This window comes from Mustela nigripes, chromosome 18 (assembly GCF_022355385.1).
Source record: "Mustela nigripes isolate SB6536 chromosome 18, MUSNIG.SB6536, whole genome shotgun sequence".
Classification (NCBI taxonomy): domain Eukaryota; kingdom Metazoa; phylum Chordata; class Mammalia; order Carnivora; family Mustelidae; genus Mustela; species Mustela nigripes.
The window spans coordinates 33,358,489-33,429,348 of record NC_081574.1 but is presented as its reverse complement, the minus strand read 5'-3'; the positions used below and the strand labels follow the sequence as shown (position 1 = coordinate 33,429,348).

Below are 70,860 nucleotides of genomic sequence, written 5' to 3'. Positions count from 1 at the left end.
TGAGCGCTGGAGGAGGCAGAGCAGAGGGCAAGGCCCTCAAGACAGGAGGGAGCGAGGGAGCAGGGACGCTCTTTATCCTTATGGCGGTTCTCAGACAGGGTTGGGAGTTACAGGTGATGGCTGTGGTTGTCTCCATGAGTCGGTGGCGGGGGGGGGGGGGGGGGGGGGGGGGGGGGGGGGTGGGGGGGGGTGGGGGGGGGGGGGGGGGGGGGGGGGGGGGGGGGGGGGGGACTGCTCCAAATGAGTAGTGTCTTGAGACCAAGGAAGCTAAGTCTTCTGTCCCACGCCAGAGAGTCCTGCTTGATAAAGAATTGTCTTGCTCCAATGTCAGTCGCGCCCCCTCTGAGAAAGAGAGCGAGATGAGTGAGGAAAAGCAAGGACTTTAAGGCTTTATCTTGCTGGGGCCTTAGACACCCCGTGGTTTCTGTCCCCGGGGCTCTTGAGGTCCATGGAGAAAAGGCGGACATGCCTATCCTGTCCACTGGAGCGTGGGACATGGCGTTCAAGGAGAACCTGGGTGACTGTCCTGTCTGGTACCCTCTCAGCCCTCCCTCTGTGCCCCTCAACTGTGCTAAGCTGTCCAGCGGGCTCCATTCACTCACGCCAGGCCTTGCTCAGCTGTGATGGTTACGTTTTTCCATATGCCGGGGCTGCTCCTGCGTCTGAAGTGAGGGACGATGGGCGAGAGGTGCGCGGCCGCAGTGGCCGTGGGGATGTCCGAGGGCGGGTGGGAGAGGTTGTTTGGGGGGCGTCGCTGAGAGGGGGAAGCGCGGGGGGAAGTCAACAGCAACACGTTCTAGCCTGTTGGGAGGACGGCTGTTGGCACCAGGAGAAATCCATCCAGCGGAGCCAACCCTCATTAATCATCCGGGCGGCTGAACTGCCAGCTCCTTTCAAGATCTTTCAAGAAGGGTTTTCACCCAAAATAGAGTTGAAAATGTGCTGGGCCCTACTCAGAATCTCATCAGTCTGGGCATTATGGGAAGTGTCAGGCAGGCTGTGACAGACAAGGCCCACTCTGTTCAAGGGGTCCTGACTCCCACGGCCTGTCATATCAAGCGCCTGATCAAATTTGACAGCTTCATTTGTACCTACAGAATAGATAAAAGGGGCTGTTCATTGAAACAAATGGAGGGGAAGGGGTGGGGGAGGGAGGGGAGGTGAGAGGGAGTGTGTGTGTGTGTGTGTGTGTTGGGGGGAGGAACGGCATTGGGGGTAGGACACAGAGGACGGTGATGTGAGGTTAGCAAAGGGTGCAAAGGCGGTTGCCTCCGAGAACATTTCTCCAACCCTCCCCGAGAAGGGGATGGGGGTCAGGGGAGACAGGTGAGTCTCAGGAAGGGGATGGATGTGAAGCCTCCACCTGTCACTGCGACCACCTCTGTGCTCCGGTCCCTGATGCTGTCGCTGGGGCCAGGAAGGTGGGCCCTGGGGGTAGGGGCGCCCAGGGCGGGTGGTTGTAGTGGGATGAGCAGGACCAGCATATGGGATGAATATTTCCATTTCCAACCTTGAACTGGATTGTGCGGAGTCTCCTTTCCCCGCACCGCAGCCCCTTCACTGTGCTTACCTGTGTTCTGTCCGTGCTGAGGCTGTTGTGCCTCCTCTGCGGGGGGTGGGGTTGCTGGGCTCCAAACCCCTGTGCTGCTGGTGGTCCCCGAAGCTCTGACTCCCTTAAGCCAAACTTGCCTTCATGCTCCCTGCCGATGGAAGGCCACGGAAGTCCGCAGGTGTGAGCTGGGGGGACATCCTCCTGCACAGGCCGGCTTTGGGCTTTGCTCAGGCCTCCCCACTGGCCTCAAAGACCTCTCCCCTTCTTCCTCTGGGTGCCCCGTGAATGGATGAATCCTTCCAGTTCCCAGGGTGCTCGGGGCGCCTAGCCCTTCTGTGAGTCGCCTTCATGGGTTGATGTCAGACCTTGTTTCACATTATCCGTACGTGTTTGTATGGCTTTCCCTACTAGACAGTAAACACTTTGATGGGAGGGCCCCTGTCCTACCCTTCTTCTGTCCTTTGGTAGCGCTTAGCACAGGTAACAGGTTCTCAGGAAATACTTCCCCAAGCACGAGCGCACTGCAAAGTTCAGGTGTGACCGTCAGGAGGTGAGCCTGGGATCAGGGGATTTAAAGTTCTTTTCCAACCTGTAGTCTTTAGAGGAGGGGGCTTGAAGTTGGCTTGGCCTACCCTGCCCCCTACCCATGTGGAGCGTCTGGGAGATTTAGAGAGAGTCCCCCTTTGACGCTGACGCAGCCAGGCCAGGTGTCAAGACCTTGCTTGCTCTCGTACAGGGCACCAGCCTCACGAGGGTACGTGGAGGCCCTTGTGGCTGGAGTACAGGTTTGGGGAGTCGGAAAGACTTGGTAGGGCTCTTGCTTCTAGGGCTTATTGGCTTTGTGACCTTGGACAAAGTGTGTTCAATAATAGACTCACCGCAGAGAATTGCTGCCACAGGTAAATGTAGAAGGTGTTTAGCACAGTGTCTGGCACACAGTGAGCACTCCACCAGTGATGGAGAAGGAGAGGGCCATGTCGGGTCCCTGTGGCCAAGACTGTTTTCCTTTCAACGGAGAGCACGTACAGCTCATCAAACAGCACTGGTCTGCCAGGGACCATTGATTATTATCACGTTCAGTCAATCCTTACCTTTCTTAAGTTTCCCAGATGAAAGCATTCCTGGAGTCCAACACATGGGAGGTCCTTGCCCTTCTCGTAACGAGGGCTCATTCATTCGCTGCCTCAGTGCTCCAGTAGGTGGTTCTTTGCAAGCCACCTGGTGGAGATCTCAGGACTATGAAGTAGGCAGAAGGTCACAAACCTCTTTGAACTTCAAGGTCTCATAGCTCTGAGAGGCCCGTCCTACCTGGGGCAAGGCCACATTGTCCGGCAGGAGCACTCCATCCCTGGAGGCCCCTGTTTCCTGTGGGTTCGAGTGCACACTTTCTCCAGGTCAACAGGGCTCAGTGGGTTTGGAAGGAGTTTTCCGTTTGTTGGGGCCCGAGGAAGCAGGGTGGAGGTGAGCTGGAGGGAGGGAGCGGAGAGTTGGGCCTTACTCACGTGTGGCCGCGGGCAGTCGTGCATGCTTCCATCTCAAGCACAGACTTAGTTTCCCCCTATGTAAAAAGGGCACGGGGAGGGCAGGATGGAAGCTGGTCGGTGCTCCCAGGCAGCATCCGCGTGGCAACCCCCCTCCAGCTCTTCTCTCCTTCCGGGCATGAGGGGATGGTCAATGTCCTCCTGTCCTCGCATTTAGGAGGGACTGGGTGATTGGTTCTAGCCAGAGGAATATGAACATATAAACAGAAGGAACATATGCCAATTGGACCTGAAACATGTAATTGTACAAGATTCTTCAGCTCTTCCCCTGCCATGACTGAGGATGTTCCTTCATTAGTCATTGGGCCCCACTAATTATGTGGGACCCCGTGATGATTTCTGATGTGTCACCTTGGTTAGACGGTCCCTGCTTATCTAACAAAATATGAATCTCAGTGCTTCTGTGAAGGAATTTTGCAGATACAATGGCAGATCCTAATCAGTCGACTTTAAGTACATCAAAAGGGAGGTTGTCTGGGGAGTGGGGTGGGTGGGCCTGACCTAATCAGGCAAGCCCTTTAGCAGAGGGCCTAGGCTGTCCCTGAATTTAGAGACTCCAGAGGGCTTGTGTCAGTAGTTTCAGCCTTGAGTTTCCCTGCCTGCCTGACAGACTTCCAGCTTCCTGAGTTAGCGACCCCAGTTGCATAAGCCAGTGCTTCACAGTAAATGTCTTCCTATACTACTGGTTCTGCTCCTCTGCTCAAACCCTGATTGATACAGAGATCTTTGGCAATGATGGAGGTGAAGAAGAAAGGAGAACTAAGCCTTTGTTGTGCTACACGCCCCTGAGATTTTGGCCTTTGTTACTTCAGCATAATTTGGCCTATACCGACCATCACAACAATATTAACAGAGCTAGCTCTTGGTCCGTCTTTTATTTTAGCTGACGCATCTGTCTCCTCCCGGAATGAAGGATCCTTGAGGCAAGGCCCATGTCTCTTTCATCTTTCTAGACCCCAGAGAAGACCACAGTTCCCAGAATGCAGTGGGGACTCTGTAATGTGTCCCCAGTGAGTCATATCCCCGACACTGAGCAGCATCTGGGCCTGGAAGGGCACCCAGCACAGTCCCAACCCATGCAGGTACACTGGCCCAAATGTTCTGATGGGACAGATCCTTATCGTCTATCCATCTGTAGCATCTAGCCTCCCTTTGAAACAGTCTGAAGCCATTGGCTTAGTGCAAAATGTTATAATCAGAACCGTGTTCGAATCCTGGTTCCACAGCTCTTGAATTGTGAGACTGTCAGCTATTTGTTTAACCTCTCCAAATCTTGTTTTTCTCAGCAAAGGGAACTGGGGGTTCCCTTTGTAACTATTAAATGCCCAGCATATATGGGGTGCCTGGGTGGCTCAGTGGGTTAAGCCTCTGCCTTCGGCTCAGGTCATGATCTCGGCGTCCTGGGATCAAGCCTTGCACTGGGCTCTCTGCTCAGCAGGGACCCTGCTTCCCCCTGCCCCCTGCCTGCCTCTCTGCCTACTTGTGATCCCTGTCTGTCAAATGAATAAATAAAATCTTAAAAAAAAATGCCCAGCATATATCATTATATTTAACCGTGCTACGGCGCACTCAAAATGATGATCCTTGAGAAACCCTAGGTGGGCCTGCCCTATTGCTTCTGCATATTTGTTTAGCGGTCCTTATAATTAAAATGGTCAAAGATAAAAAGGAAGAGCATAATCACACCCTTTCCTTATGGACTGGGTAAAAACCTGTAACTCTCACTATGCACAGGCACTCATTTATAGGTACACAGACCCAGGAGCGCAAATGGGACACAGGGAATGGGCACTGATGTTTTCCAAATTACTGTTCTCATTCCAAAACCTGGCTCTGATTTAAACTCAGGAAGAATCATTTTATCTTATGTTCCAAAGAGCTGTGGCGATACTGAGTGCCCACTCAGAGCGAAAGCTCCCTCTCCACCCCTCCGTGGTTGGACTTTTATCTACTTATCAATTACTCTCTTGCCAGTTCCATCTTCCAAAAGCAATCGGCTGTAGGTTATGAAACATGCGATTCTTTTCATAGTCCTTGGTTTAACCTCAGAGGATTCTTCACTTTATCTTTTTTTTTTTTTTAAGATTTTATTTATTTATTTGACAGAGAGAGATCACAAGTAGGCAGAGAGGCAGGCAGAGAGAGAGAGAGAGGAGGAAGCAGGCTCCCTGCCGAGCAGAGAGCCCGATGCAGGGCTCCATCCCAGGACCCTGAGATCATGACCTGAGCCGAAGGCAGAGGCTTAAGCCACTGAGCCACCCAGGCGCCCTCTTCACATTATCTTAAATAATAATTTCTGACCCACTTAAGCACCCAGGCAGCCTTTGAAATACCTGCATCACCAGAACCTCAGCATCTCCTCAAATTAAAAAAACAAAACCAAAAACATATTTTCATAATTCATTTTGTTGGAGTCCCTTCTCTGGGTGAAAAGTTCACAAGACAATATTTTTCTTCTGTACAGGCCACCTGCCCCTCCTCCCCCAATCTGTGAGGTAAAGTCCCAAAGTTTCTTTTCCTGGATCTTTCACACTCCCTGTCCTGATAGGAACTTCAGAATTGTATTTGACTGGGGATCAGGGACTGAGAAACTCATGGAATATTCCAGTTAGAAACGGCTTCAACATTATGGGGCCTGACAGCTTTACTTCAGACATAGAAAAACAGACACAGATTAAGTGACTTGCTCAAAGTGACACAGCAATTAAGTTTCAGAGCTAGAAGAAAACAGAAGAAGACACTCCCATGTCTATGGTCTTTCTACCAGATATGCAAGGACTAGACTTTCTGAAGTTTCCCGGACAGCCCTAAATAAAGTTCACCAAATTCTTCTTCTACCGTTTGGCTCTATTTTGAAGTTTATAAAATACTGTCAGATATAAAGTTTCTCTCAGCCAATAGGTTCAACTTCTTTCCTCCTCTCCCTCCTTCTTTTCCTCCCTCTTCTTTCTTCTTCCTTCCCCTTCTCCTCCCCCTCCTCCTCCTCCTTCTATTTTTAAAGATTTTCTTTATTTATTTTAGGGAGGGGAGGGAGAGAGAGAGAGAGAGAGAGAGGGAGAGGGAGAAGCAGGCTCTGTACTCAGCGCAGGGCTTGATCCAGGACCCCGAGATCACGACCCAAGCTGAAATCAAGATTTGGATGCTTAACGGACAGGGCCACGCAGGCACCCCTCACCTTCTTTTCTAAGAGAAAGTTTTCCCAGTTCATCTGTGATCCAAATCCACTGACAGCTTTTCCTGTTCTAGGACATGTTAATAATGCTGGTGATATATCACCACCCTGGGAAAACCTGGAAAGGCACTTCATTTAGGAAGAAGTACAAACCCTTTTCATGCTTGGAATGTTCTGTGGGAGATGCAAGTCAACGAGGGAGAAAGAGGCTGGAAGGAAATTCAGATGTGCTGTACACAGTGTGAGCGAAGCCTATTCCTTGGTCGGCTTTAGAAATGGAAATTACCGGCTCAGGGGCTCAAGTTCCAGCTCTTCTACCCCTATGGACAGGAGCTTCATCCATCTTCCAACCTTCAAAAAAAGAAGGGCCTGGAAGAATTGGGGAGCCTCCCAACCGATGGGAGCGCTCATGGCAGGTCCCCCTACATCAGCCCCAGTGGTCTCCCTCTTCAGCAACTGCAGCCTGCCCAACTGATCTTCCCAATTAGCACTGGTTTACATCCTGTCCTATTCTCTGCTGCCTGCACGGTTCGACTCTGCCTTTATTAGATCAGCATAAATGCGGTTATATGTAATGCTATCTTGTTCCCTGTCTCATGGGTGTGTCCTGTCTCCCCCAACTAAATCAGATGAGAATTTCGTCGGAGTTTTCTCCTGTGTCTCGTGGCATCCAGCGTTGTGCTGGGCACATAACAGGAATCCTGCAAATTCTGTGGCCTTCGATGACCCACTGCCCGGAAGTATAAGTCCTCAAATACTGGGATTCTAGTGCCAAGCTGCCATTTCTCTATTTTTGTCATCAGATACGTCATTTGTCAAAACAGTAAATGCACAGGTGGAAAGAAGTAGATATCACTCGACCTCTTTTGAAAAGCTGAAATCAACCTCTGGGCTCTATCAGTTTCCCACAAAGCCGCCCCGGCCTCACTCCCACCCCAGGACCTGGGCATAGGTGTGTGTGCAGGTAAGGGAGAGGGGAGGGCTTTGCCTCCTTTCTCTGTTTTAGGCCTGGCTGCACCCCTCCTCTCTGCAGCTCAGACCCAGTGGCCGACAGCTGGTCTGGGGAGCACTGGCGGAGGAAATGTGAGCATGCTGAGTGTCACAATAGGACAGGCTTTGTCCAGGGGCCATGGCACGTCTCCATTGACCTTGGAACCCAGTGACTGGGGACAACTGAGGGAAGGCAGCTTCCTTCCCTCTCCAGGCTGCAGGTTTTTAATGTCTCCTTTGTTGGCTTGGGCCCCTGGAGACTGCCCTGAAGGGAGAGACTCGAGGCTGTTCCCTCCCTCCTGGACAAAATGGTGCATGCTTTTCCTGTTTAAACAGGGCCCGGTTGTGGAGAGCCCTGACTCCGCACACACCAAGGCCCGGCAACGGCTGCAATAAATCAATAGGAAAATAGAAGCTGCCAGTTAGACTAAACAAGTGCATTTGCAAAGACGGCTAGCCCTCATTAATCACTCTGACAGTCCTAAAAACACATTTCCCCTTTAATGACTGTATTTGGATAATCAGTGCTTTTTCCTCCTCAGTCAGAGTTTGAGTAACAGACAGCTGGTGTTATTACAGCCATTGGGGAGGGAGGGCTGGGATTAGGGTCTACGCAGAGCCATCCACTGGAGGTCTCCTCCAACCGGGTTGGCTGCAAAGCCGTTGTTACACAATAATGAGGGGGAGCTCTGTGCTCCCATTGAATGCTCCCGGGCAGCCATGTGCGAGTTCCCCCCAAACCTTGACACCCACCTGCATTATGTGAACACAAAAGCCTCATGTTGGGTTTTATGAGCGTTGGCAGATTGAACCCGGGCTGGGCGGCAGGGAGGGCTTTCTCGAACGGCGAGGTAAGAAGATGGGTCGATGTGATTTGGCTTTGTTTCCTTTAGGTGACTTTGGCTTTCCGGAGAAAGTTTGAAACCCAGCACATTCCTCTTTATAAATGATGTAACACATTAATGCAGAGCACATTATGAAAATGGTAATTCAAACCCATAGTGCTCCAAATTAAACCATACATTATCGGATGCACTCAACCATCTATTTTGCAGAAAGACAGGATGAATGAAATCAAATCAAACAGAAAACTGGAGAGCAGCTTCCCCTACAAAATGATTAATAAAGTGCAGAGCCTCAGGATTATTGCAAGACGAATTCCACAGTCACCCAGACATACATCAGGCAGGAGTTAGCTCTGAGAGACACCTCACAGTGTGCTGGGGAGGGCCCAGGGGCAGTTACGGCAGCCCCACGCCTCCTCCTTGGGCTACAGATTTCTCAAGAGGTGGGTTTTGGGGGGGAGGCAACTGGTAAGTTAAAAACCCAGTACCATGCTGTTTTGTTTGTGTCAAACCTGGGTCTGAGAGTGAGCCCCTTCCCCTCCCTGTCTCTCTCTCTTCCTTCCACGGCTGCCCACGGGGCCACAAAAATAACCAGGCGAGAGGTGTAAAAATCGGACCTGGAGCCAGGAACGTCCAGTGTCTCAAGTTGCAGCTCTGAGCTTCCACCCTTCCTGGTGCCTTGGGAACACAGGCCCCGTGTTGTGGAGAGCCCTGGGAGAGATTAGGAGGAAAGGGGAGGGGGAGGGCTAGGAAGAGAAGGAGGTGGTGAAATAGAAGGTGGAGGTGATTCTCAAAGAAAAGAGTTGCTGGATGAATTAATTATGCAAATAAGCAGTCAGTGGGGAGTATTATCTCTATTAAAACAGCAACTTTGTTTAATGAGAATTTAGCTATTGAAAGTAACCAACTGCCCACCAGCTAATTAAACGTTTCTTAGGAACTGGCACCCATTTCTGGTGAGGAGGGCTGACATTTCAGGGTGAGAACTGGGACACTCCAAACTCCCTTGGTTGCCCTTTGATGTCACAATGGTAGCTGGGGACAGCCCATCCCTACTAGGCAAAGGGCCTCCTTCCCAGTCTGCAAAGGCCACCAATACACTTTCTGGGGGAACTCAATAGCCTGAGGGGTTTCTAAGCCGTGGGTGAGCCAAGCAGCTCTATAAATGTGACTTTTGCTATACAGAGAGTTCAATCTTGGAGACTGCGAATCTATTCCTTTCTCTATCCCAACAAGAGAAACTCAGCTAGGGAGGTCTGAGGACAGCCAAGTTTAAGATAGAGAAAAGTTTAAGTCTTCCTGCAGAGGGAGCACTTTCCAGCAGTTTTAGCAAGGATTAAAAAAAAAAAAAAAAAGAGAAGGACTTGAGGGGAAGGCAGGATGGGAAATAACCAAAAAAGCAAAGAAAAACAATAGAAGATAAGAAGAAGAAGAAGAAGAGGAAGAGGAGGAAGAGGAGGAAGAAGAGGAAGAAGAGGAAGAAGAGGAAGAAGAGGAAGAAGAGGAAGAAGAGGAAGAGGAAGAAGAAGAAGAAGAAGAAGAAGAAGAAGAAGAAGAAGAAGAAGAAGAAAAACCAAAGCAACTCGTAACATTTCAGGCCTTTTAAACATTGGGGCCAATTCGAACCTGAAGAACACTGAGAATGATGATTCCCCAGGAACACCCTGACATGGTCCCAGGGCTGCTTCTCCAGCCCATTCTCCTGCCCTTCTCCCTGACTCCCCCTGCGGCCCCCACGTGCCCAAAGACACCAGCAGCCCAGGTCCCAACCCTGGGACACACGTAAGTTCTTATGGCGGTCAGCACTGATATTTTCTGCAGAAGCCGCCTGAGGTTCTCTTGACTAATGAAGGAATTTTGGCCAGAAACAAAGATATAGTGGCAAAACTTCAAAAACCCCTAATCCAACTCCCCTACAAAAGCATCTGACATTGAGGTTTTGTCAAGTCCCCAGACCCTCCCTGATTCTCCAGGGGAGTGTGGTGTGGCCTCAAACCACCCGGCGGGGCGGAGAGCGCATCCCTCCCACCCGCCCTTCCGCACTTGACCTCGGATCTACCCACGTTTCAGAGACGCGCGGTTCGAGGAGCACCAATTGCCCTGTAAGTCGCAATCCTCACAGAAAAAGCCAAGTAAAACAGCAGCACAACAACAGATCCGGAAGCGGCACGGGGCGGACACCGAGGAGAGCCGCCAGGAGGGGGCGAGGGAGCCCACTGTGAAGTGCGCCCAACAGGTGGCCTGGAGTGTCCCAGGCGCTGGAGGCCGAGAGCCCCTGCGGCCTAGCCCGGTGCGCCCCGAAGCCCGCGGCCTTGGCCCCTCACTGCCCAAGGTGGACGTGCAGGAGGTCGGTCCTCTCCTCTGGGCGCGCCGAACCCCCGCGCCTTGGGGAGGTGCTCGGCCCTGGTCCCAGCTTCCTGATAAACGGCGCCCCATCCTCAGGAGGGTGGAGGCCCGAGGATGCCCAAGCTGGATCAGCCGTGTGAGCTCAAGACAACAGGGCCCGAGAGTGGCTTCAAAGTCCCGAGTAATCACCGCGCCTTCTCAGCAAAACCCAAACCCTGTCCAGAGAAGTCTCTGTCGGCGCAAATGGCCGGGGTCGACAACCCAGCGCTGGCCATGGGGAGCTCCCAAGCCTTGCAAAGCACCAGTCTCAGCAGGGGCATTTACTCTTTGTTGTCAAGGTGTATGAAAGGCAGTCGAGAAAAGGAAATTACTCGCCTTTCCAGTGGAAAGCGCAGAAGGCGTCGTCGGGGCTGGCGCTCGTCACTCGTCTTTCTGCCACTAGGTGGCGCCAGAGGCACGTCGACTTTGCATACCTGCGGGGCTCCGGGGAAGGTGCTGCCGGCAGTATGAGCCCCGCGCCCTGGTTCCTTTCTCAGATCCTAGTACCTCTAGGCCCAGAGGAAAAACCGCATTTACACACTCCCTCCACCCTGTCCCCAGGAAATGTCAAGGACTACGAAGGGAGCCTAGGAGCTAAATAACCGTTGGGGGGGAAAAAACCATAAAGGCGGTTTTATGTTATTTGTAATGCGTTGGCAGAAGTTTTGTGTTTTTTTCCTACCCCCATCCCCACCCCCCTTCTTGAGGAAGGCATTAAACTCGACCTTGAACGGAAATCTCAGAAGGAAACCATAAGGTATTTAAACAAGAATAAAAGAAGGACATCTCAGGTGTCTGGAAATGGGACAGTGGGTAGGCAAGAGAGAAAGACACCACGGTGTGAATATAGCCAAGTATTCCATTTATTAACAAAATAAGTCTTACCAAGGGAGAGCTCTATCCATCCCAAACAGGCCCCACAGCCCCCCACACTGCTGCACAAGACCAGGAGGGAGGGAAGGTGTGGGGAGAAGACCCAGGGGTCGGAGTCTTCCATCCCAGTCACTGAGGGAGCCCACGGAAGCCGATGGCCAACTTTGGGGATTCTGTTGGGTCAGGCCTGGGAGGGGGTGATGGGGCTACTGTGATCCGTGTACTCCCGGGCTCCCCAACTGTCCCCCAATGGAGCTACCGAGGTTGTACTGCCCTCCGATATTGCCACTGGTCTGCTTTGGAGGGATCTAGCAAGAATCACTGACCATACCCTTACCACCAGGGGACCACTGCCCCCCACGCCCAAAGGAGAATAAAACAGGACTACCAATGCACTTTGCAAAATATTAAGAGCAAAGTTTCACCAGCAGGGCCTCCTAGGACTTTTAACTGAGTGAGAGAAGCCCTACAGGTCCCCCACCAGCAGGCCGTGTGACTACCGGGTGTTTGGGGCCATGAGAAGTCTGGAAGGTAGAAAGGCTGTCAGAGGCTGCTTGGGTCTCTCACAGGGGAGCCTGCTGGTGGGGTCAGGGCTCTTAGTGCTTACAGCAAGACAGAGGAGCAAGGCTCTAATTTTGGGGGCCAGGGTGCAGACCAAGGACCCCAGAAGAAGAGGGTTGCAGGGGACGAGTCACAGAGCAGAGTTCTGGGTCAACAGAACACAAGACCTCTTGCCACCAAGGCGGATCCCTGCATCCCTGCAAACGAGTTACAAAAAATATCTCCTCTCTGTTAATTGTACAAAGGATAAAACAGAATCTCAAATGTAAGGAAACAAGAAGAAATGAAGGGGAAAGAGGGGGAAAAGAGAAGGGGGAAATGTAGTCTTAACGGTTAGGAAGCATGCAAGAAACTCCCCAGGAAGGGAAAACAAATAGAAGAACCCCAGAACCCCAACTCTCCCTCCTCCCCCTAAAACCAAACCAATCAAAAAAAGAAAGAAAAAAAAAAAAAGAAAAAGGAAAAAAAAGAACCTTACATCTAAGAAAAACAACAAAAATAAAGGAAGAGGGGTGGGAAACATGTAGTTACTTGTGTGATTAATATTATTATTTGGGGAACACAGACTTTTTGCATACCATTGACTCGTGTGGGCCGTTAATGCACTTATATTCCCAGCTTGTAAGCTAACATTATAGTAAATAAATACACAGTCCGGTGGGGAGGGTCTGGGCCGGGGGGGATCCTGGCAGGGACAAGCAGAAGTGGAGGTTGCGGCGGCGGTGAGGGGGGAACAGGGTTGGTGGGGTAGGGAGAAAGGAGAAGAGGGTTGGGTAGGAGCAAGAGCTGTAGTTACTGGTATCCCAGTGCGGAGGCTGAGGCTAGTCTCTGTCCGTACAGCGCATACGGTGAGTAGTAGGGTCCGGCTGTGGGGAGGGAGGGCACGGCCAGGCCCCCGGCTGTGGATAAGTGGCTCTTGCCATAGGGGTGGTACCGGCTTAGCCCCAAAGTGTGTGGACTCCGCAATGACAGCGACCCGGGGCTTCCCGGGGCGGTGGGCGGGGGGAGGTGCAGGTGGCAGGAGGCTGCCGCTGCGGCGGCTGCGGCGGCGCTTCCCAGGCCCGAAGCCCCGGGGTAGGCGGCCAGAAGTTTCTCCGCGCCCGGCAGGGCCGTGTGAGTCCGTAGGTGGCTGAGCAGCTCCTCCGAGGTGGCGAAGCGCTTGTCACACGGCCCGCTGGCCGCCACCCAGTTGCAGCTGTGCGGCAGCGGTTCGTTCTGCAGCATGAAGCCGTAGGTGTAGAGCGGGTGGCCGGGAAGCGCGGCCTGGGCGGCGCTGGACGAGAGCGCAGCGGGCTGCAGCGGGTGCCCGGGGTATACCAGCGGGTATCCCCCCGCCTTCAGGCTGGGCCCTGCGGGGTCATGCGCGCTGCAAGTGGAGCAGCTGGAGCCACCGAGGTGCGAGGCGCTGTGGTAACCTCCCAGGCAGTAGGGGTCGCGGCATAATCCCTGCAGGAACGAGGGCGGGGAGGCCCCGGTGAGCGGGCTGGAGCTGGGGGGCTTGCCCGGTGGCAGGCCCAGGCCCCCCGACAGCTGGCCTCCTACGAGGCTGGACTTGCTAGGATCCAGGCCAGGCACGAACTGGGACGGGTAGCCGGCGTAAGCGCCCACGATGGAGCCGTGGTAGCCGATGCTGGAGGGTGGCAGCGGGAACACGGAGTGGCCCGGTTTGTAGGGGGACACCGGCGCCACGTGGCCGGCCCCCACCAGCGCCGAGGGCGGCTCGGACTTGCGCCCGGAGGACCCAGCCTCCGCGCCACCCCCATGGGCGCTGGGCTCCCCACCGCTGCCTCGGCTCACTGCCGCAGCCTCCGGGCTGGGCTTGGGCTCCTGGTCTTTCTTGTCCAGGTCCCCGCCGCCACCCCCACCGCCGTTCTTGCAGTCAGAGTGGTGCGGGGAGCCGCCCCGGGAGCCACCAGGCGACGACGACGACGACGCAGAGACCGGCGCTCCATGCGGGGGAAAGGGCGTGCAGGCGGCGCTGGGGACCCTGAAGCCCGCCTTGTCTCCCGGAGACAGGGAGGATGAGGAAGAGGTGGAGGACACCGAGGAGGATCCGCTGTCTTTACGGGAGTCGGCGCCGCCGGTGCCCTTGGAGTAGGGCTTGAAGCTGGACTTGTCCTCTGCAGGGGAGTCCCCCAGCTGCTTGAGGGCCGCAGACGCGGAGGCAGCTCCCGCGGCGGTGCGGCCAGGGTCCTTTTCGGCTCCCAGCCCGTTGGCCGCCGCTGCTACCGAGTTGAGCTTGGACGAGGGCGGTGGGTCCGGCTTGCCGATCTGCGAGCAAGTCTGGGCCAGCAGCGCCAATGGACTCTTCTTGGCGTCCAGCTGTGGGAGACAGCGGCAACGGAAGGGAGAAGGGGGTGAGACCACCAAACCGACGGAGCAAGCGGGGTGTCTGGGGAGCCGGGTGGGCACGGGGTCTCCCGGCGGCGGTGCGACGGGGCGGGAAGGCCTGGGGGAGAGGGTCTGAGAGCAAGGCCCTCAGAGAGCAAGGCGGGAGGGGCGGCGCAGTAGTGTGGAACTGCGCTCGCAGAGCCCGAGTGGGATCCCTCATTCCACTGGGTCCCAGAGTGCGGCACAGGCCTGGGCAAATGGGGCAGTGGAAGCTGTCCACCAGAGGCCGCCGCGGGTGCAGGTGACCCGTCTGGAGTCGGGGCTGGGGGAGGGGCTGTGATCGCCCCCTACCTTCTAATCTCCCCCTCCCCTGTGTCCAGGAGAAAACTTATTACTTCAGTTTGGGGAACTTCGCTTGGGACGGGTTTCTGGCGGTGGCGCCGCGAGGTAGGAGCCGGGAGAAACGCATTCGAAAGCCAGGGCGGCCGCGGGCGCTCTCCTAGTGGCCCCTCCCCCCCGGGGAGGGCACCCAGGGCGGTGGGAGGAAGAAAGACCTGGGATCGGGAGTGCCGGGGCGTAGAGCGCTCTAACCGGATGGGACAGAGGCGGAGTGGGACGGGGGCGATCCGGACCCAAAGAGCCCACACCGGTGTGTGTGTTGGGGGGCGGGGGCAAGAAAAGCCCAGGAGAGATCGTCTCTCGTCTGGAAACTGGGTGTCAGAGGAAAAGTAAAGGACCCAGTGGAGACTCCCAAGAGCAAACCCAATCCGAGAGAAAACACGTAGTTCCGAAAGGCGAGTGTGGAAGGCGAACCTTCCACGGAAAAGCCTGAGGAGAACCCGGTGGTCTCCGATCCCTGTTCCCTCGGTTCCTCCTCACCCGGTCCACCGGCGCGGCCAGACCTGGGCGTCGCACCGAGCCCCGGGACGCAGGGAGTGGGGCCGCGGGCCCGGCAGTGGTGGGCGGAATGGGGCCGGCGCTGGGCGGGCAGCGACCAGGAGACTGACCTCAATGGGGCTGACGGGAGTGGAGGACAGCGGCTGCAGGTACTCCGGGTGCAGGAGGTGGCCGGTGTGAGCGCTCAGCATCTTCAGGACCCTGATAGGGAGCCGGTTCGCCTGGCGCAGGGGGTCCGCCGGGGGCAAGAGGGACACCGCCGCCGGCACCGCCGGCCTCTTCCCACCGCCGCCGCTGCCGCTGCCGCTGCTTTCGGGTGTCCTTGGGTTAGATCCAGCGGGCGAATCGCTCATTTGGAGGAGGCAGCGCCACTGGGGGGGCGGGGAGGGAGGGGGAGCACCGGGGAGGCGAGCTCCCGGGGCGGGTGGGCTCGCTCCGCAGCGTCGAGCGCGGTGCAGCAGTCGCTGCGCCTCCACCCCTCCTCCACCGACGCCGCCGCCGCCGCCGCCGCTACTCCGGGCGAGCAACACAAAAACCTTCGCCTTCTCGGAGCCGCACGTCAAATAGCCGCGATCGGCAGCCACACTTCAAAGGGATCGCCGCGCCCGCCCAATCGCAGCTCTCGCCGGGACCCCGGGGCGGGGAGAGCGGCGGGCGGAGGCCGGCGCCGCCGGTGGGAGGGGAGAGCCTTAAAGGGGCCTCGCCCGCGCGCCGGCGCCGCCTCGGCCTCCACCACCCGCCGTACTCCTCCCCTCCCCCCAGCTGGGCCGCCCTTGCCCCGGGGTCCCATAGAGGACGGGACTTGTCCCGGACCCTGGGCTCCGCGCCCTATCCCCCGCTGGCTTTCCTCTCTCCCCTCTCATTTCACGCCGCCGGAGGTGGTGCTGGCCCGGTCAGTCACCCGCCAGCCGAGTGTGCCTGGGGTGGGGCGGATGGGGGGGTAGGGGCGAGAGGCGCTGGCTCTGCTGCTGCGGAGTCCCAGCCTCTCCTGGAGGCCGCCTGGGGGCGGGCCACGCCTCCAGAGCGCCAACCTAGCTCGGGCCCTGCTCCGGCTCTGCTCCCGCGCAGCTCCGGCTCTGCTCCCGTCCAGCTTTCTTTCCCTAATTGGCTTCTCCCTGGTGTGCTCACGTGGAAGCGCCCGAGCCTTGGAGGCGTCCACGGCTCTCGGGACGCGGCGTCGCCGCTCCAACTATTTTGAGCCTGTTCTGTCCGAAGCCTGCAAGTTTGAGGACTCCCTTCCGGGGTGAGATGGTCGCGACGTAGCGCGGTGTCCCAAGCTGTGCCCACCTCCCGGATGCGCCTGGCGCGCGCTGCCTGCGCATTGATTTATAGGTTCGGTCTTGGGTGTGTTTCAGGTTTCTTACAGAGTCTGTTTAGAGGAGCGCGGTTGCCTCCTTGCAGCGCGCCTTCGAGGGGGGCGTAGCCAGGATCACTGGAGAGGCCAGTATACCCGGGCGCGGGGGTTGGGGGGAATCTCTACGTGCTGCGCGTGGATACAAACTCCAGAGATGCGCCTTTCCATTCCCATCTTTTCTTCTGGTGGGGGGAAATGCACTAGCTTTTCCCAGGGAAATTTTGGAATAAAAACTTTTTGTTAAAAACAACAATACCCCCCCCCCCCACACACACACCTTTTAGATTAAGTGTGTATTGCCGGTTGCGCGCTTGGCAGAGATTTTACATAGTCATAAGTACTGACATTAAAGTTCCCGGTTGGCGGATCGTCAGAAGGTGAAGCTGGTCCTTTGTGCGCCGGCCTCTAGGGAGACCACTTTTCCGTGCTCTCAGCGGCCAGTGGAGGCGCGCTGGTGTCATTGCCTGCCTCCCAGTACCACTTTCCCAGACCCAATCCATCACACTGATTGTCAGGCCTGTCACTTGGGGCCTATTGCTCCGGGACTACCCATCCCTGACTCTGCCGCGTTGATCTACGCCTTGAAACAACATGAGAACCCGAGATGGGGATAGGTGATTTCAAAGGGGTTCTCCAAACGGAAAGAAATAACCATCACGGAAATAACAAATAGCAATCCCGTACATTTATCATGCTCACTAAAGGAGACAGCAGGCACCATTCCCAGGCCATATCAATCATACACTAAACTAAATGTACTCCCTGCATCTTTGCTGGTTTTTTTTGGGTACTATGCATAGACCTCTTAGAAATTACACAGGCTCTGCCTACCCCAGTTTTAATCCTGGTAAAGCCAGGTTGAAACCAATGCTAAGGGATGACAGGGAGGCTGGGAGGTGTCTTCCATATTGCAGCAAGAGGGGTACAAGAGAGGGGGTAATCCCATCTATGTGGTGGTCTCTATGCCCCTCCTTCTCGTGCCAACCTCCGTGCTTTCTGACTTTGCTGCTACTGCCAGCACCACATTTGAAAGTCCATTGCAGGGCTCCTGCGAGCTACAAGCCTATTTGGCCTTGGGGAAATTGCTTCCTAGACAGAGAACAGAAGAAAGCCTTACGGACTGGGAAAGTGTGGGCCTCTATAGGCACCCTGGAGAAGGACTAGCCGGGAAGAGAGGAGACCCAAGAGGCAGAGAGAGATGAAAGACTCCTTCTTGATTATTGTAACCAGCCCAGCTGTGAGAGCCAACCAAAAAAATCCTTCCAGGACCCAAGCAGATGTGTGTTAGGGATGATTAATGGGAAATCAGCTGGGAACAAAGAGGAGGGGAGAGAGAAGACGAATTTGGAAGGAAAAGAGGGGTAGGAGGCAACAGAGAGGAGAGAGGGGAGATGAAGAGAGGGTGACAATATTTAGAGGAAAAGAGAAGAAAAAGGTAATGAATGATTGAAAGAAAAGGAGAAAGGAGGGGATGATGGTAGAATGGGCAGGCTCTGGATAGAAGGTAAGCAATTTGCCTCAGTAGTATTATATTGTCCTTACACACACACACACCCACTCACCCACCCACACACCCACATTCTTAGCTCACAGCAGTGATCACCGATAGGAACAGTGGAAGCCTTGACTGCACTGAGGCCAGAACCGGCCTCTCTCCCCTCTCCTGGAAAGTGCCAGTAAGGGAATGGGATACCTTTCCTTTCAGGGTGCTGGTGAGAGCAGCAGCGCTCTTCTGGCTGAATCCATCCAATGGCCTTAGGAGAAAAGATGGGATACCAGACTTAGCCAGGCCAGAGGCCTGATTAAACCACGACTAGACGACGATTACAATTGCTATTCGACCTTCACTTAGCTGAAGAGCTAACCTATAGAGTCCTAACTGGGGCCCTCCTCCCCGTGGCGCAGAGCAAGGTCAGTGTTCAGAGGAATGGCTTGCCACCTGGGAGAGAATAAGGATCAGTATTCAGCTGGGCCTTATTTACTGCAGGTTAGTGGTGCGCAGAGCATGGCGCTGTACGGATGAGGTTGAAAAGCCCACGCAAGATGTTGTACAGGGCCTACGGCCCATGGCCTGGCCTTGCAGAAAAGTGGCAGATATGGGGCGCCTGGGTGTCTCAGCGGTTAAGTATCTGCCTTCAGCTCAGGTCAGGGTCCCAGGGTCCTAGGATTGAGCCCCGCATCCGGCTCCCTGCTCTGTGGGGAGCCTGTGTCTTCCTCTTCCTCTGCCTGTTGCTCTTCCTGCTTGTGCTCTCTCTCTCTCTCTCTCTCAAATAAATAAATAAATAAAAAGAAAAGTGGCAGATGTGTGGTTAAGGAGCCTCCCTCTCTCTAGGACCTGCTCAGCTTGCTCTGGGTGCAAGCAGCCCCATTAAGACAGGACAGAGTGGAGGCTGCTGGAGGATGCCCTGTGCCATTCCATGTGTCAGACACTCCACAAGCCTTAGGTGTTCTTCTCTCCCATTTCCAGCTGAAGAGAGTGAGGCTGGAGAGGTTAGTCCCTTCCCCAAGTCCTTGACTGGTGAGTGGTGGAGTGGTTGCATGGAATCAGGTCTCTCAGAACCAGGCCTTTGAACCATGCTGTTCCCGTGGGTCTGGGCCCAGACAAGTCAACCTCCCTTTCCTTTTCCCCATGTGTGAGGTATAAGAATGACCTCCAAGGGTCAGGAGGCTGGAAGCAGACAATGTGTGTTCACATGTTCAGCCCTTGGTGCAAGGGGAGTCCCAGGTCAGTGAGGGCTGTGATATGTGCATCCTGCATCCGTGGGGCTGGCGTCCCAAGACCAGTCATGGCAGTAACAGCGTCCGGAGCCACTCAGCACTGGGGACCGCCCGCCCTCAAGACCCAATCTGTTGGGGCACCTGGGTGGCTCAGTGGGTTAGGCCGCTGCCTTCGGCTCAGGTCATGATCTCAGGGTCCTGGGATCGAGTCCCGCATCGGGCTCTCTGCTCAGCAGGGAGCCTGCTTCCCTCTCTCTCTCTCTGCCTGCCTCTCCGACTACTTGTGATTTCTCTCTGTCAAATAAATAAATAAAATCTAAAAAAAAAAAAAAATACCCAATCTGTCCCCAGATTCCACCAGAAATGAGAGTATCCCTCACCCCAGCCTCCAGTCAAAATGAGTCTCTTTAAAAGAAATGCCCCCCCAATCCCCCCAAGCCCTCCGGAAAATCCTTTAGGAAATGCTGAATATTTATAGATTTTTTTTCACTACTTGCATTTACATAAAATTCGCCACCCAGGAGAAAATGCCTGAGTCAGGCTGAGAGCTGGAGGTGGTGGATTTGTTGTGTGGGGTTAATGTGGAGTTTTAAAAGTCCTCGCAGAAGCAGAATTGCCTGAATGATCGCCTCTCTCTGCATAACACTCAAACCCTAATGGCAACAACATGAAATAATATCTCACTGGGTAACTATTTACATTTTTTTTTTTTTTTTTTTTTACAAGCTATAAGAACTCTGAAAAGTCTGCCTCACAGAGAACTTGGTTTTCCTCCCTGGCGCTTAATATCTTTCAGCGGCTGGCAATTACTGCCTTGGCCAGGAGCCCTGATTTAGAGCACCGCGCTCAGGGCCCTGGGAGGCCACTTCCTTTGCCTGCCCCATCCCTATCCCCAGCTTCAGACACAGCCCGGGCAGGAAAGGGCCCGAGGGGCAAGAACAGCTAGCCTGGCAGGGAGCCTGCGCGACCAGCTCCCTCCTCTGCGCTCTCCCGTCATCCCGTGTCCTATAATTACACTTATCACTCAGTATCTGCCCTCCTTTGTTTACTTGTCCATTGCTCCCATTGGACTGTGACTGCTTCTCATTGTCCGCTGCCTCTTTGTATTCTTAACCGCTTAGCAATAGCTTCCCGGGAGCCAGGGCCAAGAGCCAAGCACCGCGCTGCAAGCACTTTCCGCTTAATCCTAATCCTTACAGAAGCTTGCAGAGATGGGTCCTCTCTTACCCCATTTCGTGGCCAAGGACGTGGCAGTTCAGTCACTTGCCCAAAGTCCCAGCTCCTGAGATGTGGGCCTGGGATGTGAATCTAGGCCGTCTGAGTGTCGTAAGTAAATGTTTGTTGCTGAATAAAGGAGAATTTTACCTGTTGGGTGCTGTTTGTTTATGTCTCATCTCACTGGCATCCCAAGAAGGTTCAAGGTGGATAACTTGGTGTTTTTCAAAAACGTCAACTGTATAAACATATGAAAGGATCGTTCCCCAAATCTGTGTCTCCGTGTTCATCCTTCCTCCAACCCCTCCACCTGCCCCCCCATGCACCCCCCCACCCCCACCGCAGCAATTTTCTGAGTTATTTTGGGCAGGTGTTTTCATCCCTTTGGACACTGGAAGTTTTATGGGGGAGCCTGAAGTCACAGAGTGAATTGCTGGCAGAGCCCCCTCCCCCCTCAACCCCGTTCTCCTATCAGGGTCCATTGCAGTGTAGAGGGGAGGTAACTCCTTTTGATAAAAGAAAGAGGAATTAACTGCTTTTCCTCCCTCTAGAATTTCCTTTGGAGATGTGGTGGGAAGGAATGGACGAAAGGAAATGCAGGCAGGAGCTTATCTTCAAGCCCTGGTGTTTGATCCCGGTCCTTGAGCAGGGTGCTTTGAAGAAGTGGTTTCATTTATCTCCTATCAGCCCCAGGGAGATAGGAGAGCTGGCCTGGGAGAGCTGTGGGAGTCCCTGTGCTTCCGATGCTCTTCCCCTCTCCTCTGCCCTGCCCCTTACGCCCCATACATCAGCCTCAGCCCTGGGTATTACCCCTTGACTTCATCGTTCCTTTGGGCCTTCAAATTCTTTAGGCATTCCTCTTCAATTGCAAATACTGCTGGGAGGAATCCTATGTTAATAGTCAGCCAATGTCTCAGTTATGATTAGCAGACATGGAGAGTGTCACCCAGGGCGATAATAACATTTCCTGATCACTTAGTGTGTGCCAGACGCTGTTCTGAGCTCCTTGCATGTGATAACTAATTTAGGTGGGCACCTATCGTGCCTGTGTGAAAGGTGAGGTGCCTCTGAGGCCCAGAGCTGTGAAGTAACTTGTCCAAGGTACACAGCTAGAACTTGGCAGAAGCAGGATTCGAACCCAACTAATTGTTTCCTGAGCCAGTCAACTGTGTGCAGGACTGAGGGAGCTCTAGCTGTGAGAAGCTGTAAACAAATGACTTAAATTGTTTTCCAGAGCACTGGTCTTCTCAATCAGGATTTCCCTTTCATCCCTAGGAAGGACAAGATGGTGGAGAAGAAGTGGAGGCAGAGGAAGAAGTGAGGGGAACATTCATTTAATTAATGAAACTGGATTGAATTAATTCATTCAATGACTGTTTTATTGACCACTTGGTAGGCACAGGCCTGAGGTGATCCCAAGGTGGGTGAGGACCAGAGCAAGCCAGCAGGCACATTCCACAGCTGCTGAAAGGCAGGGCAGCCCTTTATTCCTTTGAAGTGAAGGATCTGTATGCTTCTTTTGCAGATCAAAAAAAAAAAAAAAAAAAAAAAAGTCAGGAGGGCTAAACTTTAATTCTGCTTAGTGGCCTGTAGTATAGTTACCCACTGTTCTTAAGTGCATTTACTCAAAGTCAAATTGAGATCCACTAACATTTACTGAGCACCCTGTTGGCGTCAGTATAAACCATGGGAGGTGTGTTCAGGCTCTGTCTCTCCTTTAGGTATAGGGGAGTCCTGAAGGAGAGTGAAGGTCCTTGAAAGGGAAGGGGGGACTTTGTCTGCCCCCACGTCCTGCCCCTATACACTGAGCTTCTACGAGCTGGAACCTGTGTGCACCCCAGTCCCTCCAGAAGACCTCCCTTGGTAAGGGGCAGACTGAGAATGAAGTTTCTCTGATTCCCCCCTCCTGGCAGGTAAGCCTTTAAACTTGCCAAAAGCACACACCTCTCTGGGCTGGGCTTGCCACGGGCTGGCCTGTGCTGCTTCAGACTCATTTCAACGCAGCTGATTAGAGAAAAAGGGGAGAGCTGCTCCGGCAGTGGCTCAGTGATCACTGGTTGTATTCGATGAAACCAAATTCCAAGATGTCAGAACAATTTCAAGGAGTGTTTGTTTCCGTGGCTTTCTGCCAGCCTCTGCTCAGAGAAGGAAACCGAAGAGGCCAGGTCCCCACCGAGTCCTTGGCCAGCCAGAAGTATCCAACTCTAGCTGTCCGTTCAGAGTGGGGATTTACGTAATGAACTGCCTCTGAACGTGCTTTAAATTACTTTTTATTTTGTTGAAAAATTGTATTCATTTATTTATGACAAAGTGCATTCCCATGGCGCCAAATTCCAAAGCTATGAGAATGTACAGTGAAAATACCTCCCTCCTGCCAGCTCGTTTCTCTCCCCAGTGCACTGGGGCTGTGAGTTTATGGCCCATCTTTCCAGAGATCTTTCGTATATATATTAGCATATACGTGTATATTCTTTCTTTCTTTGATACACAGATGGTGACATATTAAAAAATCATTCTGCATTTGCTTTTAAAAAAAAAACTTAATATGTGTTGGAGATTGCCTCATATCTATTTACTTTTTAGTTTCTTGGCTTTGTTACACAGATGTGTCACAGTTTATATGACTGGTCCCCTCCTGGTGGACATTGGGATGCTTTTTCGTCTTGCTGATGCTGTGATTTACCAGATATGTGTATAAGGGTATATATAGGATATATATCATTTTCTGTGTGGGCTAATAGATTATAGGGTGATATTCTTAGGAGCACATGGGCAAAAACTCTATGTGTTCAAAACAAACTCCCTTTAAGATGGTTGGGAGGAGGTACTTGGGGTGAACTGGAAGTTCCCCCAGGAAACCTGGGGGACACCTCTGGGACCTTCTGGTCACATCATTTGGAGAACTTGAAAGGCTCATTTCCATCTTTGGAAGATGGAAATGAAAAACAAAACAAAAAACAAAACAAATAAACAAAACACGCACGCTTCTCATGACCCTGGCTTCACCCCTTCCAACCTTCTCCCTCATTTAGTAGGAAAAAAGGAGGAGAAGAATATTCAAGTCTGGCCTAAAAGAGTCCAAGATATTGGCAAGTACATCTTTTAATAAAGCCAGCTTTCCAGTCAGTGAGCCCCAATAAGAACTCTGTAGCATCTAGACTTTACTGGTTTATGCTCACTGAAAGGCAAAGGTTTGTGTCAAAGACAATGCATGAAATGGTTTTGGTAGCATTAAGTCAAGGTTCATCGCCAGACCCAACCAGAAGGAGGCTTGTGAAGGATTGCAAGACATCGAATTATGAAATCAACACTTACTGTTAGTCACGTGCTCACCAAGATAGTTTTCATTTTATTTTTATTTTTGAAGAGGTATTACCTGTAAAATTCAAAGGTACGAAACATCACGCGTGTGCGATTTCTCAACAAGGCTTGCAGCTTTGCTTTGCTTTGCTCCCAGCAGGAGCTGTACTCCGGTCCTCTCACTTCTGGTCCTAGGCCTGGGCCTCTGAGTCAAAAGCTCACTTTTCCTTCGTAACCTTGACCCTGTGGCAATGGGAAGAACCATTGGGACCAGGCAGAGTGTTGATAAGCTCTTGGAATCAGGGTGGATTTACATTCCAGGATGTCTAAAGTAAAATTCTAACATCTTGAAGAACTTTCCTCAGGCATCCCGAAGCAACTCTCACATGTTTCCCAGGGCCTGTCATTGATAAGTTCAACACAACCGCTTTCTGCCAGGCTGTGTTCGTTTTTCTCATTAATTTCCTTAAATTAAGAAAAAAAAAAGAACAAATGATTGAGTAAAACAAAAAACAAGCAAACAACGCAGACAGCCACAACCAGAAAAACCACAGTAGTTCAAAACCATGACGGTGTCGTTTTCCTGTTGTTCATTCCTGTCCTGAGGCAGGCCTGAAGGGGCTCTCAGGGGTCCCTCCCCTCTCTCAAAGCTGGGTGAAATTTTCACCACTGCAGTAAAAATGCATGATGACAATCATATTTGTGACAGGAGACATGTTTTAAAACAGTTGTTTTAAAACAACTGACAGAGTTGCAAGATGGAAAACGACAAGAAAGTGCGATTTTTTTTTTGGAGGGGGAGGGGCGGGCGGATAGGATGCTGGCAAAGGAGACCGGTATTTTCCTTATTAAAAGTTGGAATTCATCCTTTATTTCTGGAGTGAGTCAAGAAAAGCCTCAAGGAAGAAAACTGGGGTAGGGACATTGCATAAGGACAGGACTCGGAGGCCTGGACCATTGGGCTTGCTTGGGCTTGCCCTTGACCTGCTTCTTATTGGGCTTTCCAAAGACACAGTGCTGGTGCCATATGCAAGGGTACAGGCAGTGTAGGGGCCAGGAGAGAGCCAAGTTGTGCTCCCCAGCCCTACCTCTCCCTGTGTGATGTCTCCAATCAACTCAACAGGTGTCTGTGAAGCCCCAAGATCCCCACCCTGGACATGATGCTTGGCGGTCCCAGCAGAGGATCCAAGTCGGATACCCTTCAAATGGGGAGAGAACAGTATGGGCTTTTGTACAGACGGCTCTTTTCCTGTGGGTTTAGGGAAGAGAAATAAAATGTTCTCGCCTTTGTTTTAGGAGAAACCTCTTTCCTACGGCCAACGCTGGAAACTGTGATCTCCTTCTTACAGCTGTCCCTCCCTACACGTTTGGAGCAAGAATCACAGAAGCTGAGACCTTACCAGGGTTGATTCTGACCCTACAGGAGAGGAGAAACAGAGAGCAAACATGAAGAGCAAAGAAGGGAAAGTAGGGAGAAGTTCATTCTGACTTGGAAGAGAAAGTAGTTACTGCCCTCACTGTAAGAGTGAATTTTAAGGAAGTCTCTGGAGCTGAAGACAGGACTCAGGGCATGGAAAGGAATTGAAATACTCCAGGCACATCTTTTTGGAAGTTTTTTTTGGGTTTGTTTTTGGTTTTGCTTGGGGCCTACATGAGATGGGGAGCATTGAGGAGAAGAAGCTAAGTGTACTGAAGGATCTTTAACTCTTTCCTTCCTTGGTTTTTGGACCTGATCATGTTGACCTGGGATCCACTGGCTTTATTCAACCAGTTTTCCCTTTTTAGACTGGCAGTGATACAGGCCAGAAACCTGCTCATACCCGGTGGTAGGGCTGGGCTGCCTCTTGACCCTTCCGCCCAGACCTGGGCAGGATGCACAATTAAAAAAAAAACATTGACCACTTCTTCCTTGGGGACACTGATGCAGACCTTCTTAGAATACACTCACCACCTTAACCACTATGCAAGCAAAGCAGGATATTGGTTTCTTCAACCCCGATGTGTTTTGCCAAATCAGAGTGTTAATACCCCTTCCTCCTGCTCTCTGTATGAATTGGATTACTTAAAGCATCTTTTAGAGACGTCAGCAGTTTAATAGAAGCAATAAGTCAGGGCTGCCCTTGTGTTTTATTTTTCTGCCAGTATTTAGTTAATTAAAGAATGCAAATTAAAACACCTTAATTTATATAATATCAATACCAACGCCTTAAAACATTTGGCATAACTGCTCTGGCACGTCCCTTACATAAACTCTTCAGAGCAGTGCTAATAAAAATGAAAAAAGGTTGTAAATCAAATTTAATTTATTCATCTTCTGTTTGGTACTAAAGCATATGCCAAACTCGTTATTTATGAGTGTGTCATAATAATAGGCATTTTTGTTGGTTGCAAATGACCAAAAAGGTTTCTCCCAGGGATGTGTGTTTTAATTGTCTCTAGGTGCAGCTGTTTTCTGGGCTCTGATCTCTAAGATTTATAATCTTACACCCCTATCTTCAGAAAACTAAAATAGATTTAGATATTGAAAAACATAACGAGCCTAAAAACATGGCAACATCCGCTCACAAAGACACCTGCCACCGACCGTATGTAGATAGACGTATGCGCCATCCGCCATCACCCGCCCTATGGAGGACGGATCTTCAGGTGAGATAAAAGGTTGGTGATTTATATCCGATTTCTTAAATATTCCATTAAGAGGATTATCTCCCAGGAGGCTCAGATACAGACAGCGTCGGAAGGGATTTGGTGCGCAGCTGCTTTCTTGGAAGCCTTGGAGATGAACTACACGTACGTGAATGGATCGCTGAACAACCATTTTCGTCTTTCCCCGTCTTTGTTGATATATTCTTTCTTTATCTGGTAGATCTGAGCATAGAATACATTTTATTCAATCTTGGAGGAAGAACAGTAGGCTCCATTCAGGGGTACTAAAGGATGGCGTGTTCTCCCTGCTTCCCGTGGCAAAGCTCCCCGTGCCCTGTGCAGGCGTCCTTCTCAAACTGCCTTGCTCACCTAGCTTTTGATGTGGGAGAGTTGAGAGAAGTTTTGGAAAAGCCCTCTCCACCCGGATCCCATCCTTTAAAATCCAAGCAAATTCACAAATATGACTCTCTAGCCAGCCCCTGGCCTCCCGACTTGGGAAGCAAAACCTCAGTATGATACTATGCCCTATTGTATCCATTATCTTTTAACGGGAGTATTATGAGCTGGACAGAAGAGGTAGAATACTGGGGTTCCTCATGTGGGGAAATGGTGGGCACAAGTGGCCAAGTGGCATCTTTTTGGGACCGAGGCAGGCGGTACCAAGGAGAGCCAGAGAATGTCCTAGAAAAGTTCACTGCCTCCAGCCCCCAGAACTTCCCAAGATCCTCTGCCTTTCCACTCTGTAGTTCTCGTTGGGCTATGGGAAAAAAGTCTGGTGTGACAGCTACCCCAGGTGTAGGGGCCTGCTGAGCTCTGACCTGCACTGGGACACCTAGCATCAGATTCTCTCTGGGGTAGCACTGGAGGGAGCACTGTGGGCAGTCCCTCAGGGTGTCCACATATACATTCCCACGTGCAGTCGTGGCCATATGCCCTCTCACTTTTTCTTGCTGCATGTCATCTTTAAAAGCTGATCATGACCTTTATATTTATTTATACCCCCCTACCGCCATAAAAGATATGAGGTCGCTTACAATTCAAATCGCAGATACAGTAGAACCTGAAGCCATTAACAGAAAAGTAACAAGATCAGAGCCAAGTACAAAGGAGGAGGGGGAGGAAGAAGCAGAGTTATTATACCAGAGGGGGAAGAAATTTAGATTAAGGAAAGCTAATGCAATTGAGAACAAAACCCAGCTCCTAACTCCCGGGGAGCGTGGTGGGCGACTGCCAGCTATTGTAATAACTGTAGATTACTGCACCTCAAAGGCAGGTTTTAAATGCCTGCCATGCCTGCGGAGGGTTCATTGCCCTGCGAGCTCAGTCAAGCTCCTTTAGCAATCCGAATCTCTGTTTCCTCGTCTGTAAAAAAGTGAGGACTAACTCACTCATCATGGGGCTTTTGTTAGAATACATTTCAACAAGAGCAGTAGCTTTCACTTAGATAGCTACTCTTCTAAGTGTTTTTATTTTCATTTAATTTTCTTTATTTGAGAGAGAGAGAGAGAGCATGAGCAAGGAGGAGAGGCAGAGGGAGACTGGGACACCCTACTGAGCAGGGAGTCCAACGTGGGGGTGGGGTGGGGGTAGGGGGGTGGGGTAGGGTCTTGATCCTAGGACTCTGGGATCATGACCTGAGTCAAAGGCAGACGCTTAACTGACTGAGCCACCCACACGCCCCTCTAAGGGTTTTATGTAGACATTTTAAACACTTTTAAACATCTCTGACATTGATAAAAAGCATTGTGTCACAGATTGTTTCACAGCCTTTTCTTCTTTCCTTGTGAGATCTAAAACTCTAGTGCATTGTGGATTAGATGACATAGGTTATTAACCCGTTCAGCCTTCACAATAACTTCACCAGGTAGGTGCTCTTTTTATCCCATTTTACAGATGAGGAAACGGAGGCATGCAAAATGGAAATGACCTCTCTGAAGGCTGTGTGGCTGGCAAGCAGTGGGGCTGGGAATGTGATCCCAGGCTATCTGACTTCACCCAGACACTATACTGCCTTTCGATAACCATTTCAGCAACAAGAGTTTCTGCAACATTTCAGCGTTGGTCACGGGGGATATAAGATGAGAAGATGCATACTTGTCCCTGGACTCCAGGGAGGACACCGACATGTAAACAGACCACGTCTTGTGGTATTCAGTCCATCAGTGGAAATCCGTCCAAGCCATAGAAGCCAGAAAGGGAAAGATGATTAGTTTCTCTGAAGCCTCTGTCCCAGGGCTCAGCTCTGTAGTAGCAACTACCCTTCCAGCAGGTCAGGAGAAACATGTGTTTTGTTGGCTTTGAGATGATAGGCAATGGACAACTTGAGGGAATGTGTTTGAGTAGAGAACACAATGCACAGGGGCTTCGCCTATGACCATTTCATACACGGATGCTGGAGGAGAGCTGGGGCAGCAGGTCTTAACGGCGCATCATGGTCTCAGGGAGCCTTGGAAGTGTCTTTTGGGGCAGAGACTAAGGGACACATTTGGCCTCCCAAAGGTAGGTGGGATGCTCTGTCCTTGGACACCCAGACCAGGAGGGTGGAGGGCCAGGGGAGGGCCCGAAAAGAGAAAACAAGGGAGGGAAACAAGATTAACCACTTACCTGGAGTAAGAAAAAGCAGCTTAAAAAGGAATGGGAGACAATAGTCTCTGGGATGCAGTGATATGCGGTGAAGGAAGGAGCTGATTTGGAGGGAGTTTGGGACATGGTTTATGTCTTAATGTCCCTGAATTTGGGATGCGATTTTGTCTCTTGGGAGCACATTATCCTTTGAGTCTCAGTTTTATCATCTGTCTAAATGGGCAAAAGGACAGCACACTTATTACCTCACACAGTTAAAAGACCAATTAATATAATAGAGGCGAAAGTGTGTTCCAAACTAAATAGTGCTATGCAAATGTGAGTTATTATTGTTGTCTTTCTAGTTATTATTGTTGTCTTTTCTAGTTATTATTGTTGTCTTTCTTGCTCTCTCATTTCCTTCCTGGCTATTTGAGCTGGGACGGGTCACTACAGGGGGAAGAAGAAGAAAACGCAGGGGAGGGACCTTGCCCACAGTCTTGGGCAGTCACTAAAGCGGCTTGACTTAGAACTTGAAGCTGGAGCCTCCCTCAAGGGGTCTCACAGAACCACCCCGCCCAGGGAGGACGCTTGGAGGCCCCACCCTTAGAGTTCAGGGACTCCGCCCCCTGGGTGGGTGGGGTCCCAGCCTCCGCGACTCCCGGGTCCCCTCGTCCTGGACGCCAGCCCGGGCGCAGCAGGTGAGCAGACGTCACCGGAGAGTCCTGGGCACGTCCTCCTCCCCGCCCAAGTCAAGTTCAGCAGCCAGGAAATCAGAACTTAACTACATAAAGCAAACAAACAAAACCAAAACAAATCCATTCTGACAGAACTTTCCCGATAAAGGACATTTCCTAATATTCCAAGCAGAGTGTTATGAAAGCCTCTTCTGGACCAAAGGAGAACGGGCTGGAAGTCCCGCTGGACCTTAGTCACGGAGGTCTGTGGCCCCTGCCCCTTCCCTGGAGGCCTGGCCTCCCAGGCCGAGGGTGCCCCGATCTGAAGGCGCGACAGGGGCAGCAGGGTGGCTGTCCGGGGACGGGACGGACCGGGTCACAGGCCACTCCGGGGACCGCAGACGCCGACTCCACCTTTTTCGGCCTTTCCCGAGAGGGGGCGAGGAAGGAGGAAGTGGGCGGAGGAAGGAGCGGGGTGCGGGGAGGCGGGAAGGGCCGAGCGGAGCGCGGGTTTGGGAAGGGGGAGGAAGTGAGGCGAGGGCGGAGGAGGTGGGAGCCGGGCGGCCCGGCGAGGGGCGGGGAGAGCGGGGCGGCCACCCGCGGCTCCCGGCCCTCGCCCTCCCGCGAGCCGCGCGGCCTGCCGAGCCGGGCCTGCCCCCCTTGGCAGCAGACAAAAGGCCATTTCTGAGTTACACCGAAAATGTGTTACTTTGCCAGAGGGCCGGGCCGGGTCCGCGGGGCCCAATCGCGGGCCGAGCCGAGCGTCCGCGGAGGGGGGCTGTCAGTCACCGGGCACCCTCGGTGCAAGGGGCCCCTTGTCAACTTCCCCTGCCTTTGAAGTGACTGGGATGGAGGTGCTCAATTAAAAGCCCATCAGTCTGTAAGTAAATCAACGCCTATCAGGCTTGTCACATCAAACAAACGATTATTACCCCAGCCCGCCCACCCCATTAATCTGGCTGCTCCTTCTTGACGGCTCAGGGTCAGGGCCCCGTAAATCCTGTCCTGGATTGCCGCCACCTGGATCGGGATGAAAGCGCCCGGCGCGGCGAGCCGCGCGCTCCGGCATTTCCCCGCCGCCCCGGGAGCGCGGGCGAGGCTGGGCGCTCCGGGTCCGGGGCCCCGAGGGGGGTGGGGAAGAGGTGTGCGGCGGGACGGACACGCCGAGATAGATCCACCGGGTGACCACGGCGCCCAGAAGTGGGGAGAGAGAGAGAGCCTGAGACGACAGGCTAAGATAGAAGTCACTGGATGGAGAGGCCCATGTGGTTGAGACAGGTGCCATAAAAACTCACCCAGAATGCTAAGAACGAATAGACGCCTTTAGAAGAGCGGGAGGTGTACTGGATGGCATTTCTGAGACACTGGGTTCTGAGTCTCAGGGAGTGAGCTGTTCCCCCAGCTCTCCTCTCATTCCCCCTGCTCCCGCACCCGCCCCGCCCCAAGTCACTTAGCGAAGGGAATGGTGGTGGGGAGGGGGGGCGGTGCAGAAGCTCAGGGGTTTTGCTAAGCGATGCCCTGGATCAGACATCAAAATACGTGCTGGTCAGAACTTGGTCTTTTGCAGTAAAAGGATATGAACGAACAAACTGGGCCGTAGTCTCCGGTTCTGATCACTCTTCTGAGCAAGTCGCTGAGAAACAATTTGTTCCAGAGCATTTCTGTTAGACTCTGTGGCTTGTTTTGTGGATTCTTTCTGCTCTGAGATCAAACTCTGGCATGCCCCCTCACTGCAGACCAGAAGGGATAGATGGGGTAGGGGGAAGAGGAGATGAAACAGATGTGTTGGGGGCTAGAAGGAGGAGCTGGTAGGAGGTGAAGAGCAGGGGAGGAGTCAGGAAGAAGGTCAAGCTTCCCACCCAGGAGAACAAGGCCTGCTTTTTCAAGGGCAGGAAAGAACAGTCTTTTCCTCAAATGGCTGTTCCAGAGCTACCCCAAGGCATAGCTCACTCTGAATGGTGATGTTTCATATTTAAGAAGGGCCATCACAGGCTTTCCCCATTGATAGAATGATATGCCAAAGAAATCAAGAAATGGAAGTGGAGCAGGAAAGACTGAAGAAGAGAACTTCCCCGACCCTATCATGGAGCTTGACGTCCAGCCTAGGCGACTTCTAACTAGACAAAGAAAATTCTGGAGAATGAAACAGGACCTCAACAGACACTATATACAAAAATCACTAAATGGATTAAAGATTGAAGACCTGAAACCTTAAAGCTCCTAGAAGAGAATGTAGGGAGTCTGCTCCATGACCTACATTTTTTTTTTTTTATTTGACACCAAAAGTAAAGGCAATAAAAACTAAAATAAGCAAAGGGACTACATCAAACTAAAAAGCTTCTGCACAGCAAAGGGAACCACTAGTGAAACGAAAGGGCTCTCTACTGAATGGGAGAAAATATTTGCAAATCATTTATCTGATAAGAGGTTAATATCCAAAATGTATAAAGAATTCAGACAGCTTTATCACACACACACACACACACACACACACACACACACACCCCACACCAAACCAACAACAACAATAAAAAATCCCAAACTATCCAATTAAAAAATTGGCAGAGGAACTGAATAGATATTTTTCCAAAGAAGACAAACAAATGGACAAGGGGTACACGAAAAGATGCTCGGTGTCACTAATCATCAGGGAAAAAAAAAATCAAAACCACCATGAGAGATAACACCACACTCTTGTTAGAATGGCCATCATCAGAAAAGACAAGAGATCACAAGTACTGGTGAGGATGTAGAGAAAAGGGAGGTCTTGTGCACTGCTGGTGGGAATGTAAATTGGTGCAGCAAGTGTGGAAAATACTCTGGAGGTTCCTCAAAAATTAAAAATAGAACTGCCAGGGGATCCAGCAATGCCACTTTTGGGCATGTATCCAATGGAAATAAAAACAGGATCTCCAAGAAATGCCTATACTCTCCTGTTTATTGCAGTATTATTCGCAGTAACCAAGATGTAGAAACAACTTAAGGGACCATCAGTGGATGAATGGGTAAAGATGTAATTGATGTGTGTGTGTGTGTGTGTGTGTGTGTGTGTGTGTGTGTGTGTAGTGGAATATGATTTAACCATGAGAAAGAAGGAAATCCTGCCATTTGGGACACCATGGATGGATCTTGGGGGCATTATGCTAGGTGAAAAAAATGACCGAGAAGACAAATAATGTATGATGTCATGTATATGTGTAATCTAAAAAAAATTGAATTCATAAAAACAGACTAGAATGGTGATTACCAGGGGCTGGTAGAGTTGAGGAATTGGAGAGATAGTTGACCAATGTTGGTCAAAGAGTATAAACTTCTGGTTATAAGATGATTATAAGATGAGTAAGTTCTAAGGATCTAATTTATGGCATATTAAAATGCTATTAGTTAACTATTGTTAATACAGTTAGTTAAAACACTATATTGTATGTCTGAAGTTTGCTAAGAGAGTTAATCTTAAATGTTCTCGCCCCAAAAGAAATGGTCGTGCTAGGGCAAGATGGAGGTGTCAGCTCTCAATATGGTGATATATGTTGCATTTTACAATAGATGAATCTATCACCTTAAACTTAAACAATGTTGTATGTTAATTATATCTCAACCAAGCAGGGAAACAAAAAATCTGAAAGACATTCAAGCCATGTACATTCATCATCGTCTCTAGGATGGTGTAATAAGAATAGTTTGCTGCAATTCCTGCACAGGCCACCACCACCACTGCCATGTGGTTGGATCAGTGTGAAGGGTTTTCTCTCAAGCCAGCCACCCATCACTCCATTATAAACTCATTCATCCCATCATCAAGACCCAGCAGCATGTATTCCTTATTCCTCTGAGCTGATGGACATGTCGACCCATCCAGAGTGGGAGACCTTTCACAGAGATGAGGAATGGTTTACAGCTACTTTACAATGTGGGAGAATGATTTATCCTTCATATTTTCATTCATTCAACCAACATTTACAGATATTTAATATTTACAACTTAGAGGTTCTTTAAGCCCTGGAGATACAGCGGCAAATATGATGGGCAAGGTCTTTTTAAAGATTTTATTTATTTATTTGACAGAGAGAGAGCACAACCTGGGGAAGCAGAGGCAGAAGGAGAGGGAGAAGCAGATTCTCCACTGAGTGGGGATTCTGATGTGGGGCTCAATCCTAGGACTCTGAGATCAAGACCTGTGCTAAAGGCAGACACTTAACCGCCTGAGCCACCCAGGTGCCCCTTTTATTTATATTTTTAAAAGATTTTATTTATTTATTTGACAGATAGAGATCACAAGTAGGCAGAGAGGCAGGCAGGCAGAGAAAGAGGAGGAAGCAGGCTCCCTGCTGAGCAGAGAGCCTGATGTGGGGCTCGATCCCAGGACCCTGGGATCATGACCTGAGCTGAAAGCAGAGGCTTTAACCCACTGAGCCACCCAGGCTCCTCTATGTGGAAGCTTTTATAAAGAACTGGGGTGTTTGACCTAATTTTTATTTATTTATTATGCGTTCACTGATTACAGGGATATTTGCTAAGCACCTACTATGTCTAAGTAATGGGAGGCAAGGAAGAATCAGAAATGAATCCTATCATCCTGGAGGAGAGGTAAGATACACATCATGAATAAATCACATGCATCGTTTAAAGTGGTAGGGGTCATAAGCCAGAAAAGGACAGGAGAAGAGTTCACAGAGAAAAGGTAATTTATCCGGGTTACTTCTTTCTTAGTGAAGGTCTGAAATTAGGAAACATGGTAACAGTTCAATCATGGCAACCTTTAAATCTATTCTGTAATGTAGTGCCATGTGGGCTTAATGTTTATTGTTATTGTTATTGGCGGTAATGACACTGTAATTCATTGTCGTTGTAATTATGGACACATCACAACACCCCTCTCTCTGAGGCAGGTATTATAAAACTCTGGAACTCGATTTCAGGCCTTGTCAGGAGTCGGGTATGGTTGAGAACTTCCAGAAATCAGGGATGTGCCTCTTATAAGAAGAGGCAGAGCAGTGCAGGGGTGAAACAAACAGGCTCTAAACCAGAGGGCAATTCAAAACCAGCCTTCAGAGGCTGACTCTCAGGCTTGCCTGCTGTGAGGCCATGGGCAAATCACTTGAACTCCCTGTGTGTGTTACCCCATCTGTTCATTTGAGGTGATAACAGTACTGGCTTCATAGGGTTATGTGACAATTAGATGCATGTAATGCATTCACAACAGTGCCCAACAGACAGTATATACTCAGTGATGCCCACCATTCTTAGTGCTCTACCCCAGACAGAGGGACCTCTTGAAAGTACAACCAGCACCATTATATTAATGCATTGTCTTCCTGTATTTAAATATCACTGAAAATAATTTATATTAATTTTTTTTTTTTTTAAAGATTTATTTATTTTGACAGAGAGAAATCACAAGTAGACAGAGAGGCAGCCAGAGAGAGAGAGAGAGTAGCAAGCTCCCTGCTGAGCAGAGAGCCCGATGCGGGACTCGATCCCAGGACCCTGAGATCATGACCTGAGCCGAAGGCAGCGGCTTAATCCACTGAGCCACCCAGGCGCCCATATTAATTTTACTTTAAAAATTCTTCCTGAGTTTAGCACATGGGTTTAAATTGTTTGAATAATTTGTTTTTACTAAAAGATTTTTTTTCACGTTTAATGTGATATTTGATATATACAGAAGGGTATTTTATGCATCAGGAATGTAAACTTTAAGTGTCTGTATACTTCTTCCTTATCCCCTTCCATGGGCTCTCCTTCAGAAGTGGCCACTCTCCTGAATTTTGTGTTTATTATCCCTTTGCTTTTTAAAAAACTAAAAAAATTAAAGTGTAACATAAAAAAGAATAAAATGCACAAATCTTAAGTGCATAGCTTGACTGATTTTTACAAAAGTATACACTTATGTAACCATACCTAGATCAAGATATGGCATATGATTAGTATTCTAGAAGCTTCCCTTGTATCCCTTCCCAGTCAATTCTCTCCCTAGTCTCCCTGCAAAGTAACCACTGTTTTGACTTATATCACCATAGACAAGTTTTGGAATTATTAAGTATGTATTCTCATGTCTGCCTTCTTTCAGTCAGCATTATCTTTGTAAGATTCATCCATGATGTTATACGTGTTAGTAGTTCATTTCTTTTTCATGGTTGAGTGGTATTACATCATATTTACTCATTTGTTCTTGTGTGTGTGTGTGTGTGTGTGTGTGTGTTGGCTGGGTACAGTATACTTTATTGATGGTACAAGATAAGATAGGGCTCCCCAAATACTTCCCCTTCTTTAGGGGGTCTGGGATGGGAACTGTGTAGAGGTTGGGAAATACTCAGTGTGTTGGGGGATGAGTTGGGGCAAGGGCTCCCCAGCAGCTCTCTTCCTCTTGCTCTAACTAGGGCTGGTGGTCCAGCGGGGGGCTCTTACTCCTTGGAGCCATGAGGACCATAAGGTCTACCACCGAACTGCTATAGTCAAATTCATTGTCATACCAGGAAAAGAGCTTACAATTGAAGACAATGCCAGCCCTGGCATCGAAGGTGGAAGAGTGGGTATCACTATTACAGTTTCAGGAGATGACCCGGTGTAGCCCAGGATCCCTGCTTTCCCACCTTCTTGATGTCATCATATTTGGCAACTCTCTCCAGGCATTAGGTCAGATCCATAACTGACACTTTGGGGGCAGGGACACAGAAGATCATGCCAGTGAGCTTCCAGTTCAGCTTGGGGTGAACTTAGCCTTGATTGCACCAGTAGAAGCAGGGATGATGTTCTGGGCATCCTCTTGGCTATCACACCACACTTTTCCAGAGGGACTGTTCATGGTCTTCTGGGTGGCAGTTATGGCATAGACTGTGGTCACAAGTCCCTCCACAATGCCTAAGTTGTCATGGATGACCTTGGCCAGAAGGCTAAGCAGTTGGTGGTGTAGGAGGCATTGCTGACTATCTTGAGGGAGTTGTCATACTTCTCATGGTTCATGGCCATCACAAACATGGGGATATCAGCAGAAGGTCAGAGATGATGACTTCTTGATCCCACCTTCAAGTGAGCCCTAGACTTCTCCATGGTGGTGAAGATCCCAGAGGACTCCACAACATACTCAGCATTAGCATTACTCCCTTTAGTGTTGGTGGGGTCTTGTTCCTGGAAGATGGAGATAAGCTTTCCATGGATGGAGATGGGCTTTCCATTGATGACAAATTTCCTGACAATACTACTGAATTTGCTATGGGTGGAATCCTACCAACACAGGTAGATCATGTAGTTTGGGTCAATGAAGGGGTCACTGATGGTGTCAATATCCAGTTTGCCAGGGTTAAAAGCAGCCCTGGTGACCTAATATGGCCAAATCTGTTGACTCAGACCTTCACCATTGTGTATTGGGGGATGTGGCTGGCACTACACCAAAAGTGGCTGTCTGCCACATGGGGAGAAGCAGAGAGCCCCTTCATTCTACTGTTAATGGACATTTGTGTTGGGTATAATAGGAGTGTAATTGTTGTGTCTTAGTGTATGTACATGTTATAATAAATACTTCTAAAGAATTTTCCAAAGTGGTTGTACCAATTCACATGTCCACCAACAGTGTGTAAGAATTCTAGTTCCTCCATATCTATCCTTGACAACACTTAATATTGTTAGTTAAAATTTTTTTAGGCATTCTGGTGGGTATAGTGGGTTATTTCTCTATATCTATTTTATTGAATCCAACAATTTTTGATGTTATTTTTATTTCCATTCATTTGAGGGTATTTTCTAATCTCCATATGTATTGCAAATATCTATTCTATTCTACAATTTGCCTTTTTTCTTTATTAATGGTATTTTGTTGTTGTTGGCTAGAAGCTTGATATTTTAATGTAGGTTTTTTTTTACATTGACTTATGGGTCAATTAGAAAATTATATTCTTTAATTTCTAAACATCTAGAGATTTTATAGTTATCTCTCTGTTTTGGATCTCTTGTTTGATTTCAGTGTTATCAGAGAATATACTCTGAATGATGTCTATCCTTCAAAATATACTCTAAGACCATGTTAAAATCTCCAACCATACTTGTAAATATCTATGATCTGTCAGTTTTTGCTTTATATATTTTGAAGCTATGTTGTTATGTGTGCACAAATTTTTTAAAAAAGATTTTATTTATTTATTTGACAGACAGAGATTACAAGTAGGCAGAGAGGCAAGCAGAGAGAAAGAGGAGGAAGCAGGCTCCCTGCTCAGCAAGAGAGCCTGATATGGGGCTCGATCCCAGGATCCCGGGCATCAGGGCCTGAGCTGAAGGCAGAGGCTTTAACCTATTAAGCCACCCAGGTGCCCCATGTGTACACACATTTAATACTGCTATATTTTTCTCTTGAACCAACCACTTTATTATTAGGAAATGTAAATTAATAAAATTGCTTGCCTTAAAGTTTACTTTGTCTGATAGTTGTCTAGATACAACATTTTTCTTTTGAATAATCTCTGCTTGGTGTATCTTTTTCCATCCATCCTTTTAGTTTTAGCATTTTCCAGTTATCTGCTACTATATAACAAAACACCCCAAAACAGTGGCATAAACCAACAACTCAGAGATGTTATGGGTCAGGAATTTGCACAGAGCTTAGCAGAGATGCCTTATCTCTGTTCTACAATGTCTGGAATTGTGATTGGAAAGACTTAAATGGTTGGGAGCTAGAGTCATCTGGAGATTTTTCACACACACACACACACACACACACACACACACACACACACACACACATCTTGTACTTGGACCAGGCTAACTGGAGACTGAGCTCAGCTAGGAGTGTTGCTGGAGTGTGCCCATGCCCCTTCTATGTAACTCAGGCTTTTTTATAGCACGTAAGGCTCAGGGTAGTCAGGCTCTTACAAAGAGGGCTCAGAGCTCCAAGAGCAAATGCTTCATCAAACAAGGCATAAGTTGCCCAGCCTTTATCACCTGCCCTTGAAAAAAAGTGTTACTTCTGCCATATACTATTGGCTGAAGGAATCAAAAACCTGTTCAAATAAGGGAGGGGAGTTAAACCCCCACCTTTAATGAGGAGAATCAAAGGATTTGTGGCTATGTTTTAAACCTTCCACATAGCTTTTCATTCTGTAATCTTATGTTTAAGATGTATTGCCGTACAGGAATACCTCATTTCATTACTTTTTGCTTTATTGCACTTTGCAGATATTACATTTTTTATAGATTGAAGGTTCATGGCAACCTTGTGATGAGCAAGCCTATCAGTGACATTTTTTTCCAACAGCATTTGCTCACTTTGTGTTTTGTGTCACATTTTGGTAATTCTCAAAATATTTTAAACTTTATCATTATCATTAGATATATTTTTATAGTGATCTATGACCCCTGAAATCCCAGATGATGGTAAGCAATTTTTGCAATAAAGCATTTTTTAAAATTATGCACTTTTTAAAAGATAATGCTATTGTATATTTAATAGACTACAGCATAGTGTAGACAACTTTTATATGTACTGGGAAAGCCAAAAATTCATCCGACTTGTTTTATTGCAATATTTGCTTTATTGTGGTGGTCTGGAACCAAATCCTCAATGTCTCTGAGGTATGCCTGTAACATACAGTTGGATTTTATTTATTTTTATCCAGTCTCACAATCCTTGTCTTTTAATTGGGGAATTTGGTCCATTTATATTTAAAGTAACTACTGGCAGCAAGGTTTAAACCTATCATTTTACTATTTACCTTATATTTGTTCCATTGTTTGTTAATTTTGTTCTCTTTTCTTTCCTTTGGCTTAATGAGGTATTTAAAAAAATCATTTCCCTACTCTATTAGATTGTTATTTGTACATTCTTTTATTATTCATTAGTGATTACCCCGGAGATTGCATCATGTATGATTGTTTTGTTATAACCTATCTTAAATGAACACGTCTATCACTTCTATCACTTCCTGGACAGTGCAATAACCTTATAACACTTTATTGTTTATTTTATTATTTTTAAAAGATTTTATTTACTTATTTGGCAGAGAGAGACACAGCAAGGGAGGGAACACAAGCAGGGGGAGTGGGAGAGGGAGAAGCAGGCTTCCTGCCAAGCAGGGAGCCCGATGTGGGCCTTGATGCAGGGCTTGATTCCCAGGACCCTGGGATCATGACCTGAGCCAAAGGCAGATGCTTAATGACTGAGCCACCCAGGCACCCCAACGTTATAACACTTTAACTCTATTTACTCTCCTTTTGTTTTTTGTGGTATTGTTAACACATATTTAATTCCCCATATACTTTGAGCTCCACAGATATTAGTATTATTGTTTTATACAGTGAATATTAATTTAGATTTATCCATAAATTTTACCAAAAGTTGCTGTTCTCTCTTCTTGCGTTACTGTGTTTCCATCTGGAAGCATTTATCTTCTGCCCGAAAAAATCATTTTAGTGTTTCTTCTAATGCAGATATGCTAATGATAAATTATCTCAGTTTTTGTTTATCTAAAAATTTTTTATTTTGTCCTTTATTATGTCCTCATATGTGAAAGATATTTACACTGAGTATAGAGTTTTAGGTTAGCAATTGCTTTCTTGCAGTAATTTAAACATTTCCTTTAACTGTCTTATCGTTTCCATTTTTTCTATTGCTTAGTTGTCAGTTTATTTTTGTTCTTTAAAAAAAAATATGTGTCCTCTCCCCCTCCCTGGCTACTTTTAAGATTTTTCTCTTTAGCTTTGTTTTTTAGCAGTATTTCTGTGACTATCTAAACATGGTTTTCCTTGTATTAATCTTGCTTTGGTTTTGTAGAAGTTCTTTATTCTATGTTTGATGTTTTCATCATTTTTTGAAAATTCTCAGCCAGTATTTCTTTGAAAACTGCTTCTATCCCATTATCTCTCTCCTCTCCAGCTGGGACTCCAGTGATAAATATACTGGATGTATTTAGCATGTGCTTAGACCTCTTATGCTCTCCCCTCACCCCTCATTTTTTCATTCCTTTTCCTCTATGCTTTATTATCCTCTCTTTGGAAATATCTAATCTGCTCTTGAACCCCTCTGTTAATTCTTAATTTCAATAATTTTATTGGTTTATTTCTAGGATTTCCATTTGACTCTTCCCTTAACAGATTCAGTTCTTTGGTAAAATTTGCTATCCTTTTCTTTATTTTCTTGAATATATCAATCATAGTTTCTTTAAAGTCACTATCTGATAACTCTAATTAATATGGATCACTGTTTTTTCTGTTATTTGTTTTTTCCCCTCTGGATTTTGAGTCACTTGACACTATTTCTTGGCATTCTCGGTAATTATATTTCTAAGATTCAAGTAGCTGTTGCAAGTAGCTGTAATTCATGTATTTTTACTAATTTATAGTATTATAGTGTGACTTGACCACAGAATTGACCATTGTCTTGTTGATGGTCATGTGCTTAGTAGAGTAATTAAAAAATATCACTCATTCTAAGCTTCTTGAAATATTTAAAATTAATTTTAAATAAATTAAAATAAATTAATTAAAATTAATTTAAAATAATTAATTCTGTAGTTACTTTGAGTCTTAGAGAGCAAGCCAGTACAGTGTGTTTGGACCACACTGGCAATGGATGATTTCAATGATGCAAGTACTAGAATGTGCTGTGATTATGATTTTTCTATTATGGTCTTACTCTGTATCCCCAAAGAAGTCCATTAACTTTTCAGAGCTGTTTGTTTGCAGTTGATTTGGCCATGTGGGTGGATAGTTGGCTTCACAAGCGGACACAAAAATCTGGAGCTGGACTGGATCAGTTCATTCTCAGTGGAGTGAAATGGAGGGAGTATGATAAGACCAGATTTATTTAGTCATTCTCTTGAAGAAGTCATGAATAGAATTGGAATAAAAACTCAGGAAGCTGGTGCCTGTTCATGATTCCAGTCTCATGGGAAAACGTTCCAGCTCCAAAGCACATGTTCGTCATCTGAAGTCCTTGAGATAATTATTCAGAGTGCCCCTGGGTGTTTTGTTGGAGCATGGGCATATATAGTGGAAGCAGTGTGAGGAAATGGAAAGAATATAAACTGCATTCACACTGACTTAGGTTTGAATCTTGGCTTTGACACCTATTATATTTTTACAAAAATGTCTAGTTAACTCTTCATCTTCACTTTTCTCATCTGTAAGGTGGACAGGCAGGACATGCTAGTACCTTCCTAACTGGATTCTAGGGAAGATTACATGCCAACTTGTATGAAAGATGCCCAACATAATATCTGGTGATATTGGGTGTTCAATCAAAGATTGCTTTGTGGGCACCTGGGTGGCTCAGTGGGTTAAGCCTCTGCCTTTGGCCCAGGTCATGATCTCAGGGTCCTGGGATCCAGTCCCGCATCGGGCTCTCTGCTCGGCAGGGAGCCTGCTTCCTCCCCTCTCTCTCTTTGCCTGCCTCTCTGCCTACTTGTGATTTCTGTCAAATAAATAAATAAAATCTTAAAAAAGATAGCTTTGTGTCATTGGCATCACTGTCATCCTCATTATTATTACCACCACCATAATAAGGAAAGCTCTGGAAATGAGCATGGCTCTGGGCCTCACAGGAAGTCCTAACATCTTTGCTGTTATGCTCTTCAGTGTGGCAAGTTTGTGCCCCTGTATAAGTTCCTAAGTTATTGCTGTTTTCCAGGCACTGGCCATTACATCGGACTTTTTCTTCAAAGAGGGAAGGAGAAATGTTCTAACTAATTAGAAATGGGGTAGTCGGATTTAGGGCAAGACCTACTATAATGATTAGTCAAAAGTCTATGGAGTGACAATCAATTTGAAGGGAAGACAGGTTATATAGCAATATGCACCAGGGAATCCACACATAGCAAAAGATTTTTATCAGTGCTACGGGGCTTAAAGCTGTCACTGAATTCAGCTGACTTTTAAATACACTGACAGCTGACATACACATAGGCTAAGAAGAGAACAAGTTTAGGAGCCAATCAGATCCTGGGGAGATAAACTAATGATGTGCCATCAGCTTGGTTTTGTGTTCCAGTTGAAGTTAGAGGTTCACAGAGCAAGGTCTCATCAATCAGATTTTAACATAACTTTTGTTCATTTGTTGGGTTGTTTATTTATGAAACATTATTTATGAATATCTCCCATGGGCCCAGAACACTATGTGAGGTGCTCTGGGGGATATAGAAAGGTGTCTGTCTGTCTATGTATCTATCTATCATCATCTATTTATCATTTACGTATCTATCTATGTACCTATCTATCATCTATTCTGCTGCAAAGGAGCTTTGAGTTTGGTGAGTTCCTTTATATGGTTTATATATGTGGAGGTAGCATTAAAACACAGATTAAAGTGGTGAGGTCACAAGGTCATAAGAGATGTGCCAGTTAATTTCAGGGGAGTTCAGAAGAGGAAGAGAACACTTCCAGTAGGTAGATGGTGTAAATCCTGTTGGCTATTCCTGCTGCTCCACTCTCTAACTTCTCCATGTCATTGCCTCCCTAGTAATTCTAAAACACTACTTTCAGCCTGTTCAGCTTTTTCTTAAAACCCTTAAATGATTTTCTATTTCCCACTGAACAAATTTCAAAGTTTCTTTCAGATTGTTCTATTATCTCTAGTTCTGCAGATGTAATTTCTTCCCTCTTTTTTGGGATGGGTTTGGCAGTGTGGGGTTTGCTTGCTCTGTTTTTGGCCTTCTTCATATATTCTGTGATTTTGGTCTGAGTGCATCTTTCCTTGGGGATGTTGTTGGTGAGAATTTTTTTCCTTTTGGTGTCTTGGGTTGTGTGATCATCCTGTGCTTGCCTCTGCCTGGCCCCAAGAGTTTCTGTACTGAGCTATGAATGAATTAGGGTTTTTACCTCAAAGGGCTTCCACACATGGCCTTGGAACTATATTCTAAGCTGATAAACATTCTAATTTCTGGTTATGGCTAGCCTAAGCTTTATTGGTTCTTGGATTCATGTACAGAGCCAAGCTCATGCCGGTGAGGTTATGGGGCTTTTGATCTTGACTTAACATCAAGATCCCAGCCCCCATGGTTTGTGCTTTATTGAAGTGCTACAAGCTTTATGTGGATCACTTTCTAAATCTGTATCTTTAGCCCTAACTTGACCCCTGACCAAACTCCAGAGTTATAGTCTCCTATACCCAACTGCCCATTTGTCAACTCTATTTGGTTATCTTATGGCCATGTTAACGTGGTCAAAACAGGACTATGGATTTGTTAATATACATATATGTTAAACACATCACCGTGGGATATATATGAATAAATATGTTTTTTTTTTAAAGATTTTATTTATTTATTTGACAGAGAGAGATCACAAGTAGGCAGAGAGGCAGGCAGAGAGAGAGAGGAGGAAGCAGGCTCCCAGCTGAGCAGAGAGCCTGATGCGGGACTCGATCCCAACATCCTGAGACCATGACCTGAGCCGAAGGCAGCGGCTTAACCCACTGAGCCACCCAGGCGCCCTGAATAAATATGTATTAAATGCCTATTATATACAGTCACTTTAGTGGCTGTTATCTCGTTTATGTCATTGTCTGTATGCATTATAGGTAAATGTATGACACAACATATATATATATAGAGAGAGAGCATAGTTATCTTGATAACCGAGATATGCTTTGCAACATTCTCAAGATTTATAAGTATATGCTTTTTAGATAACAGCAGTCCTACCACTAAGTGCCTCCCTTTTCATGAGTGCACAGTTCTGCTTTTCTTACTGGGATGAGGAGCAGCTCTCAGGTTTCCTTCCTGCTTGAGTTTGAAACAGTGTGGTTCACCCACTAACTATGTACATCAGGATTGCTGGAGTTCTTGTTAGAAAGATTGCTTTTTGGACTCTCTGAAGCTAAACTTTCTGGGGATAGGGCTCAGAAAAACATACTTTTAACAAGTTCTACTTATTCTTAAGTGCACTGTGGTTGAGGACCACAGCTCAACTCCCTTTTCTCCTTTGGCAATTCATCTAAAATATTTCTAGAAGAGACTGTTCCAGGGAGCCCAGAAAAGAGGCAGCTGAATCACAGCCATTCCTTTCCACACAGAAGATGCCATGAAAGCCAGGGGGACTTGGTTTGGCCACATTTACTGCCAGGTACATCTTGCTGAGTGGTAATATTGGACTCTCCACTTGAACTTTCCAGAACTACAATCACTACTTTAAAAAAGTTCTCAGCACTTTTCATCTTATTGGTCAAAACACATAAATGTGAGCAGAGGATGACACCTAGATATCATTATGGCTTGACCAACTGTCCTGGTTTGCCTGAGACTGAGAGGTTTGATGGGATCCATGAGTTTTAGTGGATGAGTTGGTCATCCTCACAAATATGCCTTCTGGGTCAGTTTATGAGTGGAAACTAAATGCATCAGGAAATAATAGAATTGACAAATATGGGATGAAATATATTTGGGGATTAGTCAGATTTGTGGTGCAGGATTGAATGGTTCATGATGTTGAAGAATGGGCAGTTTCTCTCAACCTTCAATAAAGGCTTTGTATCCACCATGTTGTATGGTGTGGGCATGTTTCTTCCAATTCATGCTGAGATTGAGAATAGTGGTGACAACACAGTTGGAGTGAGGAAATTTGTTTCTTAGCTCTGAAAGCAGGCTGCCCTTTCTGACCTAACAATGGGTTGTTATGTGGCTTGTTGTATGTCCCTAAGGTGTTGTGAGAGCAAATAAAGTGAACAATTTGTTAGGGGGAGGGGGACATGGTGGGTATCGCTTCCCATTCTCTGATCAGAAGTTGTGATCAGATCTGGTGGCTGCTGTCTCTGCTGTTCCTTTTAACATGCTCTCCAGTTCAGATGACTTACCATTAAGCAAGGAGATCAGTGCCCAGTGTCTACAAACTTTTAAAGATTTTTTGAAATGATGAGAAAAAATTTTTTCAGTTGAAGAAAACGTTTTTATATATAATATAAATACATTGGTTTTTATAGCAATGTAGTCATAATATATAATTTTAATATAAACATCCAAATATTCATTTACTATATTAACATATATAATTAATATATTAATATATAACAATACATAACAATATATTAATATATAATAATCAAGACATTAATTTTATAGCAATGTAGCAATAAAATATAACTTTAAATTATATAAAATAATTTATATATTCTATATTATATTATTAATTAATAACAATTATAATTATAAACATATTTATAATTATACAATATAATATGTTTAAAATTATAATCAATATATATTTATAACAAATATAATTTATATTTATAATATATAAGTATTATTATAGAATATATCATATATTTAAAATTATAATTCTAAAATAATTACTAATTATATAAATGATATAATATACTATTATATAAAATTCATAAAATAAAAATTTAAACTATTAAACTATTAAGATGTATATTTAAATGTTTTTTAAAAAAGATTTTATTTATTTATTTGGCAGAGAGAGAGAGATCACAAGTAGGCAGAGAGGCAAGCCGAGAGAGAGAGGGGGAAGCAGGCTCCCTGCTGAGCATAGAGCCTGTTGCGGGTCTCGATCCCAGGATCCTGAGATCATGACCTGAGCTGAAAGTAGAGGCTTAACCACTGAGCAACCCAGGCACCCCTAACTTTTTTTTAATAGAGGAAAGGGCCCATGAAGGCAAAGCATGTAGGTCCCACAAAAGCCATAATGTGGCCCTACTTCTCAGGGTGGCAGCTATTTGGCACTGTCTCCTGGGCAAAGAAAAAAGCCTTGGGAGTCACCAACCTCTGAAACGGGGCTGGGCTGAGGGGAGAACCATGGAGGACATGTCCAGATGTGGATCTGTGGGAGAAGAACAGGTGACTGTGGGGGACACAAGACATGGGAACTGTCTAGAAAATGAAGAGTTTGCAGAGTGGAATGCTGGTTGGATTCACTTCTAGACTAGCTAGACGAGGGAAGTGAGTTCTGGGTGGAGGTTCCTTGATGCGGTTTCCCAGTGTACTGTGGCAGGCGTTCACCAGTATCCCCCACTCTCCTCCTCCTTCGACAGTAATCCCCTGTGCTGCACTGGATAATATGCTCCAGAAAGAGACGTCCTAGTCCTAACTCCTGGTGCCTGTGAATGTGCCCCTCTTTGCAAATAGCATCTTAGCAGTATAATCTCACATTAAGATAACTGGTGTCTCTATACACCGGAAAGGAAAGGAAGGTTTGCATCCTGAAACACAAAGGCTGTGTGATCATGGTGTCAGAAATTGGAGAGATGCAGTCAAAGGCAAGAACACTAAGGGTTGTCAGCTGCCACCGGAAGCTGGGGGAGCAGGATGGGGGTGTTTCTCCCTCAGAACCTCCAGAACCAGTTCTGCCAACATCTGGATTTTGGACTTCTGGCTTCTTGAACCATAAAAGAATAAATCTCTGTTTATATCACTCAGTTTGTGGTACTGTATGATGGCAGCCCTAGGAAACCCAATATATCCCCCAAATTGTGCTACCCACATGGCCTCTCACAGTAAGACTACAACTCCCAGCCTCCCTTGCAGCTAGGTGTTGCTGTTCCTTATGACTTGGTTCTAGTCATTGGGATGTGAACTCCAGTAATGTGCACAGCTTTCTAGCTGTACCTTTAAACACCAGGGTAATCTGGTGCCTTGCCTTGCTCTTTTCCTTTTCTTCTGGCTGGAATGTACTCAGAATGGAAGAGCCACAGTAGTCAGCTGAAATTACAAAATGGAAACTACATGTTGAGTCTGTGAGGACCATGTGCTTGAAGGACCTGGAGTCCTGATATGACGGCTCTGCCTTCCTGTCCCGGATTATTTACACTTCGCTCCTTAGGTGTGGAGGAAATGAGCTATCATGTGTGAGCCACCATTAGTTTGACTTTTACTATAGCCATTGAATGTTTTCTCTGAGGAATACAGTTCTCTTTAGTCCAGAGTCTTTCTTTATCGCTGCCCCTGTCAGATACCGATATTTGAAAAGGACATCTGGCCTTATTGTCAATAGGACCAATGTTTTGAGGTTTTCTTTTTTTTTTTCCTTCCTTCCTTCCTGATGATGGGAACAGATTGCATTTAGTTGCTTCTCCCAACCCCCAGACATAGCTCCTCCATCCATTGGGACACATGTATGCGTGGGTCGGGCCAGGAGGAAGATTGTTGCCAGGAAAAATCTCCTTATGGGACTTGAATATGCAGCCTTGACCTCATCATCGGGAGCTGGCTTTCCCTCAGCAGATTCCTAGCCGGATTTGGGGGCTCTGGCACCCCCTAATCCCGGTTCTTATCAGAACCTAGCCAGGCAGGGGAATAAGGTGACCCTTTGCGGCTTCCAGTAACCAGGTCTTTTTCCCTGGGAGCAGAAATGCCTGTTACCATGCTAATCTTGGTGTGTCTGTTTGGGTTTCTTAAGAATGGTTCCTTTCTATTTCTGCATGGGAAGTGCTGGCAAAGCTTCTCAGGGTAAGACCTGTGCCATGTGTGCGTGCACATAGGGTGGTGAACAGCAGATGCGTTCACCCTTTCCTCGGTGGTTTCTTTGTGGCAATGGCACTCTTTTATTCCCAAAACAATCCTGAAAGGTAAGAATTATTCTCCATATCTTACCCATGCCTAAGCCGGTACACGCATAGCTTGAGCACCTGCGAGCAGCAGAGTTCAAACCTAGTTTCTACATTTGCTTTCGATGAACTTTTCCATATAAACGAATCACACCATTTGTTATGACTGTAAAGCACAATGGGAGAGTAGAAATTCTGTCAATGTTTGCCTCATCTGATTATGGAACTGGCCACTCTGGAAATACAAGCAGAAGAATTATCTTTGGGGACCTGTGTTACTTTGGTTTTCCTTTGTACAGTTTATTTCTGCCTCCTTGCTCTTCCTCATCTTCTTGCACACTTAAGAGTGACAATAGCAACCAAGCACCCCTGGTTATGTTAGAGAAGGTGGATTTCCAGACTGATGAAGCTGGTGAAAGTTTTTGTTTCAACCCATTGACTGTGTTTATCATTTGTTTCCTTGTTTTCCAGTATGTCCGTTCTTTCATTAATAGCGCTGATTTTGAAACATTCTAGACTTTTATTTTTAATTAATTAATTAGTTAATTAAAAAATAATATCCATCAGTTGTTAATTAGATTTCTGGAGCTTCCTGCTGGAAAGAGTCTGAGACCAGACCCAGGCTAGGAGAGGAGAGAGTGTCTTGATCCACTCTTTTTTTTTTTTTTAAAAAAAGATTTTATTTATTTATTTGCTACAGAGAGAGAGAGGACAAGCAAGGGGAGCAGCCGGCAGAGGGAGAGGGAGAAACAGGCTCCCCGCTCAGCTGGAAGCCAGATGTGTGACTGGATCCTAGGACTCCAGGATCAAGATCTGAGCCGAAGGCAGATGCTTAAACAACTGAGCCACCCAGGCATCCCTCTAGGCTCTTTTTATCAGGAAAAATCGTATTTGCATTAGCATGAATTTCATTACACAAAAACTTGCATTTGCATGTGGACCAAGTAAAAAAGGAATTTTTTTTTAGTAGCATTAATTTTCAAGTTAAAAATTAACAAAGAATAGTATTGGAGTGTACTGCCATCTTCTTGTTTCCCTATAATTAAAAATATGTAATATAATTGTGATGAAATTTTGGATTTTATGTCATATAAGCACATGAGTGTGTTTGTGTAGATGGGTTTATCTGTGGGCTCCCACATACATACCCACATGTACACACATTCACTTTCGGCTCCCCTCTTTTCCTCTGATCACTTTATGGTGCAGACTCCTCTCTTCTTCCTTCTTCAGGTTGCTAATGGGCAGTGGGAGAGTGAGGAGAAGCACTATCCCTCTCTCTGGGGCTGACCTCACTTTGCACCAGTGTTTTGATGTCCCAAGGGGAGCTTGAGAAACAGCACCTGGAAGTTTCAAAGGGCGATGTTGCCCTTCAAGTTCGCATTGAATGAAGAGGAACTCTGACTCCGCCCTACGTCTTCTTGATGCCTCAGGACATGGCAGCCCTCAAAGCCTGTAGTTCTTCCTTCTGGGTATCATTAGGTACTAGAGGGGACAATTTGATCTTTTTTATTTTGCCTCCCTCACCCTGGCAACCCCTCCTTGCTCACATTCAGAATTTTAGAACAAAGTGAATAAAGCTCTTTGGGAAATATATTATGTGTTGGGAAGAATGACTAACAATTTTTTTTTTTTTTTAAACAGGGTTATGGAGGCACAATTTACATACCATAAAATTTATCCATTTTTAAGCGTAGAGTTGAATGAGTTCAGCAAACTTATATAGTTGTACAACCATCCCTATGCTCAGTTTTAGAACATTTTCATCACACAAAGTCTCCTGGTGCCCAGCTTAAAGTCAGCCTCCTCAGTCACCTGTAGGCTCAGTCAACCACTGATCTACTTTGTTTCTATAGATTTTTCCTCATTAGAAATATCATGTAAATGGGATCACATAACGTTTAGCCTGATTTTTTTGAGATTCACCCATGTTGTTTCAGGTAACAGTGCTTTGTTCCTTTTCATTGCTGAATAGAACTATTCCATTTTACAGCTATACTACATGACATTTATCCTTTCATTGGTTGATGGTTGGTTGGTACATGAGTATTCCAATGTCTGTTCGAGTTCTTGCTTTCACTTGTTTTGGGTATATACCTAGAAGTGGAAATGCTGGGTCACATATAATTATGAGTTTAATTTTTTTGAGGAATGGCCATACCATTTTCTGTAGCAGTGCACCATTTTACATAACCACCAGCAACGCACAGAGGTTCCAGTTTCCCTCTGTCCATGCCAACACTTGCTATTTTCTGTTTTTTAAAAAACTTGTATTTTATAATAGCCATCAAATGGGTGTAGAGCAGTATCTCATTGTGTTTGATTTGCTGATTAGTGATGTTGGGCATCTTTTCATGTGCTTATTGACCATTTGTAGATCTTCTTTGGAGAAGTGACTATTCAAGTCCTTTGCCCAGTTTTGAATTGGGTTTGTTTGTTGAGTTGTAGGAATCGCTTCTCGGCCTTTTGGCTAAGATCAAATGTTGAGTTGTAGGAGCTCTTTCTATATATTATGAATATCAATCTCTTATCAAATGTATGATTTGGTAATATTTTCTCCCCTTCTGTAAGTTCTCTTTTCACTCTGTTGATAGTGTGTATTGAGGCACAAAAGTTTTAATTATGAATGAATTAAATTTATCTATTTTTCCTTTAGTTGCTTGTGTTTTTGGTGCCATAGCCAAGGAAATGTTGCCAGATCCAATGCCACGAAGATTTCCCTCTATATTTTCTTCTAAGAGTTTTATAGATTTAGCCCTTTTGTTTAGGTTGTTGATCTGTTCTGAGTTAATTTTTGTATATGGCATAAGGTCTAACTGCATTAATTTGCATATGGATATCCAGATTTCCCATCAATGTTTGGTGGACTGTTGAATGGTTTTGGCATCTTTGTCAAAAATCATTGACCGTGTATGGTAGGGTTTATTTCTGGGCTCTGAATCCTGTTCTATTGGTCTGTATGTCTACTTTTATGTTAGTGCCACCCTGTTTTGATTGCCATAGCTTTGTAGTATGTGACAAAATCAGAATGTGTGAGAGACCTCCTCCAACATTGTTCTTCTTTTTCAAAATTGTTTTGGTTATTTTGGGTCCTCTGAGGTGCCATATGAATTTTAGGATAGATTTTTCCATTTCAGCAAAAACATTGTTGGGATTTTGATAGAGATTGTGCTGAATCTGTAGAACACTTTGAGCAGTATTGATCTCTTATTATGTCTTCTAGTCCACGAACAGGGATGTCTTTATATTTTTGTGTCTTCTTTTTTTTTAATTAAAAATTTTTTTAAAGTAATCTCTACACTCAACATGGGACTTGAACGCACAACCCTGAGATCAAGAGTTGCATGCTCTACTGAGTGAGCCAGCAGGTGCCCCTATATTTTCTTTAATTTCTTTAAGAATGTTCTATAGCTTTCAGTATACAAGTCCTTTGCCTCCTTGGTTAAATTTATTCCTAAGTATTTTACTCTTTTTAATGTTATTGTAAGCAAAATTGTTTTCTTAGTTTCTTATTTGGATTGTTCATTGTTAGTGTATGGATGTGCAACCGAGTTTTTTGTTCACCTTGTAATTTTAAGGTCTTGATCCACTATCATTTGACATCTAAAATTTCTTTTGAGAAGTCAGATACATTTTGATTCCCATTTCTTTATATGCACTTGCTCCCTTCACTTCCCACCCTGACCCATGGAATTTTTATGGATTATTTCTGTATCTTGGATGTTCTGAAATTTCACAATGGTGTTCCTTGATGTGGATCTCCCCGCTCCCCCATTCACTACACTAGTCACTCAGAGTATCCTCATGTCCTTTGGTTCTGGGAAATTTTATTTAATTTTTCCACGAATAATTTTCTTCCTATAAATGTTTCTCTTCTATATTTATTAAATTCTTATTATTTGGATTTTCATCCAGATATTCATATGTTTTCCATCTCTCTTTTGTACTCTATTGTCGTTTAGTTTTAATTTATAGGAGATTTCCTTAACTTTTAATTTTAGTTCTTTTGAATAATGTTATTTTGGTTCTCAATTTTAATTTCCAAGAGTTCTTTCTTATTTTCAAGCGGGGCCTTTCGAATAGCATGTTACTTTTGCTTTATGGTTGAAAAATCATCTCTCTTGAGGATATTATTGTTTGGTCTACTTTTTTTCCCAGATTCTTTCACTCATGTTTGTGTTTGATTGTATCTTCTTTGAGAAGGATTTCCTTAAGGCTCTGATGATCCTTGGCTCTGTTCACACTTAAGTGGAGGCTGTTTGTGAGGAGGGGGTGGGACTTCACTGGGGAGGGTGCAGATCAGGTTGCCATGACCCTTTGCACCACATCGCTCCGGTGTTGGTATGTGGGGGGTCTTTTTTCCCTACTGGAGAAGTGTCATCTAGTCTCCTGCTTCAGAGTTCTGTTGGTGTGTGTCCGGGTGTCTTTGATGGCTTACCTTGTAGAAACTGCAGCAAAGGGTGGAGGGTCTTTTGTCTCACCAGATAAGAAGTAGACGTTCACCTAATTCCCCTATTTTTACTCTGTCCCTAGCCCCTGTCCTTTGATGACCCCATCTTCCTGAATTCAGACCACTTTGGTGAAATTGTTCTTTTTTTAGAGAAAAAAATCCTGGTTTTCTTGAGTATAGGGAAGCTAGATAGATGCTTGACTGCTTGTGCTGGCGAGGACTCATGGGACGTCCATTGGATCCTAATACAGACTTCCAAGGGCTTCTCTTCTTCCTGCCTTGGTTCTCATATCCATGGGTTTGTTGGGTGAAAGCTTGCACATGCCACCTCATTTGGAACATCTCGGCTTTGTATTTCATATCTGGTGAGGCAAGTCTTCTCCCACACTTCTGAATTTACTTGGCTCTTCTCAGACATTAATTTTTTTTTATAGAGATTTTTTTTTTTTTAAAAATCACCAAGTATTTCTATGGAATTGTACAAATCCATGCCTATTTTAGGATAATTTAATTTAGTTTCTCAAATAATCCTGTTGGGATTCTTTTTTTTTTTTTTTTTAAGATTTTTATTTTTTTATTTGACAGAAATCACAAGTAGTCGGAGAGGCAGGCAGAGAGAGAGAGAGAGAGGGAAGCAGGCTCCCTGCCGAGCAGAGAGCCGGATGCGGGACTCGATCCCAGGACTCTGAGGTCATGACCTGAGCCGAAGGCAGAGGCTTTAACCCACTGAGCCACCCAGGCGCCCCCTGTTGGGATTCTAATTGAATTCCTATTCATTCCTGCATCTCTAGTGCCCTCATACAGGGCCTGGATCATGTTAGGCTTTCAGAAAACCTCTGTTAAATAGAAATAAACCTCCGATCCCTGTGCCGACGCGTTCCCTATTATACCCTCCGTCTGATCTGTGTTCAGATCGCAGAGCCAGCTGGTAGCAGAAGCAGAAGAACTCAGGTGTCGTAATTCACCACTCTGTACTTTTTATACCATACTTGTCCCTGTAAAACAATTCTTAGCAGTTATACACAGTTGGGCATAAGGGCCATGCCAGTGTGAATGGAAGATGATAAAGTCATGGAAGTCAAAGTGTTTTAAAATCCCAAAGAAATATCTCTGCCTGGGTCAATCTGTCCTACTCCTAGAACAAGCTCCCATGTGGGAGGGCAGGACAGGCAGGTGACACCTCTGGGTCAGATGGGTACAGTTGTGGTGGGGCAGAGGGAATATTATCAAGCTTATTTATGTTTTCCCATAGGAAGAGCCATATTTCAATGGCATGAATATGAGTGCGAAAGTAGAATGGTTTATCTGCCACGTCTGATCCATGTGGAGTTTCAGTAATAAAGTTTATTAGTGCCCCTGATTTAATATGACACATTTCCAGTGCAAATTACTCTGAGATCATCATGTTCATAAAATATGACAGAAATCTTTTAAGTGTGAGCATAAGTTCTGAATTAATTTAATAACCCAGTCTGGAAAAAGGCATGTGGTTTAAAGCATAACATTATGCACTGAGCTCTTACGTTTCTCTTCCACTCCCCCCATGCCACTTTTGAGAAGCCTTTGTTCATGTCTCAGGTCATCTGGCCTCTTGTCAGATCTCAGGGTTTTACTTTTCAAGGAGGTTTGAAAAAGGACGTGTTAGTGGGGCCAAAGCAAGAGGGTCCGTTCCTCCTTACGTTGGGGGCTCTTGAGCACAGCTGGTTTTATTTCTTAATAGTTCCTGCCCCCAGGGGGTGGACAGGGACCAATGTGAAAGCAGTGCTTCGTCTCTATGATTTACACCCTTAAGTGGGCTGGGAGGTGGGTGGGAGAGTGAGCAGGGCACAGACGTGACACTGGAGAGCCACAGTGGTGGGGAGCATGAACACACTCCCCCGTCTTTCCAGATGGGAAAAAAATCACAGCAACAGGGCTCATGCCCCAGTCCTCGAATGCTCATAAAAACACTGCAGGTTGTGAAACATGAGTCATGGTTCTATTTATCTTGTGGCAGGGTACAAAACCAAGTGAACAAACATAATTTTCATCAAGATAGAAAATAGTAACGAAGACAAAGTATGAGCTCTTCGGTGTAGCTCAACCAACATTCGGCTTTCCATCTTGTGCACAGACCTGGGACCACCACGCCAAAGAAATCTGGAACCCGCCCTCCCTACTTCTGCTCCAATCTTTTAGGGCTTGGGATGGATTCTTGGCTCACCAACTAACTCACTTCTTGGGTGATCCTACCTTTTTGTGGGATTTTAGGATCCCCCTTTGTCCTGTCCAGATAGGCTGAGACACAGGACCAAAGGCACCCTGAGTCATCCTTAGACATGCCCTGGCGTAGTCCTCTTGTTTGTTTCCTACTTTGGCATCCAGACGGTGACTGGAAGGGCCACCTGAGGGCCTGGCGATCAGGCCTCTTTCTGACCGTGGTGCTTCCAGCCCTGAAACAGAGCAACACGCTCTAAGCAGGTTAGCCTCTTAGAGGTGGCTTCCCCGCAGCTCAGAAGAGAGGCCGTCCCGCCACCTGAATTTTACCCAAGAGGCTCCATGGAAGGTAAATGTTCTTATTTAAGGTTCTCCTCATCACCTGCAGAAATTGCCAACAGCAGGAGTTCTAGCGGGTTTAGCAAGAGACCGCACATCATTCCTACCGGGGAGAAGCTGGAAGAACGACAATAGCCCCCTTCCACAAGACAGAGATGTTGGACGGACTTCCTTGGCCGAGGAAACCACACTCCACCACCTACGCACCTGAAAGGCCATGGTGCTGAGCCACGGCACTCTCTATGCCTCCGCCCCTGTGAACCCCCTGCTTGGCTGCTTTCTGCCTATTTCCAAAGAGTTCCCTCCTTCAGAGAGTAGTTGAAGTGCCACCTGCCCCATAAACATTTCTCGAGAAAGCAGCCAGCAAGAATGCCTTTCATTGGTCTCCCAGCATAGTTATTAACTTAACATATGGCATTTGGCCCTCGGTGATATTCCAATTAGCTCTTATCCTGTGTGTCGTTTTGTTCTTACTATTTCCTGCCATAAGTCCTGTCTGACCAGCCTGGCTCTAAATGCCAAGCCCCATTGGGGGGCTCACAGTGCTGGGGAGGGACTGAATTCACGGGAGATGATCAAGGTCTGGTTGTGGGGTGAGAGTTCTGGCGAGGGAAGTGCCAATCTTCTTGAGAAATGGGGTGTCCCTTCAGCTGGGTAGGGGCTGAGGAGCCTGGAAACAAGGAAGCGCTCTCCTGTGTTTCCCCATGCACACCTTTGCGCCCTCCACCCTGCGGAGAAACTGACCAGCACACATTCCTTTCTCTTCTCAGGACCCCTGGCCTCCGGCCTTTTCTCCTGGCTTCCTTCTGCAACAGCACTTGGATCCCCCATGTCTTTTGTGTCAAAAACCTAAATCCTAAATCCAAAAATCAGTGCCAGGGCATCTTTTCCCTGATGCCAAAAGCTCCTTAAAGTTGCTCCATAAATATTTTTCATAATTCAATTGAGTGCCAGACTGAGAGCTGGCAGTAGGGTATCATCTCTACCTGGTGGGTGAGGCAGACACAGAAGCAGTGGCAATACCACGTGACAAGCAGGACAGTGGAAATGAGTGCAGGGGGCAGAGATGGTCCAGAAGAGGGGTAGTGGACTCTTTCTGGAGTCAGTGTGGGCGGGGGCTGGTCAGGGAAGACTTCACAAGGAAGTGGCCGATGTTTAGGTTCTGAAGAACAGCCCGGGTTCACCAGGGAGATGGCCAGGTGGGGAGGAAAAAGGTATTCCAGGGGAGGAGGACGGGGCACGGGGTTGGGAGAGGTATCCTGTGTGGTTCAGGGCTGCCGTAGCATCGGGTATGGGGAGACATGGCAAGTGAGGGACAGATGAGTCTGGAGAAGTTGGCGGGAGCTGGATCACAAGAGGTTTTTATACCAACAAGTGTGGGGTCTATAATTGTAGGACATGGGGAGGTCTTTGAGGGTTTAAGGAGAATTATGGCAGGAAGGTTGTGGAAAACTGTAAGGGAGTAGGGACCCACAAGAGAAGAAAAGGAAGAATTTCAAAAAGGAGTCATATGGCAGCAGCAAACATTCAAAGAAGGTCAGGTAACCCGAGGAACCAGGGTCCTATCCGTGGGTGTGACAGTGAGGAGATTCTGGTGTTCTCCAGGGGAACAGTTTCCATGGACAGGTAGGGGCCGAGGCAGCTGGTGGTGGACTGAGGGGTGACTGGGGGGCAGCGCAGGGAGGGCACCTGGTAAGACCAACTTGAGCTACAGGATGGTAGCTAGAGACCGCCATGGTGCTCTAGCACCATGGTGCTGGGAAAGTTTCATGGGCTGGGTCTCTATCTGCTCCCCCTCTGGAGGTCACCTGCTGCGCCCCAGTACCTGTCACAGCATCAGACGCATAAGAGATACTCAGTGATGGTGGGAAGAACGACGAAACGCCCCCCGTGCACATTTCCTGGAAAAGGCTCACGGATTCGCTCACTGAGGGTTCTTCGCTGTCTAGGGGCGTTCTGGGAAGCCGTTGAAGTCATGAGCTCTGTTCCCAATCACATGCTTTCCTGAAGCACGGAAGGCAGACAGCCAGGGTGTCAACACCTTGGGTCACACCGCATAGTGCAAAGCCTAATTTGACTTTCAGGCTGATGTCAACATTTTGTTACCTTGCTGAGAAGCCCAGCTGGAAGACCACATTAATTCACATTTGCCTGTGCTCCAGCCCTGCGGTCCGGCTCACAGCCTCCGAGCAGACCTTGAGGGATGCATTTCCGGGACAGAGGAAACCCCCTTCCTGGTATGCAGGAGTCTGGGTGCGCTCTCAGGGCTGCCTGGGAGAAGTTCCTCCAGCTCGCCTTATAGAGTAAACCCACTCAGAATCAGAGACCCAACCGTGAAAGGAAGAGCCTCTCTCCACCTGCCTTTCTCTCACCGTGAGGTGATGGCGTAGTGATGAGGACAGCATGGATGTGGGCTCCCCCGCTTAAGAACCGCCCCTTCTCAGAGTTAAGATCATTTTCCATATAGGGGTGGACACGATCGCCCAGACCAGCAAGTGGGGGCACAGGATTTAAACCACTGAGCCACCCAGGTGCCCTATTCCCATCATTTTTTTATGCATCTGCCTCTATCCCTGAGCTGTGAGTTCCTCCCAGCGAGGCTCTGGGTCCTATTTAACTCAGCAGGCTCTGCGTCCAGCAGCGTGCCTGGGGCCCAGTAGGCTCGCTGACTAGACGGATGGATTTATAAACATTCCACTGCTACCATTCTTCAAGGCCCATCTCACTTTTTTTTTTTTTTTAAACTTTGTTTTAGGGGCACCTGGGTGGCTCAGTGGGTTAAAGCCTCTGCCTTTGGCTCAGGTCATGATCCCAGGGTCGTGGGATCGAGCCCCATATTGGGCTCTCTGCTCAGCGGGGAGCCTGCTTCTTCCTCTCTCTATACCTACTTGTGATCTCTGTCAAAAAAAAAAACAAACAACTTTGTTTTATTTTTTTAGTGTTTTTAAGATTCATTTATTTATTTTAGAAAAAGAGAGTGCGAGTTGGGGAGAAAGGCAGAGGGTGAGAGAGAATTTCAAGCAGATTCCCACTGAGCACAGAGCTGGACGTGGGGCTTGATCTCACGACCTTGAGATCATGTTTTGAGCTGAAACCAAGAGTCCCTCACTTAACCGACTGAGCCACCAGGCACCCCATGGCCCACCTCACTTTCTGTGGCCTCTTGGACAATTTCCTCCAGACCAGTGATCTCTCCATTCTTACCATTTATTCAACAAACATTTATTGAGCATCTAATGTCATATTTGATGCTATGAATAAATTTGACTAGATTTCTGCCCTCAAGAAATTTTATGAATAGTTGAGAATAGAGGCAGGTTAATCAGCAGTTAAGTGAGATAGATGCTGTTACAGAGAAACAGTCACAGAATAATAAAGGCCGTTTTTAATAACCTTTGAAAATTTATTTTAGTGAAGGTTTTATCACTTTGGTGCTAGAATAAAATTTTAATGGAGCTGAATGTAAAACCCTGAATTTGCTATTCTGTTGCATCATAGATTAAACGTATTTTTTCTAAATTAGAAAATAATGTGCTCATTATAGAAATTCAGAAAAACATAAAAGTATAAAGGAGAAATAAAATTATTAACCTACACTCAGAGATAACTACTGTTAACCTTTTGGTGTATATTCTTCCAGACTATTTATCATCTCTCTATAACTGTCCTTTTTTTTTTTTTTTGAAAAACAAAACATTAAACTGGCATCCTGAAAGTTTCAGTCTTCTTTTCCTCTTTTATTATGAACACTTTATCATGAAATATTATGAAAAATATGATTATCACTAACTATGCAATATGACTGTGCCTGATTAAAATGAAAACTATTCTTATAACTCTGGCTTTTAGACTGTTTTCAATTTCTCTTTATGATAATTAACAGGAAAATCTTTGCACAAAGTCATGCGTTATTTACTTTTTTTTTTTTTTTTTCCTTTTGGGGTATTCATCTTTTTCCTATTGATTGTATAAAGCCCCTTTACATATTAAGAGCATCTGTCTTCTGACATAGGTATTAAAAAATATATTTCCTGTTTGTCTTTTTTCTTTTAATTTTGTTTAGTATCCAGCTTGAAAGCCAGATCTTTGAGGACTTTTACTCTCTCATTGGAGAAAAGAGGAAACTAAAACCAACATATTTAAGTGATTCTCAAGTGACCCTTAGGGTTGGGAGCAGAGCTTGCCTAGAACCCAGGGCTCTGGGTTCTCAACGCTTCCTTCAGGAACGCACCCCTGAGACTGGATGTCACTGTTCTTTGCTTTCCAGTGGTGCCATCTGTGTTGGATTTGCCTTCCTATATGGAGGGCAGGCATTGTGTCTTAACCTGTTCTCTCCCCCATCTGGTTCCCACCCAACTTGCTTTCCATTACTTAGCTCAATTGCTAGTGATTTGGTAGTTGTTTAGTACATCTCTGTGTTAATACACGGGCTTTTAAAATGTTTTTTATTTATTTGAGAGCAAGAGTATGAGTGGGAAGGGCAGAGAGAGGGAGAGAGGATCTGAAGCAGATTCAGTGCTGAGCTCGAGCCCAACATGGGACTCGATTTCATGACCCTGAGATCATGACTTGAAGTTGAAACCAAGAGTCAGCTGCCCAAGTAATTTCCTCACCCAAGTGTCCCCAGTACACTGTTTTTTTTTTTTTTTAATATTTTATTTATTTATTTGAGAGAGAGACAGCAAGAGAGAGCATGAGCGAGGAGAAGGTCAGAGGGAGAAGCAGACTCCCTGTGGAGCTGGGAGCCCGATGCGGGACTCCATCCCGGGACTCCAGGATCATGACCTGAGCCCAAGGCAGTCGTCCAACCAACTGAGCCACCCAGGCGTCCCCCTGATTTTTAAAGAGTTACCAATAATAATAAAGGTATCTCTGATGCTCACAACAAATCCGTGAACAAGGCAAGACCAGCCTCACCAGCCCTGTTTTTTAGAGGAGGAAGCTGAGGACCAGAGAATTTAAGGAACTTGTTCAAGATCTTACAGCTGGACGATAGCAGAACCAGTTCTTTTGGCTTGAAACCCCTCCTTCTCTCTGCCATACTGAGCTTCTCTCCCATAGGCTCCCTTGCTCCTGCCCTACGTGGGACAAAAGGCTGGCTGTTGTTTTTGATGCTCGGATGGGTTGAAGAGGTAAAAGCTGGAGGCCCACTGGTCACCCCTGTCCATACAGGGAACCAGGATCATGGAGCTAGGTGTCGACTGAGTTTCCATATTGAAAAATCTGAAACCCATAAAGAGGAGCCAACTTCATGGATATAAAACCTTCATTTTATTATTTATTTTTTTAAAAAAGATTTTATGTATTTATTTAAGAGAGAGAGCGAGCACGATGGGAGCCAAAGGCAGATGTTCAACCAACCGAGCCACGCAGGTGCCCCTAAAACCTTCTTTAAATAGTTGCTCTCTGTTCTCCCCTTCACCAGCCCCTGGCACCACTAATCTCTTTTCTGTCTCTGAAGATGTACCTATTCTGGATATTTTCTGTACACGGAATCACACAGTATGTGACTTCGAGTCCAGCTTCTTTCATTTGGTGCAGGCTTTTCGAGGATTACCCATGTGGTGGCATGGGTCAGTGCTTCATTCCTTGTTATGAGCTGCCACAACTCGGTCACCATTTATCTGCGGATGCGTTGACATTTGGGTGGTTTCCACTCAGCCTGGGTTTTGAGGACAAGGATCCTCAGGCCAGAATCACTAAGTTGTCCTAAAAATCAGCCTTAGCTAGATCTTATTGGAAAAGATTCTTCTCTAGGTAAGAAGGAGGAACTTCTCTTGGCTCTTCAAGCGGGCTCCGGTGGACATTCTGAGGGCTCAGGGGAGGAGTGGAGGTGTCCCTGCAGCGAAGGGCTCCCTTTCTGGGTATTCGCAGGTCCCTGGTGTGGCCGGGCACAGCAACACGGTGGAGACTGCAGGCTCCGTCTCAGCCCAGGGCTGCCCGTCTGGTCCCCGGCAGGCAGCCACAGTCTTTTCTCCCCTCCACTTCGTTAACAGCTTCAATTAGCCCAGGACCGGGAGATGCTTCATCAGCTGCCTCGATCAGCAGCCAAATAAAGCCGTCACGTTTATGAACTGCCCAGCGAGTTCTGGGAGGAACTCTGCATATTTTACATTTAATAACTTGCCTCTCGTTTTTATTTATAATGTTAATAATGATTTGGGGGGTGCTCTGGGAGAGCACAGGAAGAAATCGAGAGAGACTTTGACACAGATGGTGGGACCTGGGGCAGAGGGGTGATGGCTCTTAGCTCTGTTATCCTGCTCCTGACCCAGGCTCCCTGCAGGTGTGAGGGGCAACACTTGCCCCCCCCCTCCCCCCCCCCCCCCCCCCCCCCTTCACCCCGTCCCTTGCATGTGCTTGGCAGCCTCTTTGGGCCTGCTCTTGCTGTCTCCATGCTCTGATGTGGGACCCAGGGGCGCTCTGCTCTTACGGGCTGGCCTGTATTGCGAGCTCCTTTTCCCCCTGTTTCCCACCTCAGACCTGTCTTGCTAGTCTCTCCTATGGCCTGTCCATGGGTGGAACAGGTGTCAGACTGGGTGAAGGAAATAGGATTTGCCCTAGGAAATCTTTCACAGGGTGCCTGTGTTTTTGGAAAGTCCCTTAGCGTCTTTCCAAATGAGTATTCTAGTGATTCCTTTTTCCGGATATGAGAAAAAGGTCCGGGGGTGCTAAGTGACCATCCCAGGGGACTGGCTGGTGAGCTGTCACACTGGGCGGCAGAGGGTGTGTGCAGATTGTGAAGGAGAGGGCCGTGGGATGGTCAGGAAGCTTGGCCTCTTAGATCTGCCCAGCCTGGGTTCAGTTCCCAGCTCTGTCTCTCTGTATGACCTTGGGCAAATTATTTTCTTCTCTGAGTCTGAGGATATTCCTCTGAGCCATTGGGAAAATCAGAATCTCCATCTCACAGGTGATCTCACAGGTGCTGGGTGATTTACCCAAGATCATGTTTGTGAAAGATTTTGTAAACTGCAAGTTGCCTTACAGATTGTAATTATTGATTGCCTTCTACTGGGAAGCTCCCTCTGGCGCGTGGCCTTGTTGGGTAGACTCTAGAGAAGGGGTTTGTAACTTCTTTCAGAAAGGGCTAGTTAGTAATGATGTTAGGCGTGGCATACCTCACGGTTTCTGGCAGAAAGACTCACCTGGGCAGGTGTAGCTGAAAACAGCCTTTGACAATATATAATCTATATAATCGAATGGGTGTGGCTCTGGGCTCCTGAAACTTTATTTACAAAGGCTGTAGCCAGATTTGTCCTGCAGGTTCTAGCTTGTCAACCTCTGCTCCAAAGAGGCATGTCCTCAGAGCTGGGAGCCCTGAATTCAAGAAGGCAGAATTTTCTGGAAGGGATACTTGCAAGAACCGCCCACCCCCCCACTGTGTAGTTCAGTTTCTTCACAAGAGCATTTTTTTTTTTTTAACCTGCAGATTTTCCTTACCAAGAATAGAGTGTTCAAAGCTCAATTATCCTTGTCGTCATGTGGGTTCCTCCAAAGGGAATTGCACAGACCTGGTCTTCATACTTTCCAGAGCTTGGCTCCGCCTCTGCGTAGAGAGAAGGAAATAATTGTATCCACCTCGGCTGCCTTCATCTGTGATGAGTGAGGAAATGCCTACGCACCAGAGATTTTTTGTTTGGGAAGATTGGCCTACTTTCCTCCATAGCTGGCTCTTGCCTGGAAGTTTCCGTGGCTATTGTCCTGGAGGATGAGGGGGGGAGCAAAGGGCAAGGAAGAAGAATCTAGAAAATGCCAGCGATAGGGCAGAAGGTCGGCCAGTTACTTTGTGCTTGGTGTCCCCCAGACACCAGATCTAATCTTCTCGGCCACATTTCAAGGTAGACTGTGATTGCCATCTTACAGGTGGAGAGCAGAGACCCAGACAGGTTAGTTACTGCTCACAGGAGTGGGAGGGACGGGGAATGTAGATTCAGTCCGGTTTTATCTGATTCTCAGGCCTGTCATCTTCCCACTACGCCTCATGGCCTCATGGCGACGCAGATTTATTGGGTCTGCAAAACTCATCAGAAATGCGTCCACCTGCTTGTTGCACGCCCTCTTCCTGCGGGGCAAACATGAGATGGGGAGTGGTCGACTGGGGAACAGGGTGCCCTGAAAACCAGGAATCCCCGAGTCCGAGCCCTTGCTCTTAAATCGCCTTTTGACCTTGGGCAAGTCACAGACACTTGCTGGGCCTCAGTTTCCTTATCTGGGTCCTGAGGTAGTCTTACCGGCCCCGTCCAGCTCTGTGATTCTCAGCTTTTCTGCAGATTGCCGGTGGCGGCCAATACATTTTGTTTTTCCCCCGTCTGACCGCTCGGCAGAAGGGAGGGAGGGAGGGAGGAGGCAGCAGGAAAGCAAGGTCAATCAATTCTAGCCCAGACCAAAGCCTAAGAGATAGGGCGTGGCATGCTGAAGGATGATGGCTGGCAAAAATCATTAGAAGCATCTTTCAACAATCTATATGCCGTTATCGATCTTGTTATAGATCATCTTCCATTCCTCCCCTACCTTTCTTTCTCTTTCTTTTTTTTTTTTTCCCCAAGATCTTCTGGATCAATACAGCAAGTGCATTGAGACTGTAGCAACACATTTAAAACCTTATAAAAGGTTATTTAGTTGCTAACAGTGCAGTGGTTTCTGCAAAGCCTGCCAAAAGGTTACAGCTTTTTGGGGATCATAAATTACAGACGACAGGAAAAAAGTAAGTGCGGTTTTCTTTATTGTCTCGATGATGGATGGACTCCTGAACAGGGCAGAAAATACATCATATCACCTTTAATGGGTGTGCATTTCTGCAGCCATAACTCACAATTTTAAAATAGAGAATGGTGAAATATGGCGTTGTATATTCCACTTGTGACATATTTATGAGTCCTTGCCTTCTTATAAATACAGTGATTGCTATTTCAAAGCACCATGTCAGGTATGAGCTGAGCACAAACAGCTGGCGCGGCTGAAAAATTATAGCCAGAGTGGACGTTTTCAAAAACTCTCTCTCACAGCAGTAAATTTACAGTGTTTGCACTAACTGTTATTAAAACCAAATCCATATCTTGGCAACAGGAATCCATTGCTCAGTAACAGCTGGAGTGACAGTGTGCCCCAGCAGCTGGGGTGAGCTCTAAACTTGGCTGTGGTGCACACGGAGGAGGGAAGGTCATGGGGGTTCAGAGGGAGATGGCAGCGGGGCTGAGGGGGGGCGCTCTGTGGCTCCCGGGTCCAGAGCCCAGGCTGGGGCCCCTTTGGGTCTGCCTCTGTCTCCTGTCTGAACGTGGTATGTAGGCTTGCTGCTTCCAGCTCTTTCCCCTGCTGGCCTGACCAGGGAGCCTCTCCCAAGAGTTTTCTGACTAGCACTTTGTGCCACTCATCCCTGTTCCTCCTCGCTCTCTCTCTCCACTGGGTGAGTCATGCTGGTGTCTGGAAAGGCAAGCAACTGGGCCCAAACCAGGGACACGCTCTGTGCACAGCCTGAGGAGGGGAAAGACAAAGGGCAGGGTCCGGAGCGGGGTGGGGTGGGGGGAATTGCACGGGGGAGGTGGGGGTGCAAATGGGTTGTGGGAAAAAAAAAAAAAAAACACACAGCAACCTGAAGGCCAGATGGTCTACGCTGTCTAACCATTTTCAATTCAACCAAAATGTGGCCGGCCCCAATTATGAGCTTGGCTTAATTTGGATGGCTGGAAATACCGAAAAATGAAGAGGACATCATTTTCACTTTCAGGAAGCTTACGGTCTACAGACTGCCTGAGACTCAGCTACTGATACTATGCCTCGCATGCTTTTGGGTTTTATGCTTCCCCAGTTCTTTTCTTCATTGATGTTCTATTTGGCTATTTCAAGAAACTAAGAAAATGTACAAGTGCATGGGCTAAACTCCAAATATTAAATAAAAGGAGATGGTCTCTAAAGAGTACATACTGAGGATTCAACTTAGATGAAGTTTACAAACAGGCAATACTAATCTGTGGGGAAAGAAGTCAGAATAGTGCTTCTTTTCATCTGCAGGGTTGGGAGGGACATGTGTGAACCTGGAGGTAAGGAACCCAGAGGTTCTGCTCTGTGCACAGTGGGTACGTAGGGTGCCCTGTTTCTGGCTCCCATGATGGCCATCCATCTCCAGAGAATGAGGTTTGAAAACCAATGGTCCAGTGATTTCCAACTCTGGCTTTGGCAGCCTATTCAGAATTATCATATTGTTATGAAGGGGTAGGTGTAAAATTCACACAAAGATCTGGGATTAATTGTCTATGCTCATTCATTTATTCATTCATTCTTTCTTTCCACATTTGCTGAGATCCTTCCGTTTGCTGGAAGGATGTATTTGCTACAAATGTGCAGGAGGCTGAGTCTTGAAGGTGGCCATGATGTGGTCCCTGTTTTCAGGAATCTGCAGAAGAGTGGGGTGGGCCCTCTGTTCATGTTGGCTGTGAGGACAGATGAATTCTGCTGGAACAGGGTGGAAGAGGACCTTGTGAATGGGGTGATGTTGACTCAAGATCATGAAGGACAAGTAAAGTTCACCGGGGACAACACTGAGGGGAAGGTAATGGGAGGAACAGAGTCCAGGGTGCTGGGAGCATCGTTGGTGAGGGAAGGGGGCCTGTGAAACGTAGGGTGGGGCCATCTTTTGGGAGATGCTCACTGTCTCCTTAAGGATTAGGCTCTACCCTGTCAGCGAGAGAAGTCCTAGAAAGTTTGGCACAGGGGCTAAACATCGTCCGGTCTGGCCGAGCTAGCTGCCCCTGCAGCACCTGGGAGTGAGGGACAGTGGAGATGGGCAGAGAGCTGTCCCCATGAGGAACTTCTGAGCGGTGGTGATCTCAGGGGAGGCCGCAAGCCCCGAGATCGTCTACACAACCAAATAACAATCAAACAACAACCACTATTCAAAAAGTTTGGGAACTATTGGGAGGTTCAATCCAATATTGCTACCTACCCATATCTTCTTCCCCAGGGATGGGGAACTCGTTGATTTTAAGAAAAATGTCTGTTCACTCATAAAACAAATACTTGCTTCTTGTAAGTATTTGATGAATATAAGATGAATATAAGAATAAGTTTGAGATATGCTCAAGGCTAACTCTGGCCTTGGTATTTGGTCCAAATCTGATATTTGGTGTCAGCTTTGGACTTGGCCTTTGGAGGCCCGATAGTAGATGTCAACTGCAAAGTCATTTCTGGCATCCCCGACCCTGTGTGTGATCAGCGGTTGGGGGATTGCGTTGTCTCTAAACCCAACAACAGTGGTGCTAGGAACAAGGTGTGGCATTCATATTTATTAATAGTGATGCTCTTGTTTTGCAAGAGAGGCAAGCCCTCTAGATGCAACCTGGAGTGGGAATCCCTTTTGTGCTTTTTATGTTGAAATATTGATCAGTTGAAGTACAAATGTGCATTTATTATCGTAAGAGCCAAGTGCTACGGTAACCATGAAAATGAAAGTTGTTAATTGTATGCACGAATTTATAAACTTTCCAATAGTTAAATAAATAGGGGAAGAGCTGACACTTCCTGTGCAGGGTAGGAGACAATAGGCTAGCTAGATGATTTGGGGGAAAACAAACAAACAAACATTATATTCTTATATCCTTTGGGGAACCAGCAATTTTATGAAAATGTACAAAATAACAAGACAAAAAAGTCAGTTAGTGTTATGACCTGAATGTTTGCATTCTGCCCCCCCCAAATTTATACACAGAGACCATGACCCCCAGTGTGGTGGTATTTAGAGGTGAGGCTTTTGGGAGGTCCGTGGGGTCGCCAGGTTGGGGCCTCATGTTGGGATGAGCACCCCAGTTCTCTCTTGGTGCTGAGTGAGGACACTGCAAGGGGGGGTTGCTGTCTGCAAACCAAAAGAGGACCTTCTAAGACCCAAGATCTGCTGGCACCTCGCTCTTGGTCTTCAGCCTCTAGAACCGTGAGAAAGAAATGTTTGTTGTATAAGTCTAGGGTAATTTGTGATAGCAGTTGATAAAGAAAATTAGATTGTCTTTAAGTCTCATTTTTTGGAATTATTTGTTGTAATACCATTCATGACATTACACAAAACAACCTTTCAGAACAGCTTTAACTGGAAATGTTTATTTTTCTTGAAGCCACGAATCTCTCCAGAAAAAGCCTGATCTGAGAAGGCAGCGTGTTTTGTGAGGATGAACAAGGGATAGGACGGCCGCTTTACCACCTTAACGTTCAAAAGGAGGAAACACGCCAAAATCACGGAGAGCATCTGTGATTCACGATCCTTGATGCAGACATAGCAGAGAGTACGAGAAGAACGAAGAAAAAGAGAAAAGTAAGATGCTCTCTTCGAAGCATTTTGCTTTTCATCTACCTCAGTTGAAAGTGACCGTCTCCTCAGTGACAAAAATGGTCAAGTGACGGGTTAGCAGACATCCCTCTAAGCTGATGGGCCAGAAATAGGCTTTCTGCATTCCATGAGAGCCCTTGAAATTTCATGGCAGTCTTAATCAAAATTGGGATAAAGCTGTAACATAAAATTATGTGTAGGGTTTGGCCTGAATTTTAACCCTTTGACTGCTTGGCATTTGGGTAGAATATACCTCTAGATATAATGCACCTCCAGATATAAATTGAAAATCTTTTCTGTCCCCAGCACCTAGGTAACCAATGAATCTAGTGTGTTTTCTTTCAGATATGTGAAATGTAGTCATAATTTTTTTTTGGCACCACAATGGGGATGTACCATAGTTACTACTGTCCAATAATTGGCTATTTACCGCTTAGTGATCTCATCTACACATCTTTCCATGAGATTGCATATAGCTCTATTTTATGTTTGGTAATGACTGCCTATATTCCAATAAATAGATGTGGCATTATTTATTTAACCGAACTCCAGTTAAAGAACATTCAGGCCATTCCTAATTTTTATCCATTGGAAGGAAAGTTGCAATAAACATTTTTGTACAGTATTTTGTAAGTACTAAATTATTTCCTTTATATATATATATATGGGTGTGTGTATATATATATGCATACATACATATAATTTTTGGTATGTCTTGCCATATTGTCTTCTAGAAATATTGTATCAATTAATATTTCCGCCCACAGTGTTTATATATAAGAAGACTGTTTCCCTCACCAACACTGAGCCTCATTTGCCTTTTGAATCTTTGCCAACGTGTTATATGAAAAATGGTCTCTTGATATTTTAATATGCATCTTTTATTATTAGTGAGCTGGAACATCTTTCTGTATGTTTTTGCATTGATTACTTTTAATCACAGAGGAAATGATGTCATCCTAAGTGAAGAAGAAAACACCGACCTATGGGGATGATTGTCTAGCTGTGTAGGCTTCTCCGTAGATGACATGTGTGGGGGATACTTTGTACTGCTCCTTACAGCAGGCAAATCACTCTCGGTTCCTAATTTCAGGAATGTTCAGGAACATTCTCAGGTGCAAAAGGACGGAGCTCTGAAGAGTTGGATTGGCCTAACTGATTGGCCCAAGACATTACAGGTAAAAAAGTAGATCTGGGGTTTGATAGATTTTTCTAGAATTCAATCAATCTTCATTCCACTTGACCCCACTGTGTCTGCTACCGACAAGTTCAGATCCAGATTCTTGGGCTAACAGTTCCTAAATAGTGAACATTGCTTTCCTTATCGAGCACAACCCTGTAAACACATTAGCTCACTGACCCCTCGTGACAAGCCTGTGAAGGAAGAGCAGGTGCTTATCCACATGCACAGATGGGATGCTGACCATGGGCACCACACCCGAGGAAACAACCTCTCTATGACTGCCATTGAGTCCCCCCCCCCCCCACCACCACTGCAGGGCACTGTGTGAGGCTGTGATGTTTATTCCAGGGAGACAAGGCTGTGAATTTGGGCTGAGCGAGGGCAGGTGTCGGCACTACGGGCAAGACAATTCTCAGCGCGGTATTGTCTCCTGCATTGCTGGAGGGTTCACATCCCTGCTGCTTTCTCTCTAAATGCCAGTCGCATCCCTCAACCCAGACTCTGCTCCCCAAATTTCCAAATGGCCCCAGGAGGGTATGGCACACCTCTGCTTGAGAACCCCGGACCAGGGGACCCCTGCTGGATGGTGGTTCGTGTTTCTGTTGGCTGATGGATTTGTGCTGTGTCTGGTAGGACTGTGAGGTTTAGGCTGAAGCCCTGGCACAGGCTAGGGTTTGAAGAATGTTCAGCACAGGTAACGTGGTATTTCTGGGCCTTCCTTTGAGGCTGATGGTCGGTTGCCCCCAGAGCCGCTGATGTAGCCCCCGTCTGCAGACAGTCAATAAACATCAACACCTGCTCCAGACAGACGGCTGCGTGTCTGCCGTTCTGGGCTGGACTCTAGCTCACAGCAACTACTTTCCCAGGTCTGGATTTTTCTTCTTTTTGATTGCAGAGGCAGAAGCAGGCAGTGGAATCACCAGCCCACGGTTACCTTGCTATAGGGAGGACTTTCAAAGGGTTGGAACCCAAGCTCCGTGGTTTGGCTCCTTTGAAAGCCAGCCTTTCCCGGTTCTCCTGACCACGGGAGCAGGCCCACTAGTTCAACGGGGCCTCGTCTGCCAAGTCCGTGGCATGCCCAGGGCTGCTGGGTGAGTTCATGCTCCATCCCGGAAGGGTCGGGGCCTCTGGGACGCAATCAGAACTCCAGGAAACTCGGCGCGGGAAAGGCTACTTGGGGTTTGGCTCCTGGCCTGGCCAACCCCAGCCAGCCGGCCATGCCCAGCCAACGGACTCCGTGGGCAGACTTTTCAGAGTTGTGCGGACAGCCCAGTAGCAGCGATATTGAAAACATTGCCTTGGGGCGCCTGGGTGGCTCAGTCAAATGTCTCTCTGTCAAATAAATAACATATTTAAAAAACAAAAAACAAAAAACATTGCCTGTCTCCAATTTGCCCCGCGAAGAAAGCTGGTCTTGGGCGGTCAGACCATGTGTGCCACAAAAGGTAATCCTGAAAACGGGATGTCCTTGACAGCAGCTGGCTTTGAAACACAAGGCAGAGTGTTTGGAGTTCCCCTTCTTCAACCATGTAAATGGCAGTGTCTTTCACCTTAGTTGTTGTTTAGGGCTAGACTGGGAACAAGAAAGTCCACTGTTAAAAAGCAATTGCTTTTTGCATTGATCCACACACCACATATTATAAATTCCCCGTAGGCCTCCCTTGTCCCAGGGTGGGCTCCTGCCACTGGAGGGTGCGTGGTGATGGGGGGGGGGAGTGGGAGGGAATTCTTCACGGGCTCCTGGTGGTTTTGCTTTTCTGTTGCTGGGAGAAACCTGGGCAGAGAATTTTCTGGTCTGAGACACTGCTTAGTCGGCTTCTCCTTGGCAGGGCTCTGAGGTGTTCTGGGGGAGCGGTGGGGAACTCATGGGACCTTCCCATCCCTTTCCTGGACAGGACTTCATCCTGGACCTGTGGCGTGTGTGTGCTCACTGCCCATGTTCTGGGACATGCTTTCCAACTGGCATGCCCTGTGGCTTCACGGGAGTCAGCCCGGGAGCATGGTGGGGCCTTTAGTAGCTGTGGATATTGGCATTCTGGGAACAGCATTTGCGTCTACTGAGAGAAGTAACAAGGGATGTGAGGGTTACATTCTTTATGCAGATCCCACTCGCTCTCCAATCACTTTGCAATGTTCTTAATGCAGAGCAGGGGGGCCACCAAACTGGGTCAGTCCCCTGAAGGGGTTAAACCTTACTGACTCAGAGGGTGGACCAAGGGACACTCTGTCCAAGCGCAGCGCGTTACGGATACACGGGCGCTCTGCAAAAAGCCACCGATGTTCAG

General features: G+C 47.1%; 1 protein-coding gene, 3 long non-coding RNA genes and 1 pseudogene across 4 annotated transcripts; 2 read left to right on the top strand and 3 right to left on the bottom strand.

The window, feature by feature from the left end:
* Positions 1–11,326: 11,326 nt before the first annotated feature.
* Positions 11,327–15,702, bottom strand: ZNF703 (zinc finger protein 703). The gene is made up of 2 exons (XM_059384127.1): positions 15,258–15,702; positions 11,327–14,241 (listed from the first exon to the last, which is right to left on the bottom strand). The coding sequence occupies exons 1-2, from the start codon at positions 15,498–15,500 to the stop codon at positions 12,712–12,714; spliced, it is 1,773 nt and encodes a 590-aa protein (XP_059240110.1). The 5' UTR covers positions 15,501–15,702; the 3' UTR covers positions 11,327–12,711.
* An 8,145-nt stretch (positions 15,703–23,847) lies between these two features.
* LOC132006366 (uncharacterized) lies at positions 23,848–31,138 on the bottom strand. The gene is made up of 3 exons (XR_009401075.1): positions 30,915–31,138; positions 26,319–26,602; positions 23,848–24,199 (listed from the first exon to the last, which is right to left on the bottom strand). It is a non-coding gene; the product is annotated as an uncharacterized LOC132006366 (long non-coding RNA).
* On the top strand, positions 30,224–49,660 carry LOC132006365 (uncharacterized). The gene is made up of 3 exons (XR_009401074.1): positions 30,224–30,499; positions 34,124–34,206; positions 49,331–49,660. It is a non-coding gene; the product is annotated as an uncharacterized LOC132006365 (long non-coding RNA).
* LOC132006572 (glyceraldehyde-3-phosphate dehydrogenase-like) lies at positions 35,996–49,251 on the bottom strand (annotated as a pseudogene).
* Positions 49,661–65,585: 15,925 nt separating the features above from the next.
* LOC132006367 (uncharacterized) lies at positions 65,586–69,886 on the top strand. The gene is made up of 4 exons (XR_009401076.1): positions 65,586–65,628; positions 67,181–67,377; positions 68,486–68,570; positions 69,471–69,886. It is a non-coding gene; the product is annotated as an uncharacterized LOC132006367 (long non-coding RNA).
* Positions 69,887–70,860: the final 974 nt, after the last annotated feature.

Bases quoted from the DNA above. Each gene is read 5' to 3' on its own strand.
- ZNF703 (XM_059384127.1), bottom strand. From the start codon at position 15,500: ATGAGCGATTCGCCCGCTGGATCTAACCCAAGGACACCCGAAAGCAGC. The intron at 14,242-15,257 runs GTCAGTCTCCTG...TGTCTCCCACAG, and splicing joins CTCCCGTCAGCCCCATTGAG to CTGGACGCCAAGAAGAGTCC.